Here is a 60,228-nt window from a genome sequence, read left to right on the forward strand (position 1 = left end):
AATAAAAGAAATTTTGGTGAGGAATATGGGAGCCTTCTCTACGCCCTTGAACTCATATTATGCTTTAAGGAAAAAACAGAAACTAAAATTTCTTCAGTTGTTTTTAAGATCTATGAGAGGACTGGTTTCTGGGTTGGAGAAGACAACACATAGTATCCAGATAATCTAGATTCTCTTCTAAAATCTGTCCCGTACTCTTCAGTAGGAGACCTAGAAAGTTTGAGGTACTCATGATTGTGCTAACACACTTGCCTACGTATTCCCTCTCCAATCTGCAACTTCAGGTTACATGGTTTGTAACAAGGCAAACAATCCGCCTGCAGCCCCATGGCCCAGAAGAGTCCAAGAGTAGAAATAAGAAACCAAGCACTAAATAATGTGAGCTTTTAGCATAGAATCCTTAATCCCTGTCTTTTCATGCATTATTGTTTCAGGAAACATTGATTGAATAATATATAATATCGGAGAAATAGCGTAGATATTTTTGAGCTTGACATTGATGTTCCTTGGAAATATTGAGGAATTCAGTACTTACTGTGAACCATACAATGTTTACGTTTAAATGCCACTGGAGCACATTCAATCCACTGAGCAAAAATCTAGAGGGAGCTTTGGGTTAACGTTTGCCTCTACTCTACTCCTAGCTATTTGTAGTGCATTGCAAAGGTACTTTGTGTCCTGATATCTAACATTTAGGCCCCCAAGCCTAATACGAGCTGCCTGACCCCAGAAGTAATTTTCAGCAATATTAATTGACGAGAGATTTTGAATTATTAGGACAATAGGATTCATCCAGCTTGGCAGCCACTCTCTCTGTGTGACTGATCACTTTCTAAGTGCTGTATTAACAGTCTTGGATCATTGACTAATTTAATTTGAATGCAATTAATTATACAAATGTGAACTCTTCACATTTACTTTCATTAAAATTATATCACAACAAAAAGAAAATAGGTATAAATCAAGCCACGTGTCCTTGCTTCAAGTATGAGTAACATCATACATTTTAACTTTCCTAAAGTCCACACACATCTGGGAGTTCTGATCATGTGACCTTCTGTCTAAAAAAAACTTGGATACCTCTATAATCCCATTTTTATTCCATGATCTGTACAGTTCTCTTTTGTACCCCAAATAGTAATGTAAATGTGGGTCTCTTATGCCTAACTAATCAAATTATATGTTTAAATTTTAATTGTTTTGGAGATTTCTTCTCTTTTCTCCTTTTTAAATAGGAATTTACTGACAGAAAATGGCAGAAAAAATCTTAGAGAAGTTAGATATTCTGGATGAGCAGGCAAAGCTACTCTTGGCCAGAAGAGCAAAGGTTTGTAAATGAAAGCTAAAATTAAATTTAATCATTAAAATATTATTTCAAATGTGAATGATTTTAAATTTTTAGTTAATGATGCATTAATTTGGAGATATAAACTAATTTGTAAAAAGCAAATAATTATATTAGTTCAAAAAGTAGACCATGTCAGTGCATACTTTAAAGAATTAATTAGATATACAATGTAACTTCTGGATAACTGCCATATTTTTTTTTCTTTCAAGATTTCATTTAAAATCAGGTGAGTTAACATATAGTGTATTATTAGTTTCAGGATAGAGTTCAGTGATTCATCAGGTGCATATAACACCCAGTGCTCATTTCAACAAGTACCCTCCTTAATGCCCATCATCCAGTTACCCCATCCCCCCAGCCACCTCCCTTCCAGCAACTGTCAGTTTGTTCCCTAAAGTTAAGAGTCTCAATGTTTTATCTCCCTCTCTGTTTTCCTCTTATTTTGTTTTTCCTTCCCTTCTTCTATGTTCATGTGTTTTGCTTCTTAAGTTCCACATGAGTGAAATCATTGGTATTTGTCTTTCTCTGACTGACTTATTTGGCTTAGCATAATATTCACTCTAACTCCATTCATATTATTGCAAATGGCAAGATTTCATTCTTTTTGTTGGCTGAGTAATATTCCATTGTGCATATATGAGTATGTTTCTCTCTCTCTGTATATATATCCATTCAACAGTTGATGGACATTTGGGATCTTTTCATATTTTGACTATTGGATATCTGTCATATTATATTAGGCTATAATGTATCTAAGGTGATGAAGATAAAAAAATCAAACAAGCAGTCAAATAGTAAATATGACTACTATAGTTCTCACTCATATTTTCTAACATAAAAAGTTATTTAATTGGTTTATTAAAAAGAAGAAAATATTTGGTATAGTTACCAAATTAAAAATAAAACTCATGAAATTAAAGTAAAAAAGGTGGGACTGTTATAAAATTCAATAAAAAAATAAGGAATATAGTTTTGGGGATGCCTACATGGCTCAGTTGATTGAGCATCAAACTTGGTTTCAGCTCAGGCCATGACTCCTTGGTAGTGGATGGAGCTCTGCATCTGGCTCCCTGCTCAGCAGGAGTCTGCTTCCCCTCTCCCTCTTCCTTTGCCCCTCCACCCTTATGTGTTCTCTCTCACAAATAAGTAAATAAATCTTTAAAAAAAAAGAATATGGTTTTAAAAACCAGGTTCTTAGCATATATGAGCAATTTAATTTGGTTACACAAAAATTTGCAAAATAATATAGCAATGTGAGTAAATGAAACATAAAGAGCATTAAGTCCAAGAAACCAAGGAAAACAGCACAGAGAGGAATTCTAAAGTGACTGAATATATTTGTGAATCTGAAAATGAAAATTTTGATGCTTGAATAGTAATTTGAATTTCTTTTATTCAGAAAACAGAGAAATATAGAAAAAACAATAAATTCATTCTGTTATCATTACCCAAATTTTGAAATTGCAAACTAGGAGTAACTTACTAAAGCAACCATATTGGACTTAAGCACTCCAAAGTTCTTTCCTCTTTCATTTTTTGTTTAAAATGAAATGTACTTTAGAAAATATCAGAGATAAATCTATTTAATTTGTCCTGAAATTCCCTTTTATATATGATTAGTCCTTGTAATTCTTACCTTTTACTAAAAGCTTCCTTTGTGCAAAGCATTTCAATGCATTTTCTAATTTTGTGTTACTATGCCCAATTTATGTGTTACTGAGAGAGGATTCTCTGGATATTCTTTTGAAAGTATATATAATCAAAATTTAAAACTTTTCTTATTTTTTTAAAGTATAAAATTAAAACATACTTTTGGAAATAAGCAACATACAAATATATATAAAAATTTTTTACTTCAAGAGGGGTGCCTGAGTGGCTCAGTTGGTTAAGCATCTGCCTTCAGCTCATGTCATCATCCCAGGGTCCTAGAATCCAGTCCCACATAGGGCTCCCTGCTGAAGGGGGAGCTTGCTTTTCCCTCTCCTGCTACCCCTGCTTGTGCACATCCTCTCTCTCTCTCTCTCTTCCTCTGTCAAATAAATACATAAAATCTTTAAAAATTATACTAAAGGAAAATTACGTAAAGAAAAATTGTCTCTGGCCTCTTCAACTGTTTCCTCTTGAGGCAAACAACACTTAGCGTTTGGGTTTATCCATCTACATTTTCTTTTGTGCTCTCATAAAGGTATACAAATATTATATATGTATGTATAAATCTATATATTTTTACATATACTCATAAATATGCAGTTGCACATACACATACATACATTTATGAAGGTGAATTGCCTCTATTTTCTTTTTTAATGACCAAAAGATGAGATAACAATATACAAATCACTTTGGTGCTTCTTTATTTTTTAAAAACCTTTTATTTGGAAACAATTATCAACTCATAGGAAGTGTCAGAAGGACTATAGAGAGTCCCATGTCCCTTTCACCCAGTTGTCCCCAGTGGTGACATCTTATATGGGTTGTGTACAGTATCAAAACCAGTATGAGTCCCAACCCGTGTTAACACTCATACATAGCTCTTAACCAGACTACAGACTTTATTTATTTTTCACCACTTTTAACCTGTATTCATTTGTATGTATAATTTTTTGCTTTTTATCCCATAATAGATTTGCACGATCACTACCACAATCAAGGTCAGCACATTTTCATCACCATAAAAGAAATCCCTCATGTTACTTCTCTGTATTTGTATCTATATCCTCACTCCACTCCCCGTCTACCCCTGGCAATGGCTAATCTGTTTTCCATCTCTATCACAGTAATTTTGAGGATGTTATGTAAATGGAATCATTGAGTATGTGAAATGTTGAGATTGACTCCTCACTAAGCATAATGCCCTTGAGGCCTATCTGAGTTTTTGCATGAATCAATAGCTTTATTATTATAAATAATATATAGATTTTATTGCTGAGTAGTATGCTGTTATATGGATGTACAGAGTTTCAATCACTCACCCACTGAAGGACATTTGGGTTGTTTTCAGTATTTTGCTTTTAAAAATAAAGCTACTTAAAAAAAAGCTTAAAGAGAGTTGCTCTGAATATTTGTGTACAGGTTTTTGTGTGAACGTAAGTTTTCATTTCTCTAGGGTGGACACCCAAGAATATAATTGTTCGGACAATTTCTGTCTCTTAAATTCAACAAGGTTAAGGGCCAAGGTTTGATGTGAGTTCCCCTCCCTGTGTCTCAGTGTGGAAACTGCCTTTAAGAAGTAAGCTGAGCTATTGTGGGATTTACCTCATTTGTTTCCCTTTTCTTGGGGATTATGGTTCTCCCACCCCCGCCTGCTTTCTAATGCCTGATTACAGTTGTTTTCATATGTTTTGTCTGGTTTTCTAGTTATTTACAGCAGGAGGGCAATTCCTGTAGCGCTTAATCCTTCTTTGGCAGAAGCAAAAGTTCCTATCCTTTGACTTGCTTTCAAATTTTTCATCACTTTATTCCTCTATGCAGTGCTGGAGATTTTTTTAGAAAAGATTTTGGCTCCTTAACTAACTCGTTAGCTATATCCTTTTCTCTCTTCAGTCCATTTCTATAAATATTTAAACAAAGTCTTTTGATTGCTTTCTTAACTCTAATTCTGGCTCCTGCAACTAGACAAATATTGCAGTGATTCACCTCGATCATGGGGACAGCAAGAGCAGCAGGTTGGAGACCATGTTGCTCTCCTTCCAGTAACTCAATGTATGAGTATTGTCTTTGCTTAATTTATAGGTCGTTCTGAAATTTTAAATTTTAGAATTAGGAGGGAGCCTTCATGATCATCTCATCCAAAGTCTTCTCATTTCATGGATGGGAAAAGAGCAGCTTAGGTCACACAGAAACAGCATTAAAAAATGTTGGTACACAAGGCCCCTAGTTTTCAGTCTGTAATATTTCTCCATTATTGACTGGCATATAAATTCTGTTGTGTGTGCATAAAGTGAGACTAATTTTGTTCCTTTCCACACAGGATTTTCCCTCTATGAAAAGAGCTCATTTTTTCACAATGTTGTACTTTGGCTTTCCTGCAGAAAAACATGCTTCAGAGTCAAGGAAAGAAAAATACTTTAATTACACCCCTGACTTTTGACTTTCAGTTGGAATTTGAAGACGATATTGTTCCATTCATATCTAAGAAAGTACCCAAGATCACAGGAGACAATTTATACAGTATTAAAAAAGCAAAAAGGTAACCATCCTAACTACCTAAGACTTACAGTTTGGAGTTTTAAAGCACTACTGTAGATTTGTCTTAGATTATGTAATTTGTTTTAAATGTAAGCTTTGTCTAACACAGGTTATGTTTTATAGTGCTTATGAATTACAACATACTTGATCAGCATTCTGAATAGTCATCACTTACAAAATATTTATAATATTTTACTATTACAGATGGTAATTATGTACTAATTACAATTCTGAATTTTTAAAGAAAGAGTTATCTTGAATTCTATTACATTACCCCAAATTAATGTCAGGATTTATTTCAAGTTTTAGACCAACAGACTGACAAAAGAAGTCCACGTAGAAAATCAAGAAGTCAGTTTCTCTGTGTCCTTACAAGGGGCAGCCTGAGTATGTCATACTTGGTTTTCCACTGGCATTCTGTATGTGCACTATGCCATTAATTTTTCTAGGTATCAGAAATGTAAAGGAGAGCCCAGGCAAAAGAAATAATAAGATGTAGAATTAACAGAACTTCAGTCGTACATTGGTGGTGGTGGTGGGGACACTGTTCTTACCTCATTTATTCTGTGTAACCATCAGTGTGTTCAGTGAAGTTTTACAGATGAGGAATCCATCGCAGTGAGGTGAAGTAACTTGCCCAAGGTCACACAGATAAGTGGCCCAAGCTGAATTTAAACTCTAGCAGTCTGATTTCAGAGCCTTTGCTCTCCATCATCACCACCCTGTTCCGTATGTAGAATGACTTGGGGCTTCTGCTCTTGGTAACTAGGTGTATTATGACACTCTGTACTTAGGAGGAGAATATATTATGCAAAGCACATTGGGGTGGATAAGAGGATTAAAGTGAGAAGAGCTAGGTTTTATTTTGGATATATTAAGTTTTAGATGTCTGAAGGTTAATCAGGAGGCGGGGAGCATTCTTCTTCCAGGAAGCAACCCATTCTTGCAGCGAGTCCTCTTAAGCTATGACAAAATGATTGCTTAAATAACAGAGCACAAAGCAGAAAGTTTCTGTCCTCATATCAGCAATGCTCTCCTGGTTTCATTGGTTATATTGGATAGATTCAGCTCTTCCATCTCTTGAGATGCAGTTCCTGGACTATAAGTTATGGTAATTATAATTTAGGATACTAGTCTCCACCAGTGCTTGCAAACCTCGCTCCTACACGGAGCTAAGGTGTCAGATCTAATTCACGCAGCTTTCAGCTTAGCCTAAACTTTATGTCATAACTGCTCCCACCAGGACCAGTGACTTTCTGATCACTGCAGGCCTCTTTCACTTCTCACCTCTAGCCCCTTTGCTATTCAAATTGTGGTCTTCTATCCAGCAGCATCCTATCACCCCAGAACTTGGAAATGCAGAATATCTGACCCCCTCCCAGACAGAAGTCGTGATTAACAAGATCCCCTGTGATTCCTGTGAACACTAACGGTAGAGAGGCACTGCTCTAGCCCAGTAAGTCTCAAACATGGAGGGCTCTTTAAAATACAGATTGCTGGACTGCACCTGCAGAGCTTTTGATTCTCTGTAGGTCTGGCTGGGGCCTGATCATTTGCATGTCTTTTGAGTCTCCAGGTAATGCTGGTGCTGCTGGGCCTGGAACCATCCTTTGAGCTCTGCTCTAGCTTATGTGCTACTCTATCTTCCTGCCGGGCACCAACATCTGTTCATTCTGTTTTTTCCCAGGGTTTGTTGAAAATCATAGCAACTCTCAATCTGGTGCTGTTGTCACCTAATTTGTGAAATCTGCCCAGGTTTATTTGCAGCTGAGCTTTGCTTTCGGAGTAGTAGTTTTTAACCCATCTGTCCATTAGTATTACCTGGGAGCTTTAAAATAATTGGATTCTACTTTCATTAGTTTGGAGGGAAGCTCAGGCATTAATATTCTTAAGATTTCCCAGATGATTCTTAAATAAAGCTGAGATTGAGAACCATTCAAATTCTTAGGGCTTCTTTCCCACTTGCCCCCAGAGACATGTTTTCCATGTTACTATTAGTTCAGGACTTTTGCATTTCTCTTGGATAAGTGGGAATTTATAAAATATTAAAAATATCTCTTGATTAATCTGTATATAGTCTCTAAGATTTCTCAGTAAACCCAAACCTACTCTTCTCTGCAACTTTTCATAATTGGATGTTTTACAAAATAGTCATACTCATTTTACCAAAATCCCTTTAAAAAATTACCTGACCTCTACCCTGAAACAAATAATATGTTATAATTTAATTTATTGAATTTAAACTTAAGAAATAAAAATTAAATAAATTAAAAAATTAAAAATTACCTGGAATAAGGAAATTTTAAAAGAGAGACAAAGTAATTTCTCCATTACCTAAGTGTTTAGTACTGGATTATCAACTGAAAATGGAATTTTACCACTTATGAAGTGGTAAGAAATAGAAAACAAGTTAGGGGCAAAGAGATGGATTAAGAGTATTTAAATTGTCACTGAAAATTACAAGAGTACTGAGGATACAATAAAAAAAGAATATTTTTTCTTTAGATTCGTAGATTAATAGGGACTTCTCATTAGAAGAATTATTTTCCTAAAAATAGGGCACCTGGGTGGCTCAGTCATTAAGCATCTGCCTTCAGCTCAGGTCATGATCCCAAGGTCCTGGAATGGAGCTCTCTGCTCAGCGGGAAGCCTGCTTCTCCCTCTCCCACTCCCCCTGCTTGTGTTCCCTCTCTCACTTTGTCTCTATCAGATAAATAAATAAAATCTTCAAAAAAAAAAGAATCATTTTCCTAAAAATAAATCTACACTGAGACCTGTCGAAAGAATATTCATTTTAGAAATAGTTTTATGACCATAGGATAAACTTGCATTTAAAAAAGTTAATTAAATGTGAATAGAACATTCACTTGCAGCCTATAGTGAAATTTAATTGGCCAAGTTCCTTGTTCCTTTAGTTTAATACTCTGTGTGACATTAGCCTGGCATAGAGATGAAGAGAATGAGATTTATAGGCCAGTCGCCAGGTTTGTACTTAGCTTTACTTCCTACTAGTTGTAACTTCGGACAAGTTATATAACCTCTTTGTGCCTCAATCTCTCCTTGTGTCTCAGTTTCCTTTTCTTCTCATCATTATCCTGAGGATATTAATAGTATATAGTCCATAGGGTTGTTGTGTGAGTTAAATGGATTAAAGTTAAATGGATGTGAAGAGTTTAAAATTCTCCAACATTCAGTAGGCACTCAAAACAACAACAAAAAAAAAACCAGCTAATACAAATATTAGCTGTATTTTTGAAATATACAGTCATATATTCCAGTCATTAAAAGTAAGATAGTGATGAGATATACAAGTCATGTTTACATATGGTAATCATTTCTAGAATCTTAGGTAAAGTAGAACTTATAGGTAAGTAGGGATGGGTGAGGTGGGACCGGAAGGATAGAGAAGAGGGAGAATTTTATGTGAGTGGAAACAGAGATTCATGCCTCGCTTGCTACTACCCACACGACTTCTCAGTTATGTGGGCACAGGCTCCTTCACTGTCCCAGGAGGATTCTGGGAAGGTAACAGCCTCAATTCTAGCTCTCTGTGGGGAGAGTGTCACTACTGGGCTGAACATCCCTCTTCTTTGTAGCTGGAGGAGGACTCCTACTTATTGCTCATACCTGGAGAAACCTGACATTCTAGAGCAGAACTTCTCAACAGTGAATGCCTACTTGAGAGGTTTTGGAAAATATGCTGAGTCCTGCCTAGAGATTATGATTTAACTATTGGGGAAAAGTCGGGGTATCAAAACACCCTAGATGATTCAATATATAGCTAGCAGTCTGAGAAACATTTCTAGAGGCCTCTTCCTTTGTCACTCCCTCAGTCACCCTCTTAGAACAGCTTATTTGTGGCTGATACATGGCAAAAGAATCTCATCTCTCTCTGACTGATATTACCTGAGTCTCAAATAGCCTGACCTTTATAGGTGCTGAAGAACCCACATTCACTGAAATGAGAGGTCAAAGAGAAATCACAGGTCATTCATATGAAGGAGGGAGACAAAAACAATCAGAACACATGACTCCTAATAAAGCAGATTATGGAAGAAACAGAAGAGAACTTAAGAAAATATTTATCTTAAGGGCATAATTAATCAGGGATTTAAAAATAAATGAAGGGATTTAAAAATATTTCTAAAATAAAAAGAGATTTAAGATAATATTTCTGGGGACTCCTGGGTGGCAAAGTCAGTTAAGCATCCATCACTTGGTTTCAGCTCAGGTTATGATCTCAGTATTGTGACATTGAGCCCCACATCAGGCTCCATACTCAGCACAGTCTGCTTAGGATTCTCCCTTTATCTCCTTCCGCCCCTCCCCCTCCTCTCTCTCTCTCAAATAAATTAATCTTAAATATATATATATATGTGTATATATATGTTTCTAAAGTCAAAATTGAGTACGAAATGAAAATAAAATACAGATGAAAACTGGATTGATAATCTAGAAGGTCAAATAGAGGCACAATCTGGAGAAAATATAAAAAACATGAAATGGAAATCAGGTCAAAAAGAGATATATAATAGGGTTTTAGGGTATTTGACCTGTAAATATATACTTAATACATAAATCAGGAAAGTAAGAAACATGGTAAGGAAATAAAGAAATACTAGGAAAAAATGCCCGAATTTTCAGATCAAAAAGGTTACCAAGTGCTAGACTTAGAGTAAAATTATTTGATTATTTATTTAATTCCAAAGGCAGAAAAGAATTGATTAATAACAAAGGAAAGGAAAGCAAATGAGTTTCATACATCTCATCTAAAACTCTGAGTCTAGAAAATAATAAACTATTTTCAACTTTTGAACAGAATGGCAATTGAAGAATCCTCTATTTGGATGAATCATCATTTATTTTTTATTTTTTTTTAGTCATTTATTTATGAGAACAAAAGACAAATTTGGGGGTATGAAAAACTTTAGAAGATAATTAATCTGCCTGCATATTCTTCCTGAGGAATTTACTTGGGGAACTATTTTATGCAAATTAAAATTAAAATAATTAATGATTCAAACTGGAAGTCTTTATGATACAAAAATGTATTTGGAATTATCCCATGGCACCAGAATAAAAGCTCTGGACTTCCATCTCACAGTGGCTGCCATATAAAAACAATAAAACGTTCCAAAGCATTATCAGGGAAGTGATCCATAAGAGATTTCCAGCTGGGAAGAGGCAGCTTTTAGAGCAACCCCCATGCTTCTAGCTGAGCAGTGTCCTTCTCTTGCGTTTCTTCCCTTCATGTGCCTTTTCATGTCCATCCCATGGGTGTGCAGCAACCTTCCTTTAACTCTAGCCCATCCAGTACAAAATCAAGGCCCTTACCTATATTCCCTTTAACTCAACTACAACAGGACATAATTTTCCAGGGAATTTTCCTAAATATAAAACCAAAAAAGGGAAAAGTAGAGAGGGATGAATTAAAAAAATATATAAGTAGCTCAAAACAAATACAATTTACAGAAAATAGACTTTTGATTTTATGCTAGTGAATTAACACACCAAATTTATAATCCAGGTTTCATTCTTCATATTATATGAGAACCTAATGCTAGGAACTCAGTTTTTATTCCTAGGATCTTATCTCCCATTCCTTCTCTGCTATTAGAAAAAATTCTCCATGGATCTCCTATTTCTGTACATCTTGCAAGCAGAGGCACTGGATGCCTTTGTTCCTAACCTCTCAAGGATTTTTGTATAACAAACAGCTTTGAAAGAGTGCTTTCCTCTGAGTAAGCGCAGGCATATTACTGTCCATTATAAAATATTTGGGTTCCATAAGCTCAGGGTTCCACTCTTATAACATAACCCTGTGTGTGCAGGAATCTTTGGCCCTCTGCTTAATGTCCTGTGGAACTGGGGTTCAGAGAACTGGTGCAGAAAATGCTATTCCTGTCACTGTGAGCCATAATTAGTCTTTTGCCTCTGACTCAGGAGTCTACTTCAGAAGCATAGATGAAACTGTAGTAGGCTAACTTGTTAGCTTGTAAGGGTCAAATGTAAGGTCAAATATAAGGGTCAAATGTAGCTTGTAAGGTTAGCTTGTAGGGTCAAATCTCAGAACTTTCACAGTTCTTTGCACCTACTTTTAGGAAAGAAGCTTGGAGATATAATGACAGAAACTGTGACACCCCACCCCCCTATTCCTTTACAAACTGAGTGATAAAAATACTTTGGGCTTATTATTCAGTGAGAAAGAGAGCACCCTTATCCAGTTTCCTGTGGGCTTAGAAGGACCCTGTGTATATACCCATTTTGTCTACTCCATAAGTCTATCTGCTTCTAGGTATCAGGATTTATAATTTAGGTTATTCCTCAACTAAATTCACAAAATTAATCCATATAATAAAGTTTTTAAAAAGAAATAAAACAATATGACAAGGGATTATGTAAACTAGAAAAGAAAATCATGATCACTTGACAGAGTTTGTGTATCATTAATCTTATTAACCAAATATCTAGCATTTGGTTTATTTATTTCTTATAAATCATGTTAAGCATGCATTTATTGAAAGACAAAAAAAAATAAAAAACCCATCATTTCCTAGTACTTCAACCAACTTTTGACTTTCCTCTCATAAGCATACTGAACTTTAAAAAGCATTTTACAAAATTAGCATGTCTAACACCTCCCAGAAGAATATTAAAATGACCATAATTTGAGAAATTGAAGGAAAAAAATAGGCAAAATAAAGGCACAGTATCAGTAATGAGTAAAGACCTACAGAACTATGAATATAGAAGAAATTAAAATAATTATATTGAGTTCTTTGTATAACTATGCTGCTTTGAAACATGGGTGTAATAATGAATAATCTGGGGAAGTATAAATGGAGAAAGAGCCTCAGCAAGAAAATGAAGACATAGGGGAAGCTGGGTGGCTCAGTTGGTTAAAGCCTCTGCCTTCGGCTCAGGTCATGATCCCAGGGTCCTGGTATCGCCCACATCAGGCTCTCTGCTCAGTGGGGAGCCTGCTTCCCTTCCTCTCTCTCTGCCTGCGTCTCTGCCTACTTGTGATCTCTGTCTGTCAAATTAAAAAAAAAAAAAAAAGAAAAGAAAATGAAGACATAAGTAAATTAATAACTATGAAATTTTGAGAAATAGTCAAATAACTATCTTTTACAAAACTACCATCTTGAAGCCATGTCATAGGTCTATTTCTTCAAAGTTTTGAAGAATTATTTAAGGGGCACCTGGGTGGCTCAGTCAGTTAAGTGGCTGCCTTTGGCTCAGGTCATGATCTCAGGGTTCTGGGATCAAGGCCCACATCAGGCTCTTGGCTCAGAGGGGAGTTTCCCTCTCCCTCTGCTCCTTTGCCTGCTGTCAGCTCTCTCTCTCTCTCTCTGAAATACATAAAAAAAAATCTTTTTAAAAAGGAATTATTTAAATGGTTTCTGAGCATAAATAAAAATGGAATACTTTCAGTTCTTTTTAAAAAGATGTCTTTGATCCTCAACTCTGACCACAAGAACATAAAACCATTCTAAATCTCACGAATATAGAAAACTTAAAGTTAAATATTAGCTTGTTTCATTTGCTTATTCTCAACTCAGGAACATAAAACAGGTTTTCTATTTCTTCAATTTCATTCTGATCACTTTTGGTTATTAAAAGTCAGTCCAATTTAGTATTTTGATTCCACATGCTAGCTGAGGCCTTCCCTTCCACTGTCTAGCCAGTCTATTGACACTGCGGGAGTTGAAGTGGAAAAGGAGTATGGCCAGTGAGTGGGAGGTGGGTGTAGTCTTTCTAGCTCACCTCCCACTCTTCCTTTTTATAATTTTTTGTGCTTCTAGTACGGGAAAATGTTGTGCTAAAGTCAGCTCCTACCAGTTTGTTAGAACTGACTGTTGGATTTTCAGAATTTTATGAGATGGTTAAGTTATTATTCAAAGTTAAACTATGTAAGCTAAAAATTCAATGACATAGTAAAAACAAAGACAATACTCAAAACTCATCCCTAATTATTTTACTATATGTTACTATTATCTGTGGCTGAAATCATTTACATCTATTGTATCCATATGGCGGAACTATTATATAATGTCATGTTACTACACATTTCTTTTCAACTGCTCATTCAGTGATGTCCCATCAGTAGCTTGAAATCAGCCATGGGTGTATTTACACTACAGAAATTAACAAACAGTACAAAGGAGAGGGGGCTTGATTTGTTATTTGCCTAAATTTAAGAAAGTGGGGGAAAGTGGGGGAGAAAATGTTAATGATGATTAAACTTAAAAGTGTGTCTTGGGATGATGAAGTTTTGTTGAAAGTAATTGGGTAGGTGATAAGGATTAAAATCTGTTCAATTGAATTAATTAATCAATTAAATTAATTAATCAATTAAAATCTGTATAGATAAGTCACAGTAATTCTTTTAAATTTGCATGTGAATTTGAAATCATAACAAATAGTCAATACAAATAATAATAAAAAACTAATCATAAAAATGTAAAAAAAAAAAAAAGTGTGTCTTGGGGGCGCCTGGGTGACTCCGTGAGTTAAGCCTCTGCCCTAGGCTCAGGTCATGATCTCAGGGTCCTAGGATCTAGCCCCACTCTCTGCTCAGCGGGGAGCCTGCTTCCCCCTTTCTCTCTGCCTGCCTCTCTGCCTACTAGTGATCTCTCTTTCTCTCTGTCAAATAAAATAAAATAAAATAAAATCTTTAAAAAGAAAAAAAGTGTGTCCTGCCTGTAGCCATTACACTCTGAATAGCGCACAAAATTGAGGATATATTCTAGATTTCAAAAATTATTGTCTGGCTCAGCAAAAAAATGTAGCTTATGCCATTAATGAATGAATGAAGTTCTAACATATGTCTTTATTGTTTTACTTTCACGTTATTCATTAAGGTAAATGAAAGCGTCAATCAACATTCATGTTGAAACTACACTCAGAGAAAAAAGGTTACTAAATATTTACCAGCACCACACCCTCCTCCTCTACCCCTGTATAAGAGTAAGAGAGGAGAGAGAAGGAAAGAACAATGCTTCTTACTTACCTGGCTACTGCTACCCTCTTCTTTCTTATTTGTCATCTTCCAGCTAACTCTAGTCACAAAGAGCCTTCCTGGTGAAATGGGTGGAGATGGTCAAAAGAGAGAAACCTCCAGTTTATAAGATAAATATATGTCCTGAGAATGTAATGTACAACATGGTGACTATAGTAAAAAATACAGCATTGCACATTGAAAGTTGCTAAGGGAATAGATCCTAAAAGTTCTCATCATAAGAAAGAAAAGTTTGTAACTATATGATATGATGATGGATATTAACAAGACTTATTGTGGTGATCATTTCACAATATATACATATATCAAATAATTATGTTGTATACATAAACAAATACAGTGTTAGGCCAAATATATTTCAATTGGGAAAAAAAAAAAGCTTTTCCTGTGTGCTTATATAGTAACACTGTGTTGGGCATTTGGTGGTGGTGTGGGAGATGGTCTTTGTCCCAAAGGAAGAGGAACCTGAGAATTTCTATATTTGACATAATGCTTGCCCTCAAAAAATTGCAATTCTTACAGTTGGAAGAAGAAGAAGACAAAAAAAGAAAAAAACCAAAAAACCCTAACTCTTTAAGGAGACACGGGTGATAGTTCCTCAGAAAGACCATTTCCCTAACCAAGGAGAGCCTCCTTCAGCCACACCTCTTCAGATTCATCCTCAACTCTTCCACCTCCAGTATATGTCACAGCCTCTTTTGCTAAGGATCACTTGGCAGTTAGCAATCTGCATGCAGTACCAGCAAAATGACCCAAGCCTAGTTAGAACCTTGGTGTCCATTTTCCCCCTTCAGAAACTCAAGCATGCTCGCCATGCCAAACAATGGGATGCAGTGTGCTCTGATTTCTCCTCCCATTCCACCTTCCAAATTTGTTTTTATGTAGCTAGACATAGGGCAAATCAGCAAGTGTGCTAACAGGTGTGCAGATGAAGAATGAGACGGCAAACTCTACCTTTTTTTTTAAGATTTTATTTATTTATTTGACAGAGAGAGATCACAAGTAGGCAGAGAGGCAGGCAGAGAGAGAGGAGGAAGCAGGCTTCCTGCTGAGCAGAGAACCCGATGTGGGACTCAATCCCAGGACCCTGGGATCATGACCTGAGCCAAAGCAGAAACTTTAACCCACTGAGCCACCCAGGCGCCCCCAAACTCTACCTTTTGAAAAAGCCAGTCTCAATTGGTAATTCCGTAGAAAACCCCAAGCCTCCCTGCTCCCTTCAACACTGAAAAGAGAAGGAAAATCCACAGAAGATTCTATGAGGTTAATGACATAATTCTGGTATGCCTCCCTCCCCACTACAGATTTCTGCTACTTGGGAGAAGAGGGGAATGTCTAGCCCCAAATATTGGTGGGTCTTTGTAGAATGCAGACTATTTATTGTTCCTTTTTACTCAGCTGTGGGTAAAAAAATTATCTGGTCATCCTCTCTGAAACAACAGGATAGTGCCTTTCAATAACTTACTGTATTAACAAAGTAAAATCTAACACTGTACTAAATAAATATTACTCTACTGTGACTCAGTGGAGTAAATTTCAGGAATAATAAAAAGTTTAAAAAGTACTACTCATTGGCCTCTTACTATGTAACAAATACTGGCTAAAGACTTTCTAAACTTTATTTTACATAATTCTTATACTAACTCTATAAAGTAGCTATTACCTGCAATTGGCCTGTGAAGGACTGAGATTCAGAGGAAATCAGTATTCTGCAGAAGTTCACATAGAGTTGAGATGTAATGTAAGCCCCAACTCCAAAGTCCACACTCTTTAGTTCACCATACAGAAATTCATATCTAAAAACACCTCTACATATTCTGGAAATGTATTTGAAAAATGACTTAGTAAGATAAGGCTAAAAAGATGATCTCCTTAACAAGACTGTACAGCCAACATCATCCTTAGAGTGTAACACTTGACACATTCCTATTTAAATTGGAAGCAGAAGGATGCCCAGTCTCGCTATACTGCACTATTCTAGAAGTGCTAGCCAGTGATGTTAAATAAGAACATAAGACAAAAATGTAAGTATTTTTAAAAGAACAGATAAATCATTAAAAGAACAGATAAATGAAGATAAAATGATTTTTTACAGAAAAATCCAAAGAGAATAAAATAAAATCTCATTGGAGATTATAAGATTATAAGAAATTTTAATAAAAATTTACCAGAACAGTTTGTGTACTCAACATGTTATTACACATGTAACTTACTATGTGTCAGTTACTGTTCTAGGTGCTGGGTATACAACAGTGAGCAAAACAAACTCGCTCTCAATTTACATTTTAGGATAAGGTGAGGAGACAGATATTAAACTAAATGAACAAATGAACGTATAATATAAATCCACTAGTGATAAATACTATGAAGAAAAATATAGTAAATTAAAGGAATTAAGATTGATAGGGATTACTATTTTAGATAGAGAAGGGGACAGAAAGGACCTTCCTGAGGACATGGAAATTTGAGTAGAGTCTTAACAAAATTCTCTCTTACAACTTAAGGAAGTAAACTTTGGCAGTAGCCAGGGGAAGAATATTGCAGGCAGAGGGATGAGCAAATACCAAGGTCCTTAAGTGGGAGCTTAAGTTCCTTTCTCATTGGACCAAAAAGCTAGAAAATTCATTCTGCTTCAATGTGAATATGGGGGGTTGTGTATGCACAGAGAGAGCCTTAAAGGGGCATTAAATGGAAGTTCCTCTACTTAGAAACATGAGCAATGGGGAGACAGTTTCTGTCTTGGAGTGGGAATTTTGAAATTTATTTGAGTCTAGTGGAAACAATGGGCGAGAACTATCACTCACATTCGTATTTTATGGATGCCACCATAGTTGTACTGGGAATAGACCATAGGCAATGAGTGATAGCAGAGAGAGCCAACAGAAGGCAAGAGACACACGGAAGTAGCTTGGATGGGAGGTGAAGGTGTCTGGGACTAGGGTAGAAGTAATGAGGAAAGAAGTAGTTGGATTTGGGATGTGTTTCAAAGAAAGATCGAGTGAGATTTCTCAACAGTTGGGAATGGGGAGTGAGAGAAAGAGAAATCAAATATATTGTCAAGTTTTGGCCTAAGCTTCTGGTTGAATGGAGCTGGGGAAGCCTCAAAGAGGAACAGATTGGGAAGGAAGCAAAAGCAAGGATTTGGTTTTCAACCTGTTTAGTTTGAGATGCCTATAATATACCTAACAGCAGAAGTCATGTAGCAGTTGGATATATAAATCTGAAGCTCTGGGAAGAGTTTGAGGGATTATAAAATATAAATTATAATTATAAACCTGGGAGACATCAGTCTATAGGTAATATGTAAAGATGTGAGATTAGGTATCAACTGAAGATGAGTCTGAGGTTGAATGACTGAGTCATAGCGTTTAGTGATCTGAAATATGAATTATGTAATATTTTATTATTATATATTACTTTATTAACTTTAGTACATACTATCAATAGCCAGTTAAAGGACTTAGTTGGAGAAAATGTCCTTTACAATAAATAAGTGCTGTAATCCTATCTGGTCTACTATTCTGGTATCTGAACTGACCATAACTCTGTGTCCCATGACTTTAACTCAGGTCTGACAATGTCTCCAATATCTCATTTAATGAATTTCTAGCATATTTTTAAAAGATTAATCAGCTTATGAACTATAGTTTTCTAGAGTTCCCCCAATCCTATGACAACAGTTTCCTATCTGTCAGTACCTCAAGTAATTATCACAATATTTTTATCTCCAAGTTAGTCCCATCCTTTTATATTTTGTATTGTAGTATTATTAATACAACGACATCTAATCTATATTGCTGGGACTTAACCACATTTCTCCAAATTTATTTTTTTAGATTAGTTTCATAGATTTTTCTGATTATTTTAATTTAGATTAATTTTATTTTTTCTAGGTATGTCTTCTTCAAAAATGAACCTGAACCTAGAAAGAGTGATTTCAAAAAGTTAAATTTAAGATCACACTTTATACCAACAAATGTAAAAAATCAAGAAAGCAAGTCAATAGGTAATGCTTTGTGTAACATATTTACTTCTCCTTTAGTTTATTAATAAGTGCTTTTATTATATACTTTGTTATTTATTAATGTGTGTCTTTAAAGTTCTTGATAATTTGATGTCTCTGTTGAAAGAAATTGGTTGAAAGTATAGGGCTTGGGGCGCCTGGGTGGCTCAGTGGGTTAAGCCTCTGCCTTCAGCTCAGGTCATGATCTCAGGGTCCTGGGATCAAGCCCCGCATCGGGCTCTCTGCTCAGCAGGGAGCCTGCTTCCCCCTCTCTCTCTGCCTGCTCTCTGCCTACTTGTGATCTCTGTCTGTTAAATAAATAAATAAAATCTTAAAAAAAAAAAAAAGAAAGAAAGAAAGTATAGGGCTCATAACCACAGCATGAGAGATTTCAGTGATCCAAAAAGGAGAATTTCCTAAGAGGAAGTGATGTTTAATACCAGAATGGGCAATTTATACAAGTCACAAATTAAGAACATATTTTAATGCTTATTTTTCTAGAAAGAAAATATCTAAGTTTCCTTTCAGGTCAACCCTTAGAGTTTTCTTGTTACTGTTAAAAAAAGAAATCAAGTATGAACATCTTGCTTAATAAAAACTTATTTTATAGAAACTGTAAAGGATCTTTCTTTGAAATTTAAGGAATGTGTAAGCTAGGAACTAATGCTGCAGATCTTCAGAGAATTTGAGTTTTGTGTTGCCTTTATTTTTCTTTCTCTGGGATTATCAAAGAACCATTCAATTCAAGGATTCAAAGAATCATTCTCATTGACCCCTTGGACTGAGGCTCCTTGACTCCACATTGCCTTATACTGCCTCATTTCTCTGAAACACTTAATCATCTAAATTCTCAAAGGATTTGTTTGCATACACTGTCTCTACTTCCTCAGCTTTTTTTTTTTTTTTAAAGATTTTACTTATTTATTTGACAGATAGAGATCACAAGTAGGGAGAGAGGCAGGCAGAGAGAGAGAGAGGAGGAAGCAGGCTCCCTGCCAAGCAGAGAGCCCGATGCGGGGCTCGATCCCAGGACCCTGGGATCATGACCTGAGCGAAAGGCAGAGGCTTTAACCCACTGAGCCACCCAGGCTTTTCTTCAAACTTTAACCCACTGAGCTTCCTCAGCTTTTCTTCAAACTTCAGACAACTTCGGTCTGGTTTTTGCTTCCACCATTCTACTGAAGCTACTCTGATCAAGAGTACCCAAGATCTCCATTGCTAAGTACAAATAATATTTCTCTGCTTTCATTTTCTTCCACTTTTCAACACAAATATAGTTGGTTGATCACGCCTTCTTTCTTAAAAACTCTCCTCTTAGGGATTTTGGAACCCATATATCTTGTTTTTCTGCTCTATCACTCTTCAGTCTCTCCTCTTAATTTATCTTCTCTATCATTAAAATAGTGTACAATTGACCCTTTAACAACATGGGGGTTAGAGGCACTGACTCCATTGCACAGTCAAAAATCTGCATATAACTTTTGATTCCCCTAAAACTTAATAGCCTACTGTTGAGCAGAAGCCTTTCTAATAACATAAACACAGATTTTGTGTATTATTATATGTTATATTCTTATAATTAAAAATATTATAAATTATATTCTTATAATAAAATATGCTAAAGAAAAATGTTATTAAGAAAATGATAAGGAAGAGAAAATGCATTTATAGTACTGTACTGTATCAAAAAAAATCCATGGATAAATGGACTCATGTAGTTCAAACCTAGGTCATTCAAGGATCAACTGTATATCACAGTTTATCTATTCTACTGTTGAAATTTTGGGTTTTTGGTTTGTCAGCCATTACAATGCTGAATGAACATTCTTGTTTATGCATCCTGCTGTATACGTGTTAAAACTTCTTGAGAGTGTATATCCAGGATTTATATTGCCAAGTATACTTATCCTCAACTATAATAAATACTGGCAAACTTTCCAAAATAGTTGTACCAATCTGTACTCCCATCAGATTTGTGAGAGTTCTTTTTGTTCTGCTTTCTTGCTAACATTCAGAATTATCCGATTTTTATTTTGGTGCACATAATAGTATATGATTATGTTTTAATTTACATTTCCATGATTACCACTAAGTTTGAGAACTTCTTCATAACACTATGGATCAATTAAACTTACGCTTTTAGAAATCATTTGAGCTTTAGCTCATTTTATTTCCAAAATTTTATTTATTTATTTGAGAGAAAGAGAGTGTGTGTGCATAAGCAGGGGGCGGGGCAGAGGGAGAGAAAGAAGTAGACTCCCTGCTGAGCACTGAGCCTGAAGCAGGGCTTGATGTGGGGCTTGATCCCAGGATCCTGAGCTCATGACCAGAGCTAGAATCAGACACTTAACCAACTGAGCTACCCATGTGCCCCTTAGCTCATTTTAAAAGTAGGCTTTTGTCCTTTTCTCATTGATTTCTTTATATATTCTAGTCACTAGGTTTTTTTTTTCCTAGTCACTAGTTTTTTGTTGGTTTTATGTATCATGAATATCTTCCCTTTTCTCTCTCTCTTTTTTTCATCCTACGGTGTCAAATATGCCAGATCTTTCCCCCATTTGATAAGTATTTTTGTTCCGTATTTAAGAAATGTTTCTCTACTTTGTAGTCATGAAGACCTTCTCCTAGTTATCTTAGAAAAGATTTCAGTTCTTCTTTTTATGTTTAGGCCTAAACTCTACCCAGAATTAAATTTTGAGTGAGGTAAGGGTCAAATTTAATTTTTTTTATGTAGATATAGATATCTCAGCATGTAATTTAAAAGGCTATTCTTTCCCTAGTGCTCTGGGCTCTTTGCTCTGGGACTCTTATTCTGTTTCATCATTTGTCTATTTACCATTAATGCCATACCACATTAATTTATGTAGCTTAAAACAACCCTTGAATCTTGTACAGCAAGTCTTCCAATTTTGTTCTCCAAGAATATCATGGATATTTTCTATTTTCCATTATGTTTTTTTCTCTTACCCATTAGTTATTTAGAAGTATATGTCTCCACTCAAAGTACTTGAGATTTATCTTTTTTTTCATTAAGATTTTTTTTTATTTGTCAGAGAGAGTGAGCACAAGCTGGGGGAGCAGCAGGCAAAGGGAGAAAGAGGCTCCCTGCTGAGCAGGGGGCCCGTTGGGAGACTCGATCCCAGGATCTTGGGATCATGACCTAAGCCGAAGGCAGGTGCTTAACTGAAGGCAGGTGCTTAACCGACTGAGCCATCTAGGCGTCCCTATTTGAGGTTTCTTTCTTTCTTTCTTTCTTCCTTCCTTCCTTTCTTTTCTTTCTTTCTTTTTTTTTTTTTTTAAGATTTTATTATTTGACAGAGGCACAGCAAGAGAGGGGAACATAAGCAGGGAGAGTGGGAGAGGGGGAAGCAGGCTTCCCACTGAGCAGGGAGCCCGATGCAGGGATTGATCCCAGGACCCTGGGATCTTGACCTGAACCTAAGGCAGATACCCAACGACTGAGCCACCCAGGTGCCCCTATTTGAGGTTTTTCTAATTATCCTTTTAACTATAGCTTTTTAGCACAATTACATGGTTGTTTGAGGATACAGTTCATATGATTTCAGTCCTATGTAATTAGTTAATGTGTGTTTATCACTCACTATATGGTTAATTGTTGTAAATGCTCTGTATGTGCTTGAAAATAATGTATATCCTACAGTAGTTGAGTTCAGTGTTCTGAATATGTCTTTTAAGTCAAATTTGTCCCCTGTATTTTTCAACTCTTTTATATCCTTATTGATTTTTCTGTTTGCTCTTCTGATAGTTTGTGAGAAATTTCAGACTTGCATTTTTCCTTATAGTGTCAAATTTTGCTTTATAGGTTTTTAATATCCTTTAGGCGATGTTATCGATTACATAAAATTTAAAATTATTATGTATCTAGTGAATTGAACCATTCTTAATTAAAAAGTAATTGTCTTATTATCTAATATTACTGTAGCTACCCCAGCTTTCTTTTGGCTACCATTACATCTTTTCCCATCATTTTAATACTCTCTTATAACGTTGTAATCTAGATTTATCTCTTGTAAATATCATACTATTAAATTTAATAATCTACTGTGGTAATCTTTGTCTTTGAAATGGAGCTCTTAGTCCATTTGCACTTAATGTCATTGCTGATGTCCTTGGATTTAATTTTGCCATCTTATTTTGTTCTTTATTTTCTCTTTTATTTCTATACCTCCCCCTCCCCACCCCCCATCTTCTCATGTTTTTCTCTAGGATTGAATTTTTTAAGTTTCACTTTTCCATCTATTAATTTGGAAGTTATATACTCTGTTTCTATTCTTTTTTAATTTTTTATTCTATTATCTTTTTATTATGTCCAGTTAGCCAACATATAGTAAATAGTTACCCAATCTAGTCTTTTAAAATCTAGTATTACCCTCATTCTGGACCAAAAAAAAAAAAAAAAAAAAAAGGATCTTAGAACACTTCAGTTATTTTACTGACATCTGACTTTTTGTTATTGTTAAAATCCCGAGTTTTACCTAAATATTATGTAAATCAGACATGGATGAGACTCAAGGTATGATTCCTCTTGATGCAAAATTCCTCTCTACCTGTAAACCTCTGGAACCAACAATATGTGTACTTGTAAAATGCAAAGCTCAGACAAGCACAGGATAAGCATTCTCATGCCAAAAGGGAGAAATAGAAAAGAAAGAAGGGGTGATGGGTCCTAAGCGAGTCCAACACCAGTGCTTGGCACATAATAAGTGATCAATAAATAATTGTTGATTGAATGAATACTAGATACTATTAAGTTTGTTATATCTATTATCTCCTTTAATCCTCACAGCACTCCTTTAAGGTAAGTGCCATTATTTCCCCTTAACAAATGAGAAAACTAAGGCTCACCAAAGTTAAATAACTCAACCCAAGGCTACGGGACTTACAGACAAAAATGTAGGGTGTGGTCCCAGGCTATCTAAATCCAATGTCTGTACCTGTCTGTATGCAACCCATATGTATGCTTGACTAAATCCATTAGAGGATAATCCAGATTAATACATAATTAGAGTTTAAGGGGAGGATTCAGTTTGAGGGGAATATGTCTCTCTTCAAAGGAATAATGAGTGAAAAGATTCCTTTAATTATTGTGATTCCATTTTATTTAGAAATCTATTTTTTCCCCTGAAGATAGCACTTTATTGTGTGTTCTGAGGTCATAGTTCTGACCTCCCATAGTTTCTGATAAATAGCCAGAAGTAAATAATCAAAAGTTGTATTCTGTTAATAGAAAGTCACTTTTAAAGCAAAATAGAATATATTTAGCTCTGAAAATATAAATGTAAAGCAACACCAGCACCTAAGTTTATCAAATTACATTATTAAAAAGTTTACTAGAAGTAGAGAAAATATTTCATTGATAGTTAGAAGTAGTCAAATACTTTGGAAATATCATTTGTATTTGTATTTGTTTCTTTAGAGCCTGTGAAAGAAAATCTGAAATCAAGATCATTTAGACCTTTCCTTTATCTTAAGGATACAGCTGAGGTAGGTTTAATTTGTCCACTTAACAATTACTCGGTAGAAATTCAGATTAGCGCTGACAATTTTATGTATACTTCTGTAAGTCCCAAATTCAAATGTATTTTAGGATTAAAAATATAAAGTTTTAAAGCGATTTCATCTTTTTTTTCTGTGATTTCATCTTTGATATTACTAAAACTTTATGTACAGAGATAATACAGAAAATAATATATTATTTGCTTGACAGTCCATACAGCAGAAATTTTTTATCAAATATGATAAGGAATAACAGTTATCATAAAGTCAGTTAAAACAGGAATCATAAAAAACTCTACAAGCATAATTAAATATTTAATTTCAATTTAAAATATGAAAATACAAATCCATTTGTAATCTTCTCATGTATACTCGAGATCATTTTTTTGAGCATGCTATGTTATTTAAATTATATAATTACAGTAACAATTAACCATAAACAGGTTTGAGACCAATAATACTGACTCTTTTTTTTTTTTTACTGAAGTATAATTGAATTATTGAAGAGTAATACACAATGTGATTTGACAACAGTATTGAGTCTTGATAACCATTTGAGCAGAGGTTCAAGGGCATCTTGAAAAGTAGTTGACTAGCCTTGAGCATTGAGCATACCTTGGGTATTATTCATTAAGTTTTATCCTGGATACTAGAAAGAGAACTTAACTAGAGAATCAGCAAGGAAAGTCATTTAAAAGAGTTTCCTAGGTATTAATTAATTTATTATTAACCCTGAGTATTGCTAACATGGAGGATGAAACATGAAGAAATACATACTTTGGACCATAATTAATGACATTATAATTTTTGTTGCATATTGCCACTTTTTATAATTTTTAAGAAGATTTACAGCATCCATTGTCTGGACTACTTTATCTTCAACTACATGTTTTATTTAGGTTCACATTTAAAAAAAAATCTTTTAAGAAATATATATTGTAACATCATAAGTTTACTCATAATAATAAATTTGTTACCATCTTTTAGAAAAGGTAACATTTTAATTTTTAAAAATTAAATTGAAATATTCATATAAATATTAAAAAATAAACAATACAGAAAAGCTAATAAGAACACAAAGCACTTCCATCCTGTACTTTTTGTTCTAATTTTCCCTTTTTAAAGGTAACCACATTTAACTTTTAGGGGGTTTTTAATTTCTCTTATGATTAACTCCATAATTTTAAAGAATGAGCTTCTACTACTATTTTTTATTTATCTACTTTAAATATTATCTACTGAATAATCAGTAAAACATATTTGAATTAGCTTATTTACACTGCTCTACATTTCACTTCTCCCCATTTTTTCTTCTGAATTTTTTTTTTAAGATTTTTATTTATTTATTTATTTGACACACAGAGACCATAAGTAGGCAGAGAGGCAGGAAGAGAGAGAGGGAGGAAGCAGGATCCCTGCTGAGGAGAGAGCCCAATGTGGGGCTCGATCCCAGGACCTTAGGAACATGACCTGAGCTGAATGCAGAGGCTTTTATCCACTGAGCCACCCAGGTGCCCCTCTTCTGAATTTTTGATAGTTACTTTTTTGCTTTCTCTGTTGTTAACTTTTGCACCTATAAAATATCTAAATATTTTTTCTTTTGTTTCAACTTTTGTCTTTAACTCCTGATTCCCCTTTACATAAGATGGAGATTTTAGCAGTCCTATTCTTTTCTCCCACTCTCCTCCACACCTTCTTCCCCAAGTCAAGTATATCTTTTTTTTTTAATTAAAATATTTTATTTGACAGACAGAGATCACAAATAGTCAGAGGAGCAGGCAGAGAGAGAGGAAGGGAAGCAGGCTTCCTGCTGACCAGAGAGCCCGATGCAGGGCTCAATCCCAGGACCCTGGGATCATTACCTGAGCTGAAGGCAGAGGCTTTAACCCACTGAGCCACCCAGGCGTCCCCCAAGTCAAGTATATCTTCACTTTTACATTATTGAGGTCAATGATTATATCGACTTGCAACTCTGATGAAGCCCTCATGTTTTGTCTATGGGTTAATTCTAAAACTCAAAACTATAAATAATATCTATGTTACTGTGACATTGTAAATAATCATTCATTGTAGAACAAAGTAATGTGCTAGGCTTACTGTTCTTCTTCTTCAATGGGTACTTACTGTTCTACTCTTCTTCAATGGGTAAAATGTAAAAACAAAGTCTCCCTTTGCTTATTCTCCATCAGCTATTCAAAAAGCAATGCTATATGTTTGTCTGCCTCACATTGAGAATTTGACTGTCCTGTACCCTTTTGTAGTTTTTCCTGTATATTCTAGTTGGCTTTCTTTTTTTTCTTGTGGAGAATGATAATAATAGCAAACATCAATATAGTACTCATAGTACTTCTATAGTATATAAATGCATATATATGTGTATATATGTGTGTGTGTGTGTGTGTGTGTGTGTGTGTATGATTTACATCTCCAACAACTCAATGAAGTAAGTACTATTTTTATTCCTATTTTATAGATGAGAAAGAAAGAGGCACAAAGAAGATAAGTAATTTGGCTGAGATCAAATTATAAAGAAAAGAGCTAGGAAGAACCTAACAGTCTGATACATGCTCTTTACCTCTAAGATATGCAGCCTCTGAAAAAGAAACATGTAACTTTCTCATTATATGTGGATACAGTCAAGCTTCCTTATTTGTTCTCTCTGTTCAGTAGAATCCATTCCAATCTTCTTGGAGGAGTTGTTTGTTGGAACTCAGTGACTTTTTGTTCTAAATTTGATCCATTATTCTTAAGCCTGCTCTGGACTTGTCACTGGGTCATTCCATTCCTGGTTTAGTTGCCAGATTCTAGTACTCCATGTCTTATTCCTTCTTGGATTTCATCTTTATTTTCCTAGAATATTTCTTCAAGAAACTTCCCTAGAAATGTCATTTACTTATTTTTCCCATGTATATGAATGATAGTTTATCTGAGTCGAATTATATGTTTAAAATCATTTTTTTCCTAAACTTTGATGACATTGCTCCATTGTCCTATGTCATTCAATGGTGCTAATGAAAAGTTTTCAGTCTTTTGTAAGTCATCTTGCTTTTTTTTCTGTAATCTTCTAGAATCTTCTCTTTATTAATGTTGTTTTGAAATGTTTTGAGGATATGTCTGAGTGTGGTAATTTTACTTCAATTCATTCTGTTCAGTGTTCAATAAACTCCACCATAAATTCAAATGTCTTTCTTTAGGTCTCAAAAAATGTCTTTCTGTCATTTCTTTTCCAGTTTCCTTTCCACTATTTTCTCTGTTCTCTAATGGTCAGATAATAATTTCTTTGATCCTCTATATTGCTATTCTCTATTTGTTTTCTTGTCTCTGAAAATTTGCCCTTTATTCTGATCTTTTTACTTCATTTTGGTTCGGTAATGACATTTTAAATTTCTTTCTTGTTCTTAGTTGTTTTTCTCTTTTCATAGTCTCCCATTATGTTTGTTCTCAATGTTTTCTGAGGATATTAGAGTTCATTTTCTTAAGTTATTTTCTGTTTCTTGAATTATCATCTCTTTTTTGGTGTTAGTGTTCCTTTTGTTTATCATGATGGGTATTTCTGATATTACTGATTTTTATTATATATGATAAATCTTCATTTATTCATATTTAAGACTGAAGATATGGGTTAATCTTTTTATGAAACTGCTATTAATTTTATAAATAAGTATTTCTTTAGAATTGAGAGCCAACTCTTCAGTGTATACACCAGAATTCTCAACCAGCTAGCTTTACTTTAGTATAAAATGGCAGAGAGCAGGTAGTTTGACTGGTAGTCTGTATTTCAGATGCTAAAATGAAGAAAGTTTCACCCTGGGAACCAAACTCATATTAGCAGTAAGTTTAGTAGCAGAAGAGCACTTATTTTATCCTGGGATTAATTAAACACAATTTCCTATAACTTTGTATGTGGGCTAGGGTAAGTGGGAAATGGGGGATGTGACAACTGGTTTAGAAATTCCATAGAATTTCAGTTAACCTGCCTCTTTACAAGTTTTATTTTCATTCTAACCCTAAATATCTGCCAATTCTAAGCCTGGAGTTTCATCGGAAAACAATTTTAATACCAAAAGATTCAAATACAATTGATAAATTCAATAACCATCATTGATAAGACTATAGAAAATACTTGCTTAATATGATAAAGAATATCAACATAATTTTAAAAATTACACCTATATAAAACCAATAATCAATTTCATAATTAATGATAATACATTAGTCGATGGCATGGCAAGAGTGACACTTGTCACCATTATTATTTACAAATAATATTGTATTGTTTCAATGCAAGCACTGAGCAATGCAACTGGAAAAGATAATGGAAGTAGTAAAAGCTCTGGAGAATTCTGAGGCAGTATGGCTGAGTAAGTCCCTATTATACCATCCTGTCTCGGACAATGACTATAAACTCTAGACAAGATACTCACAAGACACACACACACATGCGTGTGTGCGCGTGCACGCACAAGTCACCTGAAGACCCTAAAGAGTAAACAAAAGAAGGTGACAAAGAAAAAGCATAGAAACTTGTAATAACTGACTTGCCTGGAGCAAAGTTGCTATTTTTATGGCTTTTAGCTTGAAGGGTGGATGAAATGAGCATTGCATGGGGCATCTAAAACTCCAGTAGAAAACTTATGTAATTTTCTGGCCAGAAGAACTAGAGAGCAATGTTCAGGGCAACTGAAGCTTTTACTCAGCCATCAGAAAGGATGAATACCCAACTTTTGCATCAACATGGATGGGACTGGAGGAGATTATGCTCAGTGAAATAAGTCAAGCAGAGAAAGTCAATTACCATATGGTTTCACTTACTTGTGGAACAGAAGAAATGACATGGAGGACATTAGGAGAAGCAAAGGAAAAGTGAATTGGGGGAATCTGGAGGGGAAGATGAACCATGAGAAACAGTGGACTCCGAGAAGCAAACTGAGGGTTTTAGAGAGGAGGGTTGTGGGGGATGGGTGAGTCTGGTGATGAATATTAAGGAGGGCACATATTGCATGGAGCACTGGGTATTGTACATAACAATGAAACTTGGACCACTGCATCAAAAACTAATATGTATTTTATGGTGACTTACACAATATAAAAAATAAAAATAAAAAAATAAGAAAGGAAAGGTTAAAAAAAAAAAGTGAAAGGGCACTAATAGGAGAGAGCCAAAGATGGTAAGTAGCCCCCATCCAAGTCTCTCAGTGACCCCTGAACCATGCATGTTTAGGGAGATTTCAAGCAACCCAACTAAGGATATAACAACTAAGCTGAAATTTGAGCTGCTACTTCAAAGACAGAGGGCATTTTGAACCTGACCAAGTTAATTGTTAAAATAAAAACATCAATAATCTTTGTAGGGATAGAGTAGACCACCAAAGTCTCCCTCTATATTAGACATCTAGTAGAATCTGAGACACTAACCTGGGAAAATCCAGATCACTTTTTCCTGTTTTCTCCTTTTACTCAGAAGTATTCTGCTGCATCTACTCTATGTATGAGTAAAGTTTCTGTTTAAACTAAGAAGGCTTTTTTTGCTCAGTATTTGAACTTCACACTTTCCTTGTATTTGGAGAGATAAATTTTATATGTGAATATAATGGAGACAAAGTAAATAAAAGTTAGCAAAATGTGTGAACATAGTCCAATTTTTTAATTTCTGTAGATTTGTTTCCTTCTCTATCAAGAGTTATTAACATTCATATCATAGAGGTGTTTTTGAGGATTAAGTGAACATTATATTTGGAAGTATTTAAAGAACCAGACAGCTGTTAGTTTTCATAATTAGATATGCCAAATGTGAATAATCAAATTTAAATTATTTATCAATATACCTGGAAAGGAATAATTTCTAAGGTAGTTTTCTATTTTCCCTGATGTTTAGGTGAAGAATGCTAACCCTTTGTGTGACTTATATCCACAGAATACACAAACATGTAGAAGAACACTGGGTCCTACAGTCATTTCTCCTGTACCCAGGATTCAATCCAATGCTTATAAGAAGGAAAAAGACTCTACTTTATTTGCAGGTATATATTTTGCATTTTTATATGGAAATAGCTGAAAATTAACTGCATCTAACTTTAAGATATAAGTATTAAGAAAATTTTTAACCAAAGGATATCAGTATCTGATCACATCACCACATTATTTCTCTACTTAATAACATCTGAATGATCTCTATTACAAAATAGTAAAATCAAGATTCCTTAGTATGGTATATAAGATTTTTCCAGACTTCTATTCTGTCTCTTTATCCTTACTGATTCTAGTCATGATCTGTTCCGAATACTGTGTAATTTGATCCATTCTGGTCTCTATGCTCAGAACATATTTCTCCACCTGATAGATTCTTTTTTAAAATTTTTAATTTAATTTAATTTAATTTTATAATTTTTTATTAACATATAATGTATTATTAGCCCCAGGGATACAACTCTGTGAATCGCCAGGTTTACATACTTCACAGCACTCCCCATAGCACATACCTTCCCCAATGTCCATAACCCTACCACCCTCTCCCTACTCCCCTCCCCCGACAACCCTCAGTTTGTTTTGTAAGATTAAGAGTCTCTTATGGTTTGTCTCCCTCCCGATCCCATCTTGTTTCATTTATACTTTTCCTATCTCCCAAACCCCCCACATTGCCTCTCAGCTTCCTCATATCAGGGAGATCATATGATAATTGTCTTTCTCTGATTGAATTATTTCACTGAGGATCATACCCTCTAGTTCCATCCATGTCGTTGGAAATGGCAAGATTTCATTTCTTTTGATGGCTGCATAGTATTCCATTGTGTATATATACCACCTCTTCTTTATCTATTCATCTGTTGATGGACATCTAGGTTCTTTCCATAGTTTGGCTATTGTGGACATTGCTGCTGTAAACATTCGGTGCACGTGCCCCTGATCACTACATTTGTATCTTTAGGGTAAATACCTAGTAGTGCAATTGCTGGGTCATAGGGTAGCTCTATTTTCAACTTTTTGAGAAACCTCCATACTGTTTTCCAGAGTGGTTGCACCAGCTTGCATTCCCACCAACAGTGTAGGAGGGTTCCCCTTTCTCCACATCCTCGCCAGCATCTGTCATTTCCTGACTTGTTAATTTTAGCCATTCTGACTGGTGTGAGGTGGTATCTCATTGTGGTTTTGATTTGTATTTCCCTGATGCCGAGTGATGTGGAGCACTTTTTTTTTAATTAATTAATTTATTTTTTTCAGCGTAACAGTATTCATTGTTTTTGCACAACACCCAGAGCTCCATGCAATACATGCCCTCCCTATTACCCACCACCTGGTTCCCCCAACCTCCCACCCCTGCCCCTTCAAAACCCTCAGGTTGTTTTTCAGAGTCCATAGTCTCTTATGGTTCGCCTCCCCTTCCAATTTCCCTCAACTTCCTTCTCCTCTCCATCTCGCAATGTCCTCCATTTCATTTGTTATGCTTGTGGAGCACTTTTTCATGTGTATGTTGGCCATCTGGATGTCTTCTTCGTAGAAATGTTTGTTCATGTCCTCTGCCCATTTCTTGATTGGTTATTTGTTCTTTGGGTGTTGAGTTTGATAAGTTCTTTATAGACTTTGGATACTAGCCCTTTATCTGATATGTCGTTTGCAAATATCTTCTCCCATTCTGTCAGTTGTCTTTTGGTTTTGTTAACTGTTTCCTTTGCTGTGCAAAACCTTTTGATCTTAATGAAGTCCCAATAGTTCATTTTTGCCCTTGCTTCCCTTGCCTTTGACGATGTTCCTAGGAAGAAGTTGCTGTGGCTGTGTTCTCCTCAAGGATTTTGATGGATTCCTTTCTCACATTGAGGTCCTTCATCCATTTTGAGTCTATTTTCATGTGTGGTATAAGGAAATGGTCCAGTTTCATTCTTCTGCATGTGGCTGTCCAATTTTCCCAACACCATTTGTTGAAGAGACCATCTTTTTTACATTGGACATTCTTTTTTTTTTTTTTTTTTTTTTTCCTGCTTTGTCGAAGATTAGTTGACCATAGAGTTGAGGGTCTATTTCTGGGCTCTCTATTCTCTTCCATTGATCTATGTGTCCGTTTTTGTGCCAGTACCATACTGTCTTGATGATGACAGCTTTGTAATAGAGCTTAAAGTCCAGAATTGTGATGCCACCAACTTTGGCTTTCTTTTTCAATATTCCTCTGGCTATTCGAGGTCTTTTCTGGTTCCATATGAATTTTAGGATTATTTGTTCCATTTCTTTGAAAAAAATGGATGGGATTTTGATAGGGATTTCATTAAACATGTAGATTGCTTTAGGTAGCATACACATATTCACAATATTTGTTCTTCCAATCCATGAGCATGGAACATTTTTCCATTTCTTTGTGTCTTCCTCCATTTCTTTCATGAGTACTTTATAATTCTCTGAGCATAGATTCTTTGCCTCTTTGGTTAGGTTTATTCCTAGGTATCTTATGGTTTTGGGGGTAATTTTAAATGGGATTAATTCCTTAATTTTTCTTTCTTCTCTCCTGTTGTTGGTGTAAAGAAATGCAACTAATTTCTGTGCATTGATTTTATATCCTGACACTTTACTGAATTCCTGTACAAGTTCTAGCAGTTTTGGAGTGGTGTCTTTTGGGTTTTCCACATACAGTATCAAATCATCTGCAAAGATTGACAGTTTGACTTCTTCTTTGCTGATTTGGATGCCTTTAATTTCTTCTTGTTGTCTGATTGCTGAGGCTACGACTTCTAGTATTATGTTGAATAGCAGTGGTGATAATGGACATCCCTGCTGTGTTCCTGACCTTAGCAGAAAAGCTCTGTTTTTCTCCGCTGAGAATGATATTTGCGTCCACCTGATAGATTTTTATTCATCTTTAATATTTGGGACACTTACAGCTGTAGTTAAAAGAAATTCTGACTATATATGGCTCAAACAACAAAGATTTATTTATTTATTTATTTATTGTTTTAAAGATTTTATTTATTTATTTGACAGAGAGAGAGAGAGAACAAACAGAGGTAGTGGGAGAGGGAAAAGGAGACTCCCTGCTGAGCAGGGAGTCTGATATAGGACTGAATCCTAGGACCCTGTGATCATGACCTGAGCCAAAGACAGACAGACACCTGAGCCACCCAGGCACCCCAAAGATATTTATAATCTCAAATAATAAGCAGTCTATCAGTAAGGCAGCTCCAGGCTTAGTTAAGTCAGGGGCTTGATGAGATATATCCAATCCTTCCATCTTTCCTCAAGTTTCTTAAAACGTAGCCTGTCTTCTTAGCCCTACTGTACGGTATGGTGCCTACTATTCAAGATAACTTGTATGGGTAACAACATCCACTGAAAAAGAGAAAAGCTTTTTGGTCCCTTTGTAAAATGAGGAAAATGCTCCCCAAAGCACTTTAGCAGACCTCCCCAGGTGTCTTCTTGACTAGAATAGCTTAATGCACCCATATCTAAACCAATAAATCATTATCAGCTTAGATAAGGTTTTCCAACCTTTAACATGGTCCCTTTAAGATATATAATAATATATAGAGTTGTATATTAATAATAAATAATATAATATATAAATATTATTTTATATAATAAATAATATATAATTCTTATATATTATATATAATACAAATAATATGATGCAGCTTCATGGTATCCTAGTTGTCTTTTTCTCTGTTAGCTGGACTTGATTGTAGTACTTTAGTGTTTTGTGGAGTTATGACTAAGGACACACGTAATACATTGTATTCTATTCTATTTAATTTTTAAAAATAATGGTCAAAAGATGCTAAATTAATTTAGTATCTAAACTGATAAGTTATAGCTCACATGTTGAAAAGCACAGGCTGAAATCATTTAAAGTTTCACTTCCTTGAGTTAGGAAGGAGCCCAGCCTCCCGTGAAATACGTGAAAGACATGGTTGTTTGGAGAAAGGTGAATAGAATCAGAGTTCTATTAACATAAAAAGGGGAAAGGGGACTGTTGAATAGGCAACCCTCTTTTTGCCACATTATTCCCATCTGCAGTGTTTCCTAATAGCGGGCTGTTCTACTCATTCAGCAAAGCAAATTTCCCTTTATAAAATTTGTTGAGTCTCTCTACTGAAGAAGCATTATAGTTCTTTTACCAAAGTCTCAAATTAAGACATCTGGGAAATTTGGCAACATAAATACAAATTTATCCTGGCCAAAGTGAATAACAGAAAGAAGAAAAATTCATTAAATTGAAACTAAGACATTTTACCCTAAACTCAAAGAAAATCTGCTATATATGACAAAATGAAGTAGTTTGAAAGAAGATTCCAGAAGTTGATTCACAATTCCACTTCCTAGAAGAAAGGAAGAGTATTTAAAAAGCCAGTAGAAGATATTCTGAAAATACTTCTATTAACCCCACCAGCACATATGCTCAAAGGAAAGGGGCTTGTTATTAATGATGGGTCACAGAAAGATGGAAAAACCTCCCCTTAGGTCTCCCTTTCCTCTTTGCAAGTAGTCTAAATCTGTATTAGCAGTGTTTTGAGAGAAATGTAATGGTCATACCTAGCCCTTTCTTTCTTTGGATTCCTAGTGTTGCTTTGAATGTACTCAGTTAGAGGGAAAACCTCCTAACTTAGATGAGCAAGGTCTTGAAAGGAGGGTTGACAACAGAAGAGACAAGATACAATTTCCTAGGAATGATCTTTGCAAGTATGAGTAATAGCCACAAGGATAAACATATAAAGAAAAAACATATGACCCCATAAAACAGCCCAAGAGCTATGAGGCCTTTCTTTGACTAAATGCCTCCTCAAACTGAATTGCTTACTCCAAGAGAGAGGTGAAGAACTCTATCCCATGTGTCACTTCACACATAGATGGACAGAGTACCCACCACCATCACCACCAAATCAGAGTCATGAAGAGGTTTCACAGAACATACAGTTCACAGAACCAAATTTCCCCATAATGATTCAGGGCTCCAACTCCCTTGCCAGCTTTCTTGGGCAGCTGAATGCCTGAACTCATAACATAAGGTAACACCAGGATTTGCCTATTAATCTCTAAGGTGAGAATTTAACAGTATCCAGATAAACAGGGAGAGTGTCCAAAGATTTCCCTCTATTATTTTTGAACTAGTATCAAGCCTGGTTTTAAGTGTCCTGATTCAAAAGTGAGTAGATGGGAAAACAAGAACATGGGATTTTTAAAATATCCTGTAGCAAATAAAGGAGATAATTTAAAATATAGCTAATGGTCACATTCTGACGGAAATTGTACCCCATGCAACAGGAGGGAATTTAGAGAATACCTGTTTTATATGCTCAAGAGATTAAAGAATGTGAGGATTCTGTGAAACAAGATTCGAAGATATAAAAGATAATTGCCAAAAATGAAATGGTGCTGTCAGAGCTAAAAATATTTTTAAGGTAATGCACAACCTAAAATTATGTTAAAATAGGGAAGAGTAGAATAAACATTGGAGTAAACCAAGTCAAAGATCTGAAGGACAGGTTTAGGAAAATCACATAGAATGCAATGTGAAGGGACAGAACTATGACTGGATTAGGAAAGAGAGTATATTGAGGGAACAAAACAGGTATCCAAACCTGAAATAACCAGTGTGTTTGAAAGAGAAAACAGAACAAAGGGAATATGTTTGCTGAAAAAGAGCATAGGAAAACTATCTTTTTTTAAAAAAATATTTTATTTATTAATTTGACAGATAGAGATCACAAGTAGATGGAGAGGCAGGCAAAGAGAGAGAGGCTTTAACCCACTGAGCCACCCAGGCACCCCAGGAAAACTATCTTGAAATAATGGAAGTTCTCAATATCTTGATTTTGTTGATGCTTACATGACTATATTTGTCAGAATTCATCAAAATATACAACAAAATATACATACAAAAATTAAATACATGCATTTAATTGTATGCAAATTATACTTCTATAAGTTAGGTTAAAAAAGAAAGCAAGAGACTAACACTGCAAAAGTCTAAAACACCAAAAATAAAATAATCTAGGGGTGCCCGTGTGGCTCAGTCGATTAAGTGTCCAACTCTTGGTTTTTGCCTCAGATCATGATCTCAGGGTCATAGGATCCAGCCCTGCGTAGGACTGCATTCAGCAGACTCTGCTTGACGTTCTCTCTCTCTCTACTTCTGCCAGTGCCCCACCTCCCCGCTTGCACTATTGTGCACTCTCTTTCTCTAAATAAAATCTTTTTTTTTAAAGATTTTATTTATATATTTGACAGAGATCACAAGTAGGCAGAGAGACAGGCAGAGAGAGAGGAAGGGAAGCAGGCTCCCCGCTGAGCAGAGAGCCCGATGTGGGGCTCGATCCCAGGATCATGACCTGAACCGAAGGCAGAGGCTTTAACCCACTGAGCCACCCAGGCGCCCCTCTAAATAAAATCTTTAAAAAATAATCTAATATAGGGGCGCCTGGGTGGCTCAGTGGGTTAAGCCGCTGCCTTCAGCTCGGGTCATGATTTCAGGGTCCTGGGATCGAGCCCCGCATCGGGCTCTCTGCTCAGCTGAGAGCCTGCTTCGCTTCCTCTCTCTCTGCCTGTCTCTCTTGTGATTTCTCTCTGTCAAATAAATAAATAAAATCTTTAAAAAAAATAATCTAATATATCTAAAGTGATCTGGAGATTATTAAATAATAATCTAAAACAACCTGAGAAAAGAGTTGTATAAATGCAATAAATATTAATGCTTCATTTAAAATACAAAATAGGATTAGTTTTAAAGTCAATGATAATTAAACATATAACATAATTTATCAAACTCTGTGCTTCTCTCTGTGGATTCTTAGTGAATTCCTTGGTGTTTTCTTCCAGCTCATTAATTCTCACTTTTGCTATGTAGTCTAAAGTTATTTTTATTTATTTTCAAGATTTCCAAGTTTTTTTTTTATATTGAGTTTTTCCTTCTTCAGCCTGTTTTCATCTCACAATATCTTGGTTTTTTTATATGAACATTTTTTCATTCATATTTTTTAAGTTCCTAAACATACCACATTTTATCAAATCTAAGATGTCAACAGTTGACACTGTCGAACTATGACATGATGCTAATATACACCTTAGAATTTGAAAGTTGTTTTTAGATTCTTCTATTTAATTTTATTACTGAATTTATCTCCTACTTGTTAACTTTGTTGACTTTCTTAGCTTTATTATTTTCCATATGGTTTAAAATTTTAGAAGTTTCTCTCTTCTCTTCCAATTACTCACTTCACTTTACTCCTTCCTTTCAGAACTTTTGCTGTTGCTGCCACTCAGACTTCATGGCCCTCAGGTTGACCCAGATTTTAGAGTTGTGAATGGAGCTCCCCTGCCAAGGAAATACTGGGGATATGGCAGATCCAGTTATCATGCGCTGAAGTGGCCCTGGGAAAAAGTGATTTTTCACAAGCCAGGGAACCTCAACCCAGCCCCTTATTTCTATCAGTGGACCTGTCTCTCCTACCTGCCTTTCCCATTTCTGTAAATGGTTTTAGCTGAGGCTAAAACCTAGGAATCATTCTTGATTTCTCTATTTTCCATATCCATCCATGTGTCAGTATATTTGGATCAACCTCCAAAATATAACGTGAAGCTGGCCATTACCTAGATTTCCTGTGCTACAATCCTTGTCTAATCCACCAACATGTCTCATCTAGACCACAGCAATAGCCTTCTAACTGGTCACTCCGTTGCTACTATTGCCATCCACATTCCTCCATACCTCCAGACTGTCCATCTCAGAGCAGGCAGAATGATGTTCCTAAAGCATAAATCAAACTTCTTTCTTATTCTGCTTAAAACCCTCTAAATGATCTCTGTTATAACCAGATTAATGTGCTAAGTTTTCTGTATGCCTTATGTGCCTCTATATGATTTGGCCCCTGCTACCTGTCTCATCTCATCTTTCTCCACTCTCCCCCTCATTCATTACACTCCAGCAATACTGGCCTTTCACTTCCTTCGCCATTCCCAACTGATTTCACGCTGCAATCGTAATGCTTGCTGTTTCCTCTGCCTAGTAGTCTGTTTTCCCAAAGCTTCACCTGTTGCCTCTTTTCTCAGACTTGAACTCAAGTATCCCCTCCTCAGAGCCTCTTTAGCCACCATAGGTGAGGTGCCATGTTTATTTGTTTTCATAATGCTTACAATTGGTTGAAATTATTTTATGTATTTATTTGTTGGTTTATTTGCTTGTTTGTTGACTGTTTCCTTGTGTTGGAATAGGGCTTCTGTGGTAACCTGTTATACTGAAATATTGATCCTTCAGCCTTCAAGACTGCTGTGTTGGCCTTATGTCAGTCTGGCCACAAAGTGTACTCAAGTGTTTATCCCAGTGTACTGTATAAAGAATGTTAATTAAAATGTTTGCAATGCGGGCACCTGCGTGGCTCAGACAGTTAAGCATCTGACTTCAGCTCAGGTCATGATCTTGAGGTCCTGGGATCGAGTCCCATATTAAGTAGGGCTCCCTGCTCAGTAGAGAGTCTGCTTCTCCCTCTTTATCAGCCTTATTTTCTGGCCTCTGCACACACACACTCTCTCCCTCTCAAATAAATAAATAAAATCTTTAAATAAAAGTAAAAAAATAAAATGTTTGCCATGATGTGGAAAATGTTGGGAAACACTGAACTAGAATACAAACTACTCGAGGACAAGAGAAAAGTTGAATTTACTGCTAATAGTATATGTGTCTGGGAACACTTCTAAGAAACTAGAGAAATGCTAGAGTGTCCGCTACGCATATTTGGAAGAGTTCAACCCTGGACATCTCCTTCATGCCAGATGGCAAGATCTGCTTGACCTCTGCTAATTAACCTCCCTCTTTACCAATAGTGTTTAACCATCTGAGGCTTCCTACTGGCTAATAATGACTTTGCATCTTGGAAAGATTTAAAAATTGGGGAATGTCTTTCTTCCACAAAAATCTCCAAGGCCAGTTTTATGTTTGATTTGTCTAAACCAAACATTAGATCCTTGACCTCAGTCTTTTCCAGTTCTGTCTGGTTCACTTAAGTTCTTACTTTTAAAAAAAAAGTTCTTACTGAGTAGCTACTGCAGATCAAACCCTATGCCAGGTCCTTTCCAATATTATTTTACATTGTTAAATATTTTATACCAGATATTTTCTAAATGCCATGATATGTGTGTGTCTTTTATGAAAATCTTTTATAATTTCAGCTCAAACTGAAAAACACCCTGGGGAATCATTTGATCTGGCTGGTCACTCAGAAGATTATGTCAGTAAAAGGTAATTTATTTTAACATTTTTATATTTTATTGTGTTCAATGATGTTTTTTATAGGAAGAATTCTGCCTTTTCTTTTTTAGTAGACCAGAATGCCTTTATTCAGGGACATTATTAAGATTTAGGCCTACACTGCAAGCCAGTGACTGGTCTAAGAATGCTCTACTAGTCAGCAGCACATTCTTACCTTGCACTCACACTCTATCCACTTCAAGTTCACAGGCAAATGGAAAGAGGGACATGGAAAAATGAATGGAGAGAATACAACTGTGTTTTTCTAGTAGAGACAAGTTTAAATACACTACAATATGGATGTAAGAAAAGTAGCTTTGTAGTCTTGTATGAAGTACTGATCTTTCTCATCAGATCCTCAGAGTAAAATCTTGTTAACCTTGCATGTTTTACACTTTGGAGCAATACTGCACATCCTCTCTAAGTTTATCTCAGTCCTTCTGTTTCTTTCTAAGACGGGATCTGAGTATATGAACGAGATGTTCACTGGACTTTTTGACATTGAGGAAAAGGTACTTGAGTAAGTATCTTGGTTAATATCCTTGTATTGCTAGTCTCATTTCTAGGTGTTCTGTGGCTGCTGACATCTGTGGTTCATGAATATAGGGTCTATTCTCTCTGAACTTGGATTGGGTCCACTCTCAACTCTCATTAGTGTGGTAGAACCCTCTAAGCCTCCCATCATGACCTTCATCTTCCTCTAGACTATCCATGTCTCACTCATGCCAGGCCTTTGACATAGGCTTCCTCACCCCTCAAATGGCAACCACCTTGGTAAGCCTAAACTCAGTATCCATGTCCTACGTGAACCAAAGGAAATCTGTAATGAAAACTCTATCCTCTTTCTGCCTATAACCATACCATACCATTGCATTCTGTTAACAAAGCTGGGGCCACCCTATGTTGTCAGGAAGCTGCCTTGCAAAGCACTTTCCCCCCAGAATCTCAACAAAGAATATGGCAAATATCTCTCTACCTTTGTATAATACTCACTCTACACAATATACCTCCTCCACACTCAAAAGTCAAAAAAGCATATATATTACTGTATTGCTTCCACCCCTGCTTTTACTGTTTCCCTCCTACAAGGCTGGAAGGAATTGTCTTATAATGTTGAAAGTGCATGACTGAGGATTTGGGGTAAATGCTGGCAGTGACCCTGAGGGATCAGGGAGACAAGAACTGACAAACTGAAATCAACCCTATCATTATGTACGCTGAAATTGTGTTCATTTTCAGAAGAAAATCTGCCCCACAGATGGATGATTTTAGCACAGAAGAAAACAAAACCATCAAAAGTCATCAATTAAGTGAATATTGTTCTATAAGAAAGAAAAGCTTGCTTCCCTTGTGCTTTGAGGATGAGTTGAAAAAACCAAATGCCAAGATAATCAACACTAGTCCACCAAAGACAGTAACTTCTCATGTGGTAATAATATCTACTATTGTTCAGTAAATATGTCTATAATTACTACTTGTAGGAATCTTAAATTCTAGTGACTGGAATCTTTGATAAATCCTTTTAACTTTTCAGTTTCACATTGCAAAGTAACAATATTTAGATTCTTAACCTTCTTTTTAGAACTGCCACCCCCAAAGTGGGAATTCCTTTGCATCAACTATAAGTTTTGTGTTTTTCTTTATGAAGAAGGCTTTATCAATTTTTTTGATTATAAAAGAAATAAAAATGGTATTTTCAAAAGTGACTGCATTATATTTCACTTTTCTAACAGTCTATTTTAGCTATTTGAACCAGAAAATACATGCTTTGAAGGATATTTGGTAGCTCACAGAATCTCCAGGAAGGCTGGAGAGACAATCTGCCTTGAAAGCTATACAGTCAGGAGTCACCCAGCTACAACCCCAGACTGCTCCACTGGGACCCATGCTTTTGTTATGGAATTAATGACTTTGATTCTGGGCAGGAGATACTATTTCTAAGATCCTTGCCACTCCTGCTCTTCAAAGCAGATAGATCTGCTACCATTCTCACTAGAATGGTTTTCACAATGGCCAACTTTTCCCAGTGCTTGCTTTCTCTGAACTGAAGACCATCTTAGGTGTATCTGATTGGCAGAGTCTAAGTCACACGCCTATGCCCTAAACTCAAGGGAAGCTCATAAAGCTAGTTTCTGCCTCTGTGTAAGAATACGTAGATTTGTAACATAGAAAATTTCCAGAGGCATTGGACAGACCAAGAAAATGACAAATCTCCACTATCGAGGTTAAATAGGTGACATTGACATCCCAGAGGACTGCAAAACTAGATCTTTCATCATCTTTTTAGTAATTATAGGCAACAATATATATTTCTCACTAAGTATACTGATGTACAATTAGATGATCCTGGTTTCTTACTTCATTAATTATATTTCTAAAGGAAAGGTAGTAATCATTGACTTAAAGTTTGCAAAGTAAACACTGGTAATGGAATATTTGACCAGCTTCTTTGGAGTTAATCTTTTTGCCCTATAATGGAATATGGGAAAGAGTTGCTATCACTGTGAAAAAATAGTCCATTTTTTTAAGTCAGCCTATTGCTCTGGCTATTTTATTCTACAAATATAGAGTGCTTTTCATGTGCTAAGTAAGGGTTGGAGTACAAGAATAAATATAATATTATAAAGATAATTTTTAAATTCTTGGAATTATTAGGATATCCAGACTTTGTAATTTTGGTTTATAATTAGTTATTTCCCTTAAGATCTTTGGTTCAATTCATTTTTTTTTTGGTATGCTTCTTATTTCTGAACATGGGAACCTAAGAAATGCCAGAACAAAAAAAAAAAAAGAAAGAAAGAAAGAAAGAAAAGAAAAGAAATACCAGAACAATGTTCCATCCCACCAACTATCCTATTTTCCAATGACAACATCTCACACATCTAAGAAATGTATTGATTTGTTCATATCTCACTTAATTAAAAAAAGATTGTAGGCGGCCAAAAGTTCAGATTTTACCCCTAACATCTCAACAGAATATTAAGAGAAGGAAGTATCTCACATACAAGTACATCTTTTTTGTGTTTTTCAATACCATTCTTATTTATATTAAAAATATCTCTGTAATCATTTTTAGAATATTTTACCATTTTATTCTCATGTTTAAAAATATATATAGCCTTCTTGTTGCACTGGCAAGACTAAGTACTCTTTTCTTTAATCCACAGGAACAAAATGACACAAATCCCATAATTTTCCATGAGACTGGATATGTACAAATGTTACTTTTGACAAAAAATAGGCTTCCTCTCCATCGTATGGAAAAGGAAAACATTTACCCATATAAGAGAGCAGATTTTGTTTTAGAAAGAAATTATGAAATCCTCAAATCTTTAATTAGTGATCAATTTATTATACCTTCCAAACCGAAAAGAATTATGCCTACAACATGGAAAAGAGATATACAAGCAATATCTTTTGAAGTGGGCCGTAGAGTTGTAGAGGGTAAATTAAGGAAGAAAAGTAATAAGCAGACACTTGAAAACATATCCTGGAGTAAACTCTATAATTTCTCACAGACTTTTTCCAGCCTAACAAAAAAATTTGTTGGCTTCTTTGATAGAAGTGTTATTCAAGAAATGAGTGCTAGACATGGCAACTTTGAAAGAATGTTTTCTACAATAAAACCAAGGAGCAAATTCAGTGCCTCACCTGTCAAACATCGCTCAAAGCCTTTAAAAAATATACTCGAAGTCCATAAATTAAATGATGTAACACCAATGGATGATTTGTTAAACCAGTGAAATGAAAATTAGACACTTCGAAAAATATTGTATAGAGCAATATATAAGTAACAAAAAGCAAATAACGAAGTTCCAAGATCATAGACGAAATTCTTACCAAAATAATGTTTGAACGGATGGTGTAAGAAAGCAAAACATTGACACTGGAACTACAAGCCAACAGTCATCTGTTCAAGAAAAGCCAACATTTTTAGTAAATAAAAGGACAAAATTAGGAAATAATTATCAACAAGAGAAACTAGTTCATGAATTATTATGATCTAAATTAGATTCCTCAATTGTTAGCATTTCTATGGTCAAGTCTCATTTGGGACTAAGAATGACACAGACTGTTTCTGGAAATTGGCTGTTTGAAGACAAATAACACCAATAACCTTTCTTAATAATTGGGTATCAAATAAGACAAATGTACCATTAACTTGATGCATGTGGAATTAATTATATATCAGCATTTTGGATAATCACTGGAAAACAGTATTGCATTAGCAATTCATGCAATTAAAAAAACTGTAAAATTTAAAATAGCTTTTTGTTAGTAGACACTGGAACTTCATTGCTACAGAATGCCTTTTCCAAGTATAACTTTGACTTTTTTCAGAACTGTTAAATAATTTAAAAGAATAACTAATCCTTAATAAGCTAAAAAATTGATAGCAAGTCCTATAAAGTATTGAACATCGTGTATATTATTATATTGCTATTTTACTGTTTCTCATTTACCCAAACAGTGCAAAGGCAGAACTCAAGTTAGAAACAAGTTGGATTTCAAAAGTTAATTTTTAGTCCTTTTGTTTAAAAGATTTTTTAAAAATCTAAACTCTTAATATGTGAGGAGAAGTAGGTTTAATCAGAAGCATTTCTGTTAGGGGAAGCCTTTGGGGGCCTTTGGCAACTTTGGCAACTTTGGCAAAGGTGAGGACATAAATTTGTTCAAGTTCCTGTTTCCGCTTCCAGTTTTCCTTACCGTGTGCTAAGGCTCCTCTTGTGCACCTCTTCCCAAGGAGGGTTAGGTTTTGGCTCTAAAACAGAATCACCAGAGGAGAACATGTGGATGGGGGAGAGGCTGGGGAAGAGGGCTGCAATTGGAAACTCTCAATGAGGGAAGAGCAAGAGTAAAAGGCTTTAAGGTAAGATGATGGGTTCAGGTACGGAGGAGGTAGAGGAGGAACATACAAGCTTTCCTGGCTCTTTATACCTTTCTTCTGGTTACTGGAGGAGAAGTAGCAGCAGCTCAAAGTTATGAAGTCATCTTTCTCTTTTCCAGCAAGTAGGGGCTGATCCTCTCGTTCTCTTGGTTTGGTGTCATCCAGTCTCCTCACCACACCCCACTCCCACCCCATCCTGCTTTTCCCTCCTTCCCGGCTTACTGCAAAGCAAAATAATTTCCCTAACTACACTGCTGGCTCAGGAAATAAAGTACAAACTCTTTTTAAAAAACTATGAGCAATAAAAATAACAAGAAATAGAAAATGTACCAAATATCACAAGTAATGATGGTAGTTTTTCCTCATACTCATTGTAAGATAATGACATGTGAAACTTGAATATGGCATACATGAGTAAACCTGGGGAAAGAATGTAAACTGTCTGAGCCTCAGGTTACTGCAAGCCCCACCTTGAGATGGGACAATACCTTATTGTGGTATTATTATTTATCAGTGTTAAAAAAAATAATGTGGAGTCCCTGAGTATTTGAGTGTAGGAAATACTCATTAAAAATTCCTTTCCTATTTCCACCCTTTCCCCTGCTCTTACCTTCTTAAAAGATGCCCCCCAAAGTCTCTTACACCATCTTTTCTAAATTAAGGGCTGACCTAACTACAGTATTCAAACTTTAGCCCCAAGTAGATGCAAATTAGAACTAAGGATTTCTGTATTTGTTGTTTTTGGAAGTTTCTGTTGGAACCTGGGAGCTTTATCTTTTAGGAAGGCATTAAATCAACTTAAAAATTCCGTTTAGCTGAGAATTCTCCATTAAAACAGCTAGACATCTGGGAGCAGTGGGTTCTGGGAAGGTAGTGACCTATGCTCAGCACCTTTCTCCTCTACTCTCAGCTTCCATCTATCATCTTTTAAGCCAAACAACTGCTGAGATGGTCAAACAGTGAGGTGCAAGGATAGACATGGTTTCCCTTCTGATGCTGAGATCCCAGTTTGGCCCTGGAGACCGGACTCTGTGTCCGGCAGTGATGGAGGGTGTGCTGGGTCCCGAGACCAGCTGGCTGTTGGGAGCTCTGCATTACCCGAGGGAAAGATTGTCTTTATGTGTTTCTCATACCATTAGTCCCACGAGGCCAGGAAGGAAATACTAAGCCTGTGAGAAAACTGGGAAGTCAGAGATCTGTGAATTTTCCCTCAGAAGCCTCACCAGGGGACTGTGGTCTGCTTGTTTCTATAGCACCACTCCATAGTGGGTAAGACTTTATCTTCACGGTACTGTGTTCACTAGATACTGCCATAAACACTCCTGTGCTTCTCTGAGAAAACTAAGAAAATAGCAACCCATGTGAAGGGGTCCTGCAAAGACTGGGTGTTATACTCAACTAATGAATTATTGAACTATGTCAAAAAGTAATGGTGTACTATACAGTGGTTACTGAACGTAATTTTATTTTATTTAAAAAATTTTTTTATTTTATTTTTTTTTGACAGAGATCACAAGTAGGCAAAGAGGCAGGCAGAGAGAGGGGGAAGCAGGCTCCCTGCTGAGCAGAGAGCCTGATGCAGGCCTTGATCCCAGGACCCTGAAATCATGATCTGAGCAGAAGGCAGAGGCTTAACCCACTGACCCACCTAGCTGCCCAGTCAAACACTACTTTAGATACTGCTGTGAAAGGACTCTATCGAAGGATTTAAGGTTACTAATCATCTGACCTTAAAATATGGAGAACATTCTGAATTACTTGTGGACCCAATGTAATCACATGACCCCTTAAAACCAGAAGAATGCGGAAGTCAGAGACACGTGGCAGAAAGGAAGGTAAGAAAGATGGGTTAGATGTGGAGGTTGGAGAGGTAAGTTGGTGGCTCAGCCAGTTGAGGATCTGACTCTTTGTTTCTGCTCAGGTCATGATCTCATAGGTCGTGAAATTAAATCCCGTTTTGGGCTCCACAAGTGTGCTTGAAGATTCTCTCCCTCTGTGCCTTCCCCCACCCCCTCCTCTCTGTCTCTCTCTCTAATAAATACTGAAAAAAAAAAGGAGGCTGGAGACTTCAAATTTTAAGGGTAAAATTTCAAACACTTTGTTACAATATTTTAAATTTGTTCATGATCACTCACTCCCTTCCTGCATTTACCATGCTTCTGCATGGTTGGGAGTGTATTTCCCTCCTTCATTGACTTGGGCTTGATCATGATACTTACTTTAACCAATAAAATATGAGCACACATGACTCACATGATTTAGCTTTGCTCCCATCCTCCACCATCAGAATGGCATGTCTCAGGTAGTAGTTATACTTTGAGCATGGATGAGAAGACATTTGGAGCCCAAATCAGCTAATCAAGGTCCAGAAGAGCCTCAGCCAACCCATGGCCTTGAGGTAACATGATTAAGAAATAATATTTTGATGTTGTCAATCACTAAAATAATGAAGTTATTTACATTACAAGAACAAACTAATGCAATATAGGGATGCTGACTCCATCTTTGGCACTCCATCTTGTTCTCTCCTCTGGTACACAGATGGTACCACTTTATTTTAAGATTTTTAAAAATTTATTCATTTGAGAGACAGAGAGAGCACGCACACGCACAGGGCAGGGGGGTGGAGGGGCAGAGGGAGAGGGAGAAACAGACTCCCTGCTGAGCAGGAAGCCCAATATGGTGCTTGATCCCAGGACCCTGAGATCATGACCTGAGCTGAAGGCAGATCCTTAACCCTGGGCCTCATCTATTTCCATCTCCACCCTAGCTCCTAAGACATCAGTCTGGGCTGAGCTGAGGCTCCTGTTTGTTCCAGCATGGAGACTGGAAATTTAACATGCGTTAGCTGCCCACAGGAATGCTTTTTTGGAGAATATGGATCGTGCTTTAAATCTGAGATGACATTTCACCATCTTGGCCATACTGTAAGCTGCACATCTGGAAACTTTTCTTCCTGTGACATGGAGTAAGAGACTTAGCATACCCAAATTAAATCTATACCTGAGTGCTATAAGACATGCATACTCTTAGCAGGAGTCCATATCCAGGTCCTCACATTTCACAAGAGGAGACCTAAAATTCTGCTAATTTTGACACATATGATCCAGCAAAACCTCTTTTAACTCCACTACTCTGTTGCTAACCAAGATGTTCCTTCCAAGTACCACCAACAAAATCTCCCTGACGACATATTTGTTAGCAAGGGGATAAAGTGTCCTGTTTTACTTCCTCTTTTCTTTCCATATTTTCATCACTCCTACGAACACCACACACACACACACACACACACACACACACACACACACACTACAGTTGTGTTGTGTGACCTTCGTATTGAGAAAATCATAGTTGCATAATTATGCCTTCCTCCAGAGAAGAGAACTCCTTCATGGCTTTGGTGTCCACTGAACCTCCAACTTTGGCTTGAACACCTCCAGCAGGCAGAGAAGCCATTCTTCTCTAAACAATCCATGCCATTTTCAGGACTTGCTAATTGTGCATCATCCAGGGACCTAACAGAAATCAGATGGTCAAAATTATCCACAGCCGAAGTGGATAATTTGAGAACTTACTGAGGGGCTGCTTACCAAGGCATCAGCTTCGTGTAAGGAAACTACAAGGAATGTTAGGGCCTCAGAGCTAGTAACCACCCTGAGTCTACAGGCTGAAGGGAAAGAGGGATTAGAGGAATGCAGACAGGGAGAGGACCCCTTGATACAAACCCAGGGTAACATTCCAGGGAAGAACCCAGGGTAAAAATGAGTACCCTGGGACCTCACTTTCCTTTTGCCCTCTGGTGCCTATAGCAGCACCCACTGTCTAAAATCAAAAGTCTGGAGTTAAGGCTGGGACCAGATGAAAAATAGGCAAGTGGGGTGCCTAGTTAGTGCATAGCTTATAAGGAGACACTTCCTGTCAGAGCCATGCAGCTGCAGCATCAGCCCTGGGAGAGAATACCTCCTTAAATGCCCTGCCTTAGGTGCCTCTCTCGCATCATCTTGTCCCAGCCCTGGGTGAGGAGAGCCCATTGATATAATCCATAGAAACCAACCTCCCAGGGCACAGAGCTGGGTTGTGAGTAAACATGAGAATCAGCTGGAAGATACTGAGCACACACTCTTGGTAAGTTCTTCATTATGGTTAGATAAAAATCTATGGCTTCCACTGAACCCATTTGATCCAGGAGCATTACTTGACTAAGATTTCTTTTAAGTATGCGTGGCTTTCACAGAAACATAAAATGAACAGATGTCAAGAATTTTATTCAACCATCCATTAACGAGTAAAGAGTGAGATGTTAAAACCAATACAAAAGAAAATATGAAGGGGGGAGTCAAGATGGCGGGGAAGTAGGAGGAGGCACCTTTTCAACCTGTACCCTAAAGTGAGCTGATTACCTACCGAAGAACTCCGACCACCCATGAAATCAGCCTGAGATCAGAATTATACACGTCTGGATCTCTACAGGAGCAGAAGACGCCAGTGGCAGGTAAAGCCGACTGGGAGCGTCGGACTGATATCGGAAGATAAACAAAAGGGGGAGGGAGCCACCAGAGGTGACCGATCGGAAAGTAACACCCCAACACGAGAGTGCTCTGCGTCTGGGGACCAGCATTAACTTGGGGTCTGGTTGAAAGCACTCAAAAAAAGAGCAAAGGATCGCGGGGGGTAATAGTGGGAACCTGGGCGGTTAGGGTCAGGGACCTAAGTCCCCGGACCCAGGACAGCCCCCCCTGGCGCTGAGCCAGAGAGAGTGCGGCGGAGAAATCAGGTCTCCGTCCCTGAGCCGCCAGTCGGCCTGAACGCCAGCGCACCCAAGAACGAGTGGGGTCTGGCTCCCCTGAGGGGCTGGGAGCCCGGCCAGACGGCAATCCTGAAACGCGCACGTCCCACACCCTCCCTTGAGATAGGTGCTTATAGCCGCTAGCCTGGAGCTCTGGCATCCGGAAAAACCAGACATTCCCAGCCCCGGACAGTGGGAAAATCTCAGTGTGCGATCTCTGCTCGGAACCTCTCTGGCGGTCTGGAGCTGCCTAGAGAGCCACCGCTGCCCTGGTTTCGGGTACAACGAGGAGCTCCTGCATCCCCAGGGACAGTGACTCAGAACCGACTCAGCCAGCAGCTTTTCTAAAACATTCTGGGGCTTCTCTCTGAGAGGGAGGTCGGGGTGCAGTTTGCTCTCCTCTAAACCTCCAAAAACCATCAAAACCTGTCAAGGCGAGAGAAAGCAGATGAAAGAACATAAAAACCCCCAGAGAACAAAAGGCTGAAAAAAACAGTTTCCTCAGAGCTCACCCCCTTGAGGGGAGCGGGAGGACCTAACTCAGGGAACATCATTGTCTGAAAACCCACGTGGCAGGCCCCTCCCCCAGAAAACCAACCGGGAAGGAAGAAAAAAAAAAAAAGACTACAAGAGAACAACCACCACTACTAAATAAATACAACTTTTATTTTTAACTCTTTACCAATATTCTGCTTCTTTTTTTTTATACATACAGATAATTTTTTAACCTATTTACCACCACACTGAGATGTCCAGTACATCAAATTCTTTAATAACCTTCTAACCTGAACTTTTTGATACATACACCCGTGTTTTTCTTTTGCTTTTCTAATTTTTTAATTCTTTTTTAATTTTAACTTAGTTTAGTCTAGTTTATTCTTTTTTAATTTTTATTTTCTACTATACATATAGAGTTAAACTTCAAGGTAATCCCCTTTCCCCAATCAATGCTACCCCTATAGGCAAACCAGTTTCTAATCCCCCTGTAACTTAGGAAAGTTGAGTCCCTTAACAAAAACATCAAGATACCTTCAGGAAGAATCAAAATAACCTTCCTCACCCACACTGAGAATTTATAACCACTCTCCTAATTTTTCCTTCTGTTAGTGTTTCTGTGAATTTGTGTTTGTCCTGATAATATATAAATCTTATACTTGGGGTTCTTTCTGATGAGGTTCTTCCCTCTTTTTTGCTTATATATATATTTTTTTTTCTCTTGTCATATACTTTTATCAGTCTTTTTGTTTGTCTGTTTTTGTTTGTATACTTCATAAATCTTACCTTGTGGCCCATTTGGGCTGAGCCTTCTCTTTTATCTTCCCTTTTTTTCCTATTTCTCTCTCTCTCTCTCTCTTTTTTTTTTCCTTTTTTCTTTCCCCCCCTTTTTTTTCTTTCTTCTTCTCTATTTCTTTTTCTTTTCTTTTTCCTCTCATTTGGGTGGGGAATCCTGATGGCACAGAAGCATTCCAGGGTGCACATTGACTGCACCACAATCGATAAGTCCAGCTGCATCTGTTCAGTCATCTCTTACCAAAATGACTAGGAGGAGGAATACCCAACAGAAGAAAAATACAGAGGATGGGCCTTCTGCAACAGAGCTAATGGCTGTCGACATAGACAATATGTCAGAAAAGGAATTCAGACTAACAATTATCCAGGCAATAGTTAGGTTGGAGAAAGCCATGGATGACCAAACAGAATTGATTAGGGCAGAACTGAAAGCCACCAGGGATGATGTTCACAATGTTAGGGCAGAACTGAAAGCCACCAGGGATGATGTTCAAAATGCTCTCAATGAGTTCCAATCTAATCTAAATTCTCTAAAAGCTAGGGTAACTGAGACAGAAGATAGAATTAGTGATCTGGAGGACAAACAGATAGAAAGGATCAGGAGGAAGCCTGGAACAAACAGCTCAGAAGCCATGAAAACAGAATCAGGGAAATAAACGATGCCATGAAACGTTACAACGTCAGAATTATTGGAATCCCTGAAGGGGAGGAAAAAGAAAGAAGTCTAGAAGATATAGTGGAAGAAGTTGTCTATGAAAATTTTCCCAAACTCACAAATGGAAACAATGTTCATGTACTAGAGGCAGAGAGATCTCCTCCCAAGATTTTAAATTCTCGAAAGTCCTCACGACACCTTATAGTTAGAATGAGGAATTATGTTTCAAGAGAGACCCTCTTAAAAGCAGCTAGGACAAAAAAGCTCCTTACGTACAGAGGAAAGGAATAACATCAGACCTCTCCACAGAGACCTGGGCAAGCCAGGAAGGGCTGGCAAAATACAAAATACTAAATGAGAAGAACATGCAACCAAGAATACTCTATCCAGCAAGACTGACATTTAAAATGGATGGAGAGATAAAGAGTTTCCAAGACCGGCAAGGCTTAAAAGACTATGCAACCACCAAGCCGACACTGCAGGAAATATTAAGGGGGGTCCTATAAAAGAGAAAAAATCCTAAGAATATCATTGAACAGAAATATAGAAACAATCTACAGACAGAAAGACTTCAAAGGCAACACGATGTCAATAAAAACCTATCTCTCAATAATCACTCTCAATGTGAATGGCCTAAATGCGCCCATAAAACGACACAGGGTTGCAGATTGGATAAAACGACAGGACCCATCCATATGTTGTCTACAAGAGACCCATTTTGAACCTAAGGATACATCCAGACTGAAAGTGAAGGGATGGAGAAGCATCTTTCATGCCAATGGGCCTCAAAAGAAAGCCGGAGTAGTGATTCTCATATCAGATAAATTAGATTTTAAACTAAAGACTGTAGTCAGAGATACAGAAGGACACTACATAATTCTTAAAGGGACTATCCGCCAAGATGATCTAACAATTGTGAATATCTATGCCCCCAATATGGGAGCACCCAATTACATAAGAAAACTATTAATCAAAATAAAGAGTCATATTGATATGAATACAATAATAGTAGGAGATCTTAATACGCCTCTCTCAGAAATAGACAGATCATCGAAGCAGAAAATTAATAAAGAAACAAGAGCATTGAATGAAACTTTGGACCAGATGGACCTCATCGACGTATACAGAACATTCCACCCTAAATCAACAGAATACTCGTTCTTCTCAAGTGCACATGGAACCTTCTCCAGAATAGACCACATACTGGGTCACAAAGCAGGACTCAACCGATACCAAAAGACTGACATTATTCCCTGCATATTCTCAGATCACAGTGCTTTGAAACTGGAACTCAATCACAAGGAAAAGTTCAGAAGGAACTCCAACACCTGGAAGCTAAAGACCACCTTGCTTAAGAATGCTTGGATCAACCAGGAGATCAAAGATGAACTTAAACAATTCCTGGAAACCAATGAGAATGAAGACACCTTGGTCCAAAACCTATGGGATACAGCAAAGGCGGTTCTAAGGGGGAAATACATAGCCATCCAAGCCTCCCTCAAAAACATTGAAAAATCCAGAATACACCAGCTGTCTCTACACCTTAAAGAACTGGAGAATCAACAACAAATCAAACCAACCCCACATGCAAGAAGGGAAATAATCAAGATTAGAGCAGAGATCAATGAGGTAGAAACGAGAGATACAGTAGAACGTATCAATGAAACTAGAAGCTGGTTTTTTGAAAGAATCAATAAGATCGATAAACCATTGGCCACACTAATCCAAAAGAAAAGAGAGAAAGCCCAAATTAATAAAATTATGAATGAAAAGGGAGAGATCACAACTAACACCAAGGAAATAGAAACAATCATCAGAAATTATTACCAACAGTTATATGCCAATAAGTTAAGCAACCTAGATGAAATGGATGCATTCCTGGAAAACTACAAACTCCCAAAATTGAACCAGGAAGAAATTGACAACCTGAATAGATCGATATCTAGTAACGAAATTGAAGCAGTGATCAAAAACCTCCCAAAAAACAAGAGCCCAGGACCTGACGGATTCCCTGGGGAATTCTACCAAACTTTCAAAGAAGAAATAACACCAATTCTCCTGAAGCTGTTCCAAAAAATTGAAGCAGAAGGAAAACTTCCAGACTCTTTTTATGAAGCCAGCATTACCCTGATCCCCAAACCAGGCAAAGACCCTACCAAAAAGGAGAATTTCAGACCAATATCACTGATGAATATGGATGCAAAGATTCTCAACAAGATCCTAGCAAACAGGATCCAGCAGCACATTCAAAAGATTATCCACCATGACCAGGTGGGATTCATCCCTGGGTTGCAAGGTTGGTTCAACATTCGCAAATCAATCAATGTGATAGAACAAATTAATAAGAGAAGAGAGAAGAACCACATGGTCCTCTCAATTGATGCAGAAAAAGCATTTGACAAAATCCAGCATCCGTTCCTGATGAAAACGCTTCAAAGTATAGGGACAGAGGGAACATTCCTGAACTTCATAAAATCTATCTATGAAAGACCCACAGCAAATATCATCCTCAATGGGAAAAAGCTTGCAGCCTTCCCATTGAGATCAGGAACACGACAAGGATGCCCACTCTCACCACTCTTGTTCAACATAGTATTAGAAGTTCTAGCAACGGCAATCAGACAACAAAGAGAAATAAAAGGTATCCAAATTGGCAAGGAAGAAGTCAAACTCTCTCTCTTCGCAGATGACATGATTCTTTATATGGAAAACCCCAAAGACTCCACCCCCAAACTACTAGAACTCATACAGCAATTCAGTAACGTGGCAGGATACAAAGTCAATGTACAGAAATCAGTGGTTTTCTTATACACTAACAATGAAAATACAGAAAGGGAAATTAGAGAATCGATTCCATTTACTATAGCACCAAGAACCATAAGATACCTGGGAATAAACCTAACCAAAGAGGTAAAGGACCTGTACTCGAGGAACTACAGAACACTCATGAAAGAAATTGAAGAAGACACAAAAAGATGGAAGACTGTTCCATGCTCTTGGATTGGAGGAATAAACATTGTTAAAATGTCTATACTGCCTAGAGCAATCTATACTTTTAATGCCATTCCGATCAAAATTCCACCAGTATTTTTCAAAGAGCTGGAGCAAATAATCCTAAAATTTGTATGGAATCAGAAGAGACCCCGAATTGCTAAGGAAATGTTGAAAAACAAAAACAAAACTGGCGGCATCACGTTACCCGATTTCAAGCTTTACTACAAAGCTGTGATCACCAAGACAGCGTGGTACTGGCATAAAAACAGACACATAGACCAGTGGAATAGAGTGGAGAGCCCAGATATGGATCCTCAACTCTATGGTGAAATAATCTTCGACAAAACAGGAAAAAATATTCAATGGAAAAAAGACAGTCTCTTCAATAAATGGTGCTGGGAAAACTGGACAGCGATATGTAGAAGAATGAAACTCGACCATTCTCTTACACCGTACACAAAGATAAACTCGAAATGGATAAAAGACCTCAACGTGAGACAGGAATCTATCAGAATCCTAGAGGAGAACATAGGCAGTAACCTCTCCGATATCAGCCACAGCAACTTCTTTCAAGATATGTCTCCAAAGGCCAAGGAAACAAAAGCAAAAATGAACTTTTGGGACTTCATCAAGATCAAAAGTTTCTGCACAGCAAAGGAAACAGTCAACAAAACAAAAAGGCAACCCACGGAATGGGAGAAGATATTTGCAAATGACAGTACAGACAAAAGGTTGATATCCAGGATCTATAAAGAACTTCTCAAACTCAACACACACAAAACAGATAATCATATCGAAAAGTGGACAGAAGATATGAACAGACACTTCTCCAACGAAGACATACAAATGGCTATCAGACACATGAAAAAAATGTTCATCATCACTAGCCATCAGGGAGATTCAAATTAAAACCACATTGAGATACCACCTGACACCAGTTAGAATGGCCAAAATTAGCAAGACAGGAAACAACGTGTGTTGGAGAGGATGTGGAGAAAGGGGAACCCTCTTACACTGTTGGTGGGAATGCAAGTTAGTGCAGCCACTTTGAAGAACAGTGTGGAGACTCCTGAAGAAATTAAGAATAGAGCTTCCCTATGACCCTGCAATTGCACTGCTGGGTATTTACCCCAAAGATACAGATGTAGTGAAAAGAAGAGCCATCTGTACCCCAATGTTTATTGCAGCAATGGCTACGGTCGCCAAACTGTGGAAAGAACCAAGATGCCCGTCAACCGATGAATGGATAAGGAAGATGTGGTCCATATACACGATGGAGTATTATGCCTCCATGAGAAAGGATGAATACCCAACTTTTGTAGCAACATGGACGGGACTGGAGGAGATTATGCTGAGCGAAGTAAGTCAAGCAGAGAGAGTCAAGTATCATATGGTTTCACTTATTTGTGGAGCATAACAAATAACACGGAGGACATGGGGAGATGGAGAGGAGAGGGAGTTGAGGGAAACTGGAAGGGGAGATGAACCATGAGAGACTATGGACTCTGAAAAACAACCAGAGGGTTTTGAAGGGGCGGGGGGTGGGGGGTGGGAGGTTGAGGAACCAGGTGGTGGGTAATAGCGAGGGCACGTACTGCGTGGAGCACTGGGTGTTATGCCAAAACAATGAACACTGTTATGCTGTAAATAAACAAATAAAAAAATTAAAAAAAAAAGAAAAGAAAATATGAAGATAAATTTATATAGTTAAGTTAGCCAAATGAATGTTAAAGTGAATATAATAATAAATGCAAAACTGGTTAATATCTTACAGAGCAAAAAATTTAAAGCTTTATGGTTATCTTTTCTACCAGAGGGAAATTAATTATACCTTAACAGATAAAATTTATCTATGCTATAGACAAGAGTTATTTGCATCACAAGTGGTTTTCTACAAGATAACTTCTCTATTAGAAAGCCAATCAAAGGTGCATACCCTTATAAGAATTAATACATCAAGAATCCATCTGACAATTCCTAGCACCTGACTAGAGAATATCCAATAATCACCTTTCTTTTTTCTAATATTGGATACTTCAAAAAAAACATTTCTCTTTCAGCCTGGAAGCCATTGACATATTTAAAGACATCAGAGGGGCATCAGTGGGTTAAAGCCTCTGCCTTCCCCTCAGGACATGATCCCCGGGGCCTGGGATCGAGCCCCACATCAGAGTCTCTGCTCAGCGGGGAGCCTGCTTCCCCCTCTCTCTCTGCCTGCCTCTCTGCCTACTTGTGATCTCTGTCAAATAAATAAATAAAATCTTAAAAAAAGAAAAAAGACATCAGAGGCATCTCATTTTCCTCCAGGAGTCAGGTGCCCAGGATTAGACACAGGTGTAGTATGAGCTGGAGGGTATTTTATTTCAGTCCCCAAAGAGAGAATCAAAACCAACCATTATTAAAGCTGAGGGGATATTATTAAATATAAATCCTATTTACTGCCTCTTTCACTCTAAAGAAAACTTTCATTTTATATGTTCTCTGCCCAGAAAAGAGATAGGGCACTGCATTTATAGTTATAGCAGTGTGAGGACAACAAGAAAGAGACAAAGAACCAGTCAGACAAGTAGCCACAGTGTAGATTCACAAGTGGCATTTAGTTTGTCACCATACTTAGCTAATATTAGTTGACAGTTAATTTGATCCAAACAGTACACTTTTTTGTGTATGTGAACCAGAATCAAAATAGGGGCCCTCTGTTTCAGATATGAATTATACATGTTTAGTGATCATAACTGGTAACTGATGCCTCTAAAGAGAGTTTTATTCATTCTTTTGCTCCCCCCCCCCACCCCCCGGCATTCTTACTATCCTCTTTTCCTCTTTTCTTTCACTGATTTGCTTAGGACCTTAGAGGTAAAAAGGACCTTGAAAATCTTCTGGGCCAGAGCTGCCCAGTGCAATATTCTGCAGTTATGGAGATGTTCTATATTTGTGCTGTTCAATATAGTAACTGTTAGCCACATGTGGCCATTATACACTTAAAAGTTTCTAGGGCAATGTTTCTTAAACTCAGCACTATTGACATTTTGGGATGGATAATTCTTTATTGCTGGCAACACTGCTGAGAAAATTCATCCACCGTGCTGAGTAGGTCCACACACAGTCATCCTATTTAATGTCAACCTCATTCTCTCAGCTCTCAGCAATCTTCTTAACTCCTGTTGACTTCCTTTCACACCTTCATGGTGGCTGTTCCAAGCTCTCCCACTCCGCTCAAACTCATGACTTCACCCTGCCCACCAGTTCCAAGAATAGAAGGAAAGCAAAACCAGCTGCAGCTGTAATATGAGATTTCTTCCTCCTGTAATCCTGGAATTTACTTAAATCTTCCAATTCCCATGTGGGCAACAGTACTGATTATCTCTGAATTTTTCTGTGGTACAAGAAATTCAAAGTAGGATTACCTGATTCCTTGGATTTAAGAGGGGCTCGGTTCTCAGAGCATTGGATGGAGATACAAGAGGCAAAGCTTCTACACCGGTTCTGTTAATAACTCACAGTTATTTGAGTAAGACCTTCAAATTATCAAGCCTCAGCTTCCCCCACTGAATATGAGGGAAAACTTTAAATGATTTCCCCCCACCGCCGCCAAGATTTTAGACCATCTTTCCAGATCTAGACCTTTCAGATTCTACTTTCTTTTTTACTGTTCATCTTCTAATCAAAAAATGTTTATTGAGTACTTACTATGTGCCACCACTGTACTAATTGCTGGAAATCTTACAGTGACCAGAACAGACTTAACTTAAGCCATTTATGTGGTTTGATGGGAAAGTTGACTACCTGTCCAATGCTCTACCCTGGGAAATCTCAACTCCAGGGAAAACAATCAATGTAAGTAATAAGGGTGTAGTATTCTATTCTTAGACTCACCCACAGGATACCCGGAGGGTGAGATTGTGCCCCCTTCCAGATCATGATTTCTCCCATGCAGCTACGTTGATTGCTTAGTAGAACTAGGGATTATATGAAAAAGATTTAATAATGAGCACAGTATAGGCAATGACCAGTGAAACTTACGGCTGAAGCAAGATGTCACTCCTGGACTTATTCCTTTGGTTGCTGGTTTGTGGGGAAGCCTGGGGGATCCCAGAGGTGGGACTAGGGTGACCATGGTCAAGTCTCAGAGAAACCAGGGAAGTTTACCAGCATTTATAGAAATATACCTATATTCTAAGTACAGAGTGGTCAGACTGGTCAGTGACTACTGAATTTTACCCCTAAGAATTGAGGAGGCAAGATGGACATACACCTATGTGACTTATCAACAATATTGACCTTTCCAGAGTCATTAGAAGAAGCCTGTAGTACCCCAACATTTTTTAAAGATGTCTACTTGGATGCACATATGTCCATGGTAACTTCAGTTTCCTCTTTTAACTACTACCCAAGTTTCTACCCAGAACTTTTCTCTTCTGGGCAACCTCATAGTTCTGCCTACTTTTGAGTCCAGATACTTCTGAGTCCAGATTACCTTTTTGTATTGGCATGTCATCTTAATATGTGAAGTTTACAAGCCTAGACTTCCTCGTTTGGCCCAATTGCGCTTTGCTTCCTTGAAAATAACTTTAATGAGTTATTTTCTGCAAAGTATAGGGAAACCACATTGTGCTTCTGTAATGAAATTATACAAAGAATTACTCTTCTTTCCCTTCCTTTTCCTTCCTTCCTTCCTTGTTTCCTTCCTTCCTCTCTTAGCATATATTTACTGAATGCTTATAATATGCCTTTAAAAAAAAAGATTTATTTATTTGACAGATAGCGATCACAAGTAGGCAGAGAGGCAGACAGAGAGAGGAGGAAGCAGGCTCCCCGCTGAGCAGAGAGCCTGATGCAGGGCTCGATCCCAGGACCCTGGGAACATGACCTGAGCCAAAGGCAGAGGCTTTAACTCACTGAGCCACCCAGGCACCCCTACAATATGCCTTTTTATAAGACACTATTCTAGGTATCAAGAATACAGCTGTGAAGAAAAACAAAAACAAAAACAAACAACAGAAAAAACCCTTATAGGCAGGGACTATGAACTTAATGAAACTTAAGCTTCATGCTTCTCACTTGAATAAACTTTTTCTAAGGCCTCAAGGGGCCCTAGAAATACATTATTCTGCTTTATATATTTTATAAATTTTATAAAATTTGCAGAAGATATTTTAGTTATAACTGGTTAAGAATGTTGTCTCTTTCCATTTAAATTTTTCCATCATCATATTTCCCTTCATTTCAGATGACATTAGCATGGCAGAAAGTATTTGAAAATCCTTGTACAGAGAAATTGAGTTAGGAATATACGTCCTGGGTTTTAGTAGGATGTATATAGACAGTATGCAGTCACTTCTGTACAGAGTTACTTAGCTCTTTTAACATAGGAATGGCTTCCTAGAATACTTCTATTACCTACTGTGGTATTTTATCTACCATGTAACACAAAGTTACAGGTCCAGGGGACATACCATGAAATAAAATGTATCCTACAGTGGCCAGTACCAAACAGTTTGTGACTAGATGAGGAAAAACAAGATTTGAAACATTTAAGGTCAGAAATTATCTATGAAACCTTTCTCCAATCATCAGACAAATAAAATTATTGTCAAACCATGCTAGAAGAAAGACTGAACTATTTTTCTAATATCTCAATAATTACAAAATTATTGTTACCTACAGAAGCTGTCAAATAAGTATGCAGCCAAAAATATGGGGGAAAAGTATAGAAATGTGACAGGTACTTAATAAAAACATGAATTTTCTATTTGTTAGCTTTAAAAAGATTTTTTTATTAATTAGAAATTCATTTTTGTTCCACATTTTACATTGTTAATTTTGCAATATTTTCTTAAAAATGGCCCACAAAAGCTCAGGTTTTGTAAAACATGGATCCATGCCTGCTCATGGGACTAATATTTTATTGGGAAAAGAAGGACAAAAACTCATATAACATAGTCAAGAAATGGTAAAAACTATGAAGGAAGATAAGGTTTTTGAAATGGAGATGAGAGACATGTACACTGAAAATACAAAACATCACTGAAAGGAATTAAAGAAGACACAATTTAATGGGAGAACACCCCATGTGCATGGATTGAAAGAGTTCATACAGTTAAAATGTCCATAACACCCAAAGAAATCTACAGATTCAATGCAATCTTCATCAAAATTCTGTGACTTTTTTTTAAGAAATAGGAAAAACAATCCAAAAATTCATATGGAACCACAAAGAACCCTGAATAGCCAAAGTAATCTTGAGAAAGGACAAAACTGGAGGTTTTACACTTCCTGACTTCAAAACATATTTCAAAGCTACAGTAACCAAAATAGTA

The 60,228-nt window shown here is 36.8% G+C and overlaps 1 protein-coding gene across 1 annotated transcript; it reads left to right on the forward strand.

Annotated features, from left to right (window-relative positions):
• Window positions 1–1,252: 1,252 nt before the first annotated feature.
• On the forward strand, window positions 1,253–43,038 carry C1H1orf141 (chromosome 1 C1orf141 homolog). The gene is made up of 8 exons (XM_046026527.1): window positions 1,253–1,327; window positions 5,380–5,537; window positions 18,452–18,552; window positions 23,999–24,066; window positions 29,993–30,098; window positions 39,217–39,286; window positions 40,535–40,724; window positions 42,463–43,038. Exons 1-8 carry the CDS (start codon window positions 1,253–1,255, stop codon window positions 43,036–43,038), a joined length of 1,344 nt encoding a protein of 447 aa, XP_045882483.1.
• The last annotated feature ends 17,190 nt before the right edge of the window (window positions 43,039–60,228 follow it).

The sequence above is a fragment of the Meles meles genome, chromosome 1, assembly GCF_922984935.1.
Source record: "Meles meles chromosome 1, mMelMel3.1 paternal haplotype, whole genome shotgun sequence".
Classification (NCBI taxonomy): Eukaryota; Metazoa; Chordata; class Mammalia; order Carnivora; family Mustelidae; genus Meles; species Meles meles.

What these genes read in the sequence shown, in the direction of transcription:
- C1H1orf141 (XM_046026527.1), top strand. Translation starts at nt 1,253, where the DNA reads ATGGCAGAAAAAATCTTAGAGAAGTTAGATATTCTGGATGAGCAGGCA. An exon ending in AAATGTAAAAAATCAAGAAA is followed by an intron (nt 18,553 to 23,998) that starts GCAAGTCAATAG and finishes TTGTTTCTTTAG; the next exon opens with AGCCTGTGAAAGAAAATCTG. An exon ending in AGACAGTAACTTCTCATGTG is followed by an intron (nt 40,725 to 42,462) that starts GTAATAATATCT and finishes TTTAATCCACAG; the next exon opens with GAACAAAATGACACAAATCC.